The following is a 72,089-nucleotide window of genomic DNA, read 5'->3' on the forward strand; positions in this document are numbered from 1 at the left end:
AATGGGCCTTCTTGACAATGGAGGACCAACGATGCTTTTAATAACTGATCACTGCCGCTTTCAAGGAAAGATCTTGATCAAAAGGGGGAAAATGTGAAAAATAATATAAACGGAGCCACTTTAAAATGGGGTCTGAGTTGCCATCCCAGAGGAACTGCCTTGCACATTTTATGCCTCAAACCTCTGGAATGTTAAAACAGGGCAAAATAACCTTTGGACCGGGCCTAAAGTAACATTGTGTCCCAAAAAACTGTTTGCAAGGAAAAGCAAAAAGCATATATTATGACTACCTGACTGATGACTACAGGATTGAAAATTAAAGACCTTGTTTAGAATTAGTGTCACTCTGTTAACTAATCTGCACCAATAAAAATGCTTTCCTTATATTAATGTGATTGTTACCCTATCCTTTCTCATAAATACCCCTTGCCTTTGTCTCCTAATCAAAACACTACTGGGATTCTGCCCAAATCAACACTTTCCAAATAGCTACTCCTTTTGATCTGAAATAAAACCCTCTCACTTTAGCTTTTTCTTTTTAGGTTATCTATTTAAATTACCTTCAGCCTCTAAAATATAGTAAGATCTTTTACAAATGAATGCTCGTTTAGATGTTGAATTTCCTTTTAACATGGACCCTCAGAGGAGTATGTGACTATTCGATTAGATAAACAAGTTGTTGGAAATATTTTACTCTAAGACAAAGAAACTACCCAAGAGATGACTTATATCGGGAAGGCGTCATTCAGGTTTGATTCCTATGAGATATTTCCACACGTACCAGATTGTTAATTGACTTGAAAGTCTTACTGTCAGACAAAATTCTGGTGTGTGTGTGTGTGTGTGTGTGTGTGTGTGTGTGTGTGTGTGTGTTTTCACAATGTTCATAGTATTCTGCCAGGAGTTTTGAGGCATGGAGAAGAAGAAGAAATACATGCACTTTGAAAAAAAACAGAAAAAAACCCCACTTTCAATGTAATAAAAAAGAGTCAAAGCAAATTAGAAACCAGACAGCAGATATGTACAAATAATTATATATTTATAGAACGGATATAAATACTAACTAAAATAAGTGCTGACCTGGTGCAGGAGATCGAAGGAATCTGGTCTCACCACGGGCAGGTTTAGTGGAAGATAGCATTTCCAAAACACAGTGATTCAATGTCAATATAAACACTTTTCTGAAGTAATACAATGAGCAAATCTGTATTATTTTACAAGTGAATCCTTCAGACCTAATAATGTTAAGCTCTATAAATGCTATTATAAGTCATTATATCTAGAATTTATAACAATGAATTTTTACAAAAGATCTTTAAGTAGGTGATTACGGATTCAGCCAGGTCAGTTCCTTTTTTAAGCTTTGAAGGATGTTATAATATAATCCCTTAAATCAAAACCTAATTAATAAGTGGAAATTAAAGATAGGCTACAATCAACCCAAAAGAAGCAGTAAAAGTAGATGGAGCAACTACACATCTCCAGGAGGTGTGTTTTCAAGGTGAGCAGTTTCTCATTGCCAGATACCACCAGAAGGCGGCGCTGTCCTGATGCTGAGCTCCGCAGGACTTCTCTGTGCCCATCAATCAGCGTAACATTTGGCTGTGCCTGTTACGTAAATGTGCTTATGTAAGGAAAGGAGAGAGAAACACAACCAATGCAGTGACGACTGCTGATCAATGCCCTTCAGAGCACGCATGCTTTGGATTCTGCTTTATCTACAATACGAAATACTACTTAGGTGAGTTTGTGTGATAAGCTACAAGCTATTTGGAAAGTGGCATCAAAAGAGAATGTGGATATGCATTTATTTCATCTTCTCTACCTGGATTGTCATTTCCTATCACATGGATCCATCTGTATTCGGACGAGTCTCCAATGATATATGCTTGTGGGACACCTGCTTGTTGTTTTCTTGTTTTTTCTAAAACAAAATTGTCTGTGTTTGTACGAAAGCCAAGACCTCTTTATGACCATTGCGCTTGAAGTTGATTGTCTTCGGTAGCCGCCTTCTCTCCTCCCTTCTCTCCAAAATGCTCAGACACATCCTGGCTGCTATTAAGAACCTTGGCTCTTGGTTTGAATTTAGGCTCTACATTAGCTGTGCAACTTTGAGTAAGTTATTTAATGCATTTCCTCATTAGTAAAATGTGGAAAATAGTATCTATCTCAAAACATTATGAAGTGGATTCAAGGAGATAATGTACTAGTGTGTGGCACCTAGTAGCTAATACATGGTAGCTAGTTTGATAATAGAACACCCAGTTGCTTTTGGTGACATACAAACAAAGCTTTATGGTCTTCAGACCCTCTGAAGTCCCTCTGTCACCAACCTGAGCCGAGGCAGCCACCCAACCACAGCGCTGTCTTCCGTGGGCGGAAGGCCTCTTCCCTGGTAATTGCTGGCCTCACCTCCCAGGTCATCCTTTACGTAACATAATCTTTACGCAGCCTACCTGGACCTTCACTGCCTGCCATCTGGCAGTAGGGGGAGGAAATCATTCCTGGGGAGACATTGTGAAGGGGTCCTGTGCCCGTTTGGCATGTGCAGTTGGGTGAGAACAGTGACTTGATAATACCTCCTCCCTCTTCCCTTCCCCCCCGCACTGACATTTTTCTTCTGGAGCCATAATGTCTGCTGTCCTATATGAGCCCGGGAGCTTAGCTCTTATTTTTGGTCAAGTGAACAATAGGTGTTGATCACACTCCTAATCCACACATAAATAAATTTGTGGAGGCCTTGTTTCTTATATTTGCTTAGTTTGCTTCCTGAGAAATGATGACTCCTTCCTTCACCCAGTATTTTCTAATTTCAGGGCTCACTCTGGCCAAGATAACCTGCGGCCATCACAGACACCGTGCAACTGACTAACCATTTATATTTTTACTGCTAGTCTATCACAAGGACAGGCTATGATAAAAAAACAAGTGTCCAAGTAGATTGAGTTTTCTGGCTCACCAGACTCTGAATCTGCCGATGCCATGATCTTGGACTTCCCGGCATCCAGAACTGTGAGAAATACATGTTTGTTGTTCATAAACCACTGGTTTCTGGTAATTTTGTTATAGTAGCCCAAACAGAGTCAGACAGAAGCTAAGAGATGCCTCTTCTGTCCAGCACAGGCCCATTGAATCCCCATGTCACTGCATGTGAAGGCAGATATAGTCTTCCTTCACCTACCACAGACTCTTCTCACCGACACATGAATTTCACGATGAAGAGAGATGTGCCTTAGAATTGTGCTTTATGGTTTCTTTTTATTCTTAAAATGTATTTTATTCATTTATGTTTAATTATTTAGTTAAATCGAAGGCAAGCTAACCTGAAAACCCCTAGGTCTCCATGTTTTAACCCCATTTTTTATGGGCTTCAAAATTCCTGTCTCCTTGGTCTCAGATGTGGTGCCAGTCATCCCCAGCCCTGCCGCACTCTGCGTACATGGTGGCCTCCTCTGACTGCAGCCTGCTCTGCTCCACTAGCTTGGATTTGATGTCCACCTCTCCACTGTGTGCCGTAAGGCAGGCTTGGGAGTTCATGACAAGCCATTTCTGCTTGAAGACTCTGAACTTGTCCTAGTTCAGCTCCTCCCACTTTGTGAGTTAACAGACTCCTTTTGTGGTGGGGCTGAGGCTGGCGTTTTCATGGGGGAGGAGTTATGTCCTCAGTCCCCTGCGTTGCTGGGGCTTTGTCCTTTTCCTCCCCACAGTGGTGGCAGGCTACCGAGCAGAATGATGATGATCTTAGGGTTCTCTTGTCCTCTCCAGCCCTGTGGTGTTGGGAGTGACTTCTGTCCTTTGGTGTTGTTGCCCTCTGGGCTTCCGCTGCCTAGTTAGCTGCAAGGTCTTTGCAAGCCCGGGGATGTTTTCCTGGGTGTCTAGGCCACATCGGGCATGCTCCTCCCAGCATGCAGCTGGCTGTGCCAGCATCATAGTATCAGATACTGGGAGGCTGGTGTATACGAGGCTCAAGGTCACCATTTGCACCCGGTGTGTACATCGATCACTTCTCTTTTGCCGATCTGGATAAAGTCATTCTCGAAGATCGGTGTGCACTTGGATACGACACACTCACCCTGTACAGTTGTTGCTGTGGTTTCCCATGGAGGTATTAAACATTGTGCTACCTGCACGCTGCTATCCAATGGGTAATAGGGTAACGTGCATTCGCCGCTCATGGCTACCTTCTGACCAGACAGCTCTCGAAGGCTCCTCCACCCCTGCCTCACTGCACCTCTCCTAGCAGGCCGCCTGCCTCCCCAGGCCTCCCGGGCAGATGGCTGGGCCACGATCTGCACAGGGCTCCTTTTTGCTCCAGAGTTCCAGGGCAGGGACTGCTAGCAAGCGTATGGGGGCGCTGATTACCCACTACTAAGCCCCTTCATGCCAGCTGGAGACAAACTTAAGAGTTTGGATCTGAAATGGCATCCATCCGAAGGCACCAAGATGGGGTGGTGCACTCGGGAGTGGCCTTCCCTGGCAGGACTCGCCATTTCACCACCCTCCTCTTTTTCATCCCTCCATTTGAATGGTGATCCACAAGTGCCCACCTTTCTCCAGAGCCATCACCTACATGACCCCGCGGGGCCGCCTTTAACCCTCTCCTGCCCATTGTAACCTGGTGCATCCCTTCGCCCTTTGTCCTCATCTCTGGACAGCTGCCCCCTCAGGACAAGGATACCATGCAACCCCGATTCTCCCAACTCCGTGACCCCACCCAAGCCCCAGACAGAAGCAGGCATGAGTATGTAGACACCCCCCCCTCTGGGGACAGGCCCACAGGGGGTTAATTACAAAATTAAAGATTACAAATGTGGGCCCAGAGTGCTTGGTTTTCCCCTCGAAAATTATCAAAAGGCAGGGATGTGTTCAGAAATTACAGCCTCTCTGAGCTGGAAGGGACTATGGAAATTATATATTACAACCCCGTCATCATACAGAGTTGGAGAAACTTTGCCCATGGATATACTGAATCCAGGTGGTACCCTCTGGGTAAGAGGGTTTTGGGCCTCATTGCTTTTCAACACACACCATCTCAGCAGTTGCAAACTTTCCTTATACATATAAATGGCTCTATTTTTTTTCCGATAGACACAAACAAGTTTATCATACAAAATTCCAAATCATTCTTTGAAGCAAGTTGTTTATGTAAATGGATATAGATGAAAGCTTATTAAACTCATCTATTGCTGGCTACATTTGAGCTATCTAGTTATATCTGGAGCCAGATATACATACTTGGTGTTTCTAGATTCTAGATTCTTCACAGTGTTAGAAAAGAATTAAGAATGGTAAGGGTAGTGCCCCTTGAGCACACTGGCAGTGTTCCCCACATAACAGAGAATAGTTTACTAATGAGTAGTAAACTGTCCTTGGTTAGACAGTAGTCATTGCAGGCAATTGGGTTTAGACATCCACTCAGCATCACCTCTATTTAACCTACTCAGGTTGTCCTCATTAGGGCTTTTCACTTAGAACACCATTACAGCAATCATATACTGTATTTTTAGCATCTTATATAAACTTCACAAATACCCAAGTTATATAACCAGCCCCTTTTCCCCCCCGGCTTTCCTCCAGCCTCTCATAGATTTACAGTAGGGGTGAAGAGGTGTGGGGGATCCCTGTCCAGTCACTGAAAACATTCACATCCCAGAGAATGGCCCCCCTCCTCTGGACAGGGCTGGGTGCACATCAACAAAATGTGCTTCCTGATACCCTCCTCTTCTATTCCAGTCTTCACCTTCTGCTGTTACAGGTGTCATGTTGCTGTGTTCCTGAGTCTGGGAGACTCTCTGCCTCCTCTCATTGTGTTCAAACAAACCCCTAGGGCTTGGATCCAGAGGCAGAAGCACCTGAGAGAGAGTTACAATTCCCTCCTTTTGCAGATGACAAACCACACTCAGAGATGGCCAAGGGACTTCCTCACAGACATAAAGGCAAAAACATGGTCAGTCCCAGGTCTCTGGATTCCTTCTTCAGTATGACTTCTATTAACTCAGCAGGTTCTCCAATCTCAGCGTTCTTATATACACATATAGCAGGAGGGGTATGAGGGGTGGTCTCTAGAGCTCCTTCCATCTGTGCAATATGTGTAGATATGCTACTGGATATGCACTGAGTATATGACACTTTACTGTTTTCAGTGCAGACTAGAATGTTACCAACTGAAATTAATCAGGAAGAGGACATAATTTTGCTTGGCTCTTTAAGCTTAAATTCAGTCTTTTTTAATGAAAAGAATGTGAAGGAACAAACGGTAAATTCACCCCCATTAAAAAAAAAAGGTTCAAATACTCATCTTCAGCTGACGGGTGTCCAAAGAAAGCACTATGCTACATTACTCTTTCATAGGAGTTTACCTAACTCTCTCAGGCAAAGTCTCCTTGTGGTGTGTGTGTAAGGGGGTGAGGGAGGGTGGGGGAGGGCAGGGCTACGCAGGCAATGATGGTGATAAGCATTTTCCAAATTAGGAAACAGATATGCTTTTCTTCTTACTCTCTTACATAACTGATCTATTTTAGAAGACAACACTAAAATTAAAACTGAAATGAAATACAAATCTCATGATTTTACTACTTTGTTAGAAAAGACCAAGCAAGTAATGCTGAAAGGAAAACAGAGGAGAGTTCTTCACCCCGTTGCCCTCCTCCCAGCCTGGGGGCTCTTTCACAGAATTCTCTTTTCTCCCTGGCAGCCTCCCTGGGTGAGTCAGAGACCAAAGTCCAAATTTTAGAAAATGAACGAAGAGATACACTCATTTTTCTCTCCTCTGAATTTAAAAAGCAGTCGCATCAGAGTGCATATCCTCTTTTGGTGGCACAGGATGACTGTGAAGAGTGAACTGTCATAGAGCCAGTGATTGTTTTGCCCCAGACTTCCGGATTCAGAGGGAAATTGTGCAGTACACAAAGGCCACAGAGGCAGTACAGCCTCTTACATAAATAAGTTACATAAATGAGAACCAGTTATGTAAATGTATAAACCAGCAAACATGAATTATTACCATTCACAAACGCCAAGCAGAACACGGCAAGGTTCCTCCTCCAGTCCCATTTTTTCCCTCTCCCATTATACTTGTACCATTTTATTTCACACCAGAATCAAATGTGGTCGTCATATTTACTAGGGAAGGAAACTCCAGAGGACAAATGAAACTTTATATTATTTTCTGAACCATACATGACAAAACCTGATTTAAACTATATTTAATAAGATATGCATGTTCACTGATTTTTTATACTTCTGGTGTAATCATGAACATACTTACTGCTCAGTAATTTACTATTTACTATTGCACATTTTGCAAGCTGCTGTTAAGGGCAGGAATGCATCGCAAACGTCAATGTTCACGTACCTACGGATACCTGTTGTACCACTTATGGTTTCAGGTCTCAGTGAGTATGTGGGCATCTGACTGAAGTCATTCTGCTTATTGAAGGAAGGTAGTAATTTAGGGGGTTAGAATTAGGTTCAAGATTATGCTTATGAATTAATCCCAATATCCCCCACCTCAAATGACTAGAAGTTGCTCCTTGGGTCTTAGCTGTAATTTGCTCGGGGTTTGACGTGAGTGATAAACTTGTTTGCCTCTGCACCCTGTTTGGAACAAAAGCCTCAGCTTTTCCTCAGTTAGCTTTTTCCTTGTTCCTTTTGGGACAATATATCTCCATCTCCTCCGAAGTTACACAATTTGCTCATTGTGTAGTAAAAACACATGTAACTCAAAGCAGTTTTGAGTGCAATTACCTGTTCTATATAAAGATGGATATTAAACGTTAGCCAATTTCAGACATAGCATGCTCAGGTTAACATTCCATCTAGCAGCTTATTTTGAAAATCTCATGTAAAATAGTATTTCTAAGCTCTAACATGGTAACATAATAGTAGAATCAGAGTTAGGTGATCTTAAAACCTCTGTATAATATTAGCGGTGTGATTTTGGGCAAATAACTTGCCCTCTCTGGGCCACTGTTTCTAACCATTCAAAAAATAATTAAAAGTTCTAAGTCACTTTCCAGCATTAACAATCTAGTACCCTATAATCAGATCTGTAAATATTTCAACTGAGAGCGTTAAACTCACTGCCATCAAGTTTAAAGAAAATATAGCCTATTATACAAAAAACGGATCTTTTTTTTTGTCAGCAAAACTGCAGATTCTGCTTGGGTTCTAGTTATACGGTGATAACTATGTGAAAAGCATTCATCCTGGTGTTTACTCTTTAAAAACGCCAAATATGGGTCTTTGCTAGCTGTAGGGCAGTGAATGAGATGTGGAGGGTAGAACTGACACCTCGGGAACGTGTGGGCTCTCTCCCTTGAGGTGGGGGTGAGTTTTAAACACCAAAGAAAACAGTAACTTGGCACCACGGAAGACTGTCTTGCCCTCTGGAAGGAGTCACCTCAGGAACGTGGGTGGGGTTATATTATTTCTCAAGTTGATCGACTTTGTGAGGAGTCACAAAGTCATCAGACTGACTTTACACATTCCTAGGCCCTCTACGTGTCTATCTGTAACTTGGGCATAAACTAATGAAAATGCAGATTTGTACCTGACAACCCTCACACTACAGCCGGAGACTCTCACAAAGGGCGCGGGTCCCAACTCGGGTGGGCGGGGATCTAAGGCTTAGTCCCACGAGAGGCCAGCCTCTTGGCAGAAAAGCGCCGAGGAAGCAGGCATTAGGGTAGAAGCCGTGGCAGGTGGGGGGCTTTCGGCAGCGAAGCTAGGGCGAAGGAGGTCTGGGCTCCTTCGGGCTTTGTTCAGTTACAAGCCAGGCCCTTCTTTCAGGGGAAGCCAATTAGATCCCCGCTGGGGGATCATCTGACCTCCTGTCCCTCGCCAGGAGGGGCTTCGGGAGGGGCGGGGCCAGCCAGTCGGCCCCCTGGGGACCCGACCGGCGGCGGTGCGGGGGAGTCGCGGGTGCACTAGCGGAGCTGGGCCCCACCCCGCGCACGCCAGGCCCCGCCCCCGGGGCTTCCCGGGCGCGCGCCGCCCCGCCGTGTCCGCGCGCCACGCCCCCCTGCTCGCGGGCCGCGTGCGGAACCGCGCGTCCGGGAGACTCCAGGACCGTGGCGGCGGGCGGCGGCGGCAGAGCAGCCCTCTGCGGGCCATGTCTTCTCCGGCCGTTGCGAGGAGCTCCCCCGGAGGGAACGGGGAGATGGCCCCCAGGCCGCGGAGCCGAGGCCGGTTCTGGGAATTGGGCGGCGGCAGCGGGGACCGGCTGGAGCGCGCGGCCGCGGAGTCGGAGTGCTGGGAGCTGCTACTCCGCCGCGGCGAGCTGCTGGCTTTGGGCGGCCACCTGAAGGGAGCGCTGGAGGCGTACGCGGCGGCGCTGCGCCGAGGGGCCCCAGTCAGGCCCGAGTGCCTGGGCACCCTAGTGGACTGCCTGGTGCTCAACTACCGGCTCCGCCATGGGCTGGGCTGGAGCGCGACCCCGGCAGCGGGCGCGGACTCCGGCGCCGGTGGGCTGCTCAGCTGCCTGGGCTGCCGGGACTTTCTGAGCGAGCCGGTGACCGTGCCATGTGGCCACAGCTACTGCCGCCGCTGCCTGCGGAGAGAGCTCCGCTCCCGCTGCCGCCTCTGCCGGGACCGGCTGCCAACCGCCGTTGCCGCTGCCACTGATGCTGAGGGCACCGCTCCGCGGTCCCCGCCTCTGGCCACCTCCATCGCCACCTCTGGCTTCAGAACCAGCGTCGTCCTCAACCACCTGGCCGAGAAGTGGTTCCCGGGCCAGCGGGAGCGAGCCCGGGCGACCGGCCGGGTCGCAGAGCTGCTGCACCAGGGGCGCTACCGGGAGGCCCTGGCCGCCGCCTGCGAGGCGCTGCGAGCAGGTGACTGCGCGGGGATGCGGCGCGAGCCCGGCCGACCCCACCCTCCTGTCCGGATGGGATAACTACCCAGAGCTCGTCTGTGCCCCCGGGAGGCGTCTCTGCTTCCCCAAGGCTGCCTGACTCCCTTGTGTCGGGTCTCGGGTTCCTCGAGGGTATGGGAGGGGGCGGCGCCCTGGGGTGCTTCGGTCACAATGGGGATCGCCGTCGGAGCCGACTGTGACGCGGCGCGGGGAGGGGCGCACAGGCGCGGGGTTCCCTCGGACGCGGCCTTGCGGTCTGGCGGGCGCGTCCTGAGCGGAGTGGGGGTGAGGGCGCCGGAGCGCGGGATGGGTGGGAGTTGGGCGAGCCGGAGCGGCCGCTCGCTTCCTGCCGCGCTCTTTCCGGTAATTGGCCGCTCCGCAAACGACAGCCGGGGCGGGGAGAGAGGATCCCCAGCTAAGGCTAGGCGGGCAACGTTTACCTTTGTCTCCCACAAAAGTCACTGGGGCAATTTGGAAGCCGCGGGAGGGCAGAATTGCATAAGCTGTGTGTGTGTGGGGGGGTGCGTTGTGTAACGGGTGACGTCCGGTGGGCGTGGCGGGAGCTCGGCGCCCGCACCCAGCACCCGGGGGCCCCTCTGGCCACTCGGCTCAGGGCGGGTGTCCGAGCTGCCCAGGGGTGTTCAAGTCTTTCCTGAAAATGCCTGCGGAATTGGTTCCTCTTGATAGTGTCAACCTGCCTATTTGAAATCATACTTATTTCATAAACATGTATGTGCTTTGTTTCGAATACACCTAGTTCACGGCCCAAGATAAAGAGGTAGTCTCATCGAGTTCTTTGCCACGCTTCTGTTTGCCTTTCCACTCTTGATCAAGTTGCGGGGATAGGCCTTTAGATCTTCTGTCTATTTCTTCACCTCAGAGAAGCAGCTTCGGCCACCTAACCTAGGTTAGCACTTTTCTTAAGGTGGTTTTAGGCTGTGGAAGGGGATATTTCAGACTTACCTATGTAAAATGAAGAATTGTTATTTAAATCGGTTGTTCTCTGCCTGGGGGAGTTTACCGCCCAGGGTACATTATCTGGAAGAGTATCTGGAGACATTTTTCATTGCCACCCCTTGTGGGATTGGTGCTGGTACATCCAGTGGGTGGAGGGCAGGGATGCTGTTAAACATCCTGAAATGCACAGGACTGCCTCCCACACAATCGCCAGGCGCCAAATGTCAACAGTGTCATTGTTAAACCTTGTGTTAAATCAGCATATTTCAAGCTTAGCATCTATGATGACTTAAAGTGATACTTGGGGGAATAATCCCCAAGAAAATAGACATCTAAAATGTCAGGGTTGCTCGCTCCCAGATTGTGAAAGAATTCAAGAGGCACAAAGGAATAGAAGTTACAAAGTTTATTTAAAAAGAGAAACACTGGCAGAGGAGTTGCCAGGGCCACAGTGTGGAGTAGACCGCTGCCCTGAGTTTCTGTTTAGCTGGGATTTTATACTTTCCTAACCAGGATGTAATTTGCTTGGGCCTGTAGTGGAATCTTCTATTGTGTTCAGCTTTGCCTTTTGGGGTGGGGGGAGGTGTGGTTAAACTTGTTATCACAGTCTTTGTTGTGTAAACTTAAGTTAGAGCCCCCTCTCATCTCCCCCCCAGTCAAAAGGCTACCCCCTAGGCTCTTTCTGTTTACCCATACCTGTCTTATAAAATAGAAACTGATGTTGGGTATTAGGTAAACTTAAAAGCTATGTAACTGAAAGTATTTTTTTATGGTTCTTTTACCCTAAGTGCTTATTAGACCTTTTTACTTAGAATATATCAAGTTATTTAACACCTTTAGAGCTCAAAGCATAAACCTGCCATGTTTTCATATTCTTTCACTATTTTTATGGGGATGCTAAACCCAGAACAAAAGAGAACTGTTTGGAATACAAAATTCTGATACACACAACTCTGTCGCTTTGGCTGAACAGAGGTTAAAAGGGGAGGTACAGACCATCTAGGCCATGGTCCTTATTTTGAAAATGAAGAAGCAGGAGCTAGGGCAGTGAAATGACTTGTCCAGAGCCCCACAGCTAACTAGTTGTAGAGGGAACACTGTATTTTCCTTCCAGTTCTAAATGTTGGAGTACTCTTCCTGCCCTTATAGCTCATCCAATGAAAATTTTTAATAGAAATTTCCAAGGAAGTTTTTTTTTTGTCATTTGTATAAAATAATGAAATTTATCAACAGCACTGTTTAGTATTATGATTAGTGATTTGACCTCTTAAAGTAGTTGCTTCATAAGAATTCAGGTCCTAATCCATGGCAGAAGAGTAAGCACATTTACTAATTAAAGTCTAGCTTAATGTTCTGTGACCAGTAATCTTTTAATTAAGATTCTGGGCCTTGGATTGAGGATACTATTTTTAACAGAAAAAAAGACTCTGAAAGATCTACTTTTTTTTCCCATTTCCATAGATTGCACATGGAAATGTTGCCCATTCAGCTACGTAATCCTACTTTTGCATGACTAGAACCCAAGCCTCCTGACTTTCATCTCATTAGCTTGTTTTCCCCTCATTTTTAGGTCTTTGGAAAATCATTACTTCCATATGTGAAAATATGTCTGAACGGTACTAATGAGGATACTCTTTTTTCACCCTTCGAATTCTTAGTGCAAAGGAGGAGGAAAAAAATCTTAAAGCTACCAAATAATAATTGGTAATTTACAGATATTATGTGTTTAACCGTTTATAGGCATAAATAAAAATATTTTGTAGAGTTGTAAATATTTGTACAGTTAGGTGGTAACTTTTTGAGAATTGGCTAGTTAGCTAGATAGGCATTTGGAATGTATTTTTATAATTATAAAACTACAGTTGTTACTAATGATGCTTTCATTTGGGAAAAAGAACTTCACTACAATTTTTTCATGTAACTTTTATAATGAAACTAGTAAATATTAACTAGAAAAATATAATCTAGTCTACAGTTAGCCCACACAAATCCAAATTTATCTCTGTCAACAAGAAAGGAAAGCTTGAAAACCTTTGCCAAAATCAGAAGTTTCCCATTGAGATTACATAAGTTTCTGTTGAATTGAAATATATTTAGATAACACTTAATCCATTGATCTTTTGATATTAACTCTCAGATGTTTCATAACGTTCTGTCTTTTTTGTATTCAAGGATATTATGTAAAAGTCTTTTCTGTATTGAATCTTTATACTTGAGTATATTGAAATGATCCCACTTTGCTATGCTGTCTTCCTTTTAGTTTTAATGAAGTTTTACACTGACTTGCCTCCTCCCCTCCTATACCGCTCTCCCCCCAAAGAAGACGACAGAACAGTATAATTACAGTTTGAAGTGGTTTTTTTTTTTTTTTTATGAAGTGGTTTTTTAAAAAGGAAGGTCATAAGGGGGAGAACATTTTATTTAAAATACATGGAGAAGGAAATTTTGTCTTTATTAATTATATAGTCTTGACTATTACCAGGTATTTTTAAATTCTTTACGTCATTTGATCTTCACAAAGAATCCTGTGGAGTACTATTACCCTCAGAAGGAAATTGAGGTACCTCAAGCTAGACATGCGGTATGGCTTAGTGGTTAAAGCTGTACATGCTGGGAGCTGACTGCCTGGGTTTGAATGGCAGTGCAGCCCTCCACTTATTTTCTGATCTTGGGGCTGTAGTCTAACTTCCCTGTTTTGGTTCCCTTATCTGAAAAATGAGACTAGTATCTACCTCATAGATACCAATAGATTGGTATCGTAGATAGGTACCAATAATAACAACCGCCTAGGTCTGTTGTGAGAATTGTCAAAACCTGTAGTGTTTAGAATGGTGCCTGAAAGTGTAAACACCCCATAAATATTAAAATGCAGTATTTTTTACAAATGTAAATAAACATGCTACAGCTACAAGATGATTTAGCTAAAATTGAAATCCGAATCTTGTGATGTCAAGTTCTATTCTTTTCTCTCTACCACGTTAATAACATTACCAGAGTAAGGGTTAAACCCTGATTTTAGATTGCATATGTTAATTAGTGGTAACATTTTAGCCTACATCAATAAAATATAAATACCGCAGTGCAAGGCTTTAGTTATACAAAGATTAGTCAAATTATGGGTAAATACTGAATACAGGTTAGGAAAATGTAAAGGGTTTTTAATCTCTTAATCAACTAGGTTAACATGAAGAGATTTGAATTTAATCAGTAAACTAGGTGTATTCTGACTTATTCTATAAAGGACAGTAAATATATTAAGAGCTAATGTCATTTTTTATCAACTTGTTTTGAAATATTTTGTAATATTAACAATAACTATTACTTGTTGAGCACTTTTGTGCCAAGCAGTGTTTTAATTGTCAAGATGCATTATCTTATTTATTTCTCAAAACAGTCTTAAAATGTTGGTGTCACCACCATTTATTTATAGGTAAGGAGACTGAGGTTCAGAGTTAGGTAAACTGTCCATAGTGGATCTGAACCCACATCTTCTGAATCCAGTGGTGATAATCTTAATTAGTATTCTTGGATTTTTATTAATCATTCACTGATAATTTGTCAGTTGGCAGCTTTCAGTTTAGCTGTGATAACCGAGTCCTACCGCACTGAACTTGATAAAGTAAAAGAAGCAAAGAAATTTGGTATTTTGGTTAGCCATTGAAATTTGTGAAATAGCTTGACATATAAATAAAAAAAAGGACACTCAGAAGAATGAGAAAAAGGATATGAACAGGGAATTTGTATAATTAAACCATCTAAATAGCCAATGAATATATAGTAGTTTTAAGGTTCAGCCTCACTGAAGAAGTGCACATTAAAATAATTATGCTATTTTTAATTTGTATTTTTCTAGGAAACAAAAACAGCTTGTGGGACTGTAAAATAAAGTTTTTATAAAAGGAGGGGTAGCGGAATGTATTGAAAACTTTGTGTAGCTACATAATTTTCTGCACATTCAGCTTTATAAAAATAACTAAGGAAGTAAGCAGATATGTAAAGGCATATAGATAGATGTTCATTGTACTGCTTTTTATATTAGCAAAAATTGAACTAAAAATTGCAGTGTAGGGAATTTTTAAAAGATTGTATACAGTAAAATATTTTGCAACCATTAAAAGTCTTGTGGACTTAATTATTAATTACACTGACAAAAAGAGCAGATTATAAACAGTATGTTTTTGGTGTATTTTATAAAACTACGTTAAAAATGTAATCTACGTGCAAGAGAAGAAGTACAGGTTTTATACCAACACTGGTTATTTTTTTGTGGTGGGAAAAAGATTTTTAATTCTTGATTTTCTATATTTTTCAACTTTTATAAGTAAACATTTAATAACTTGTAATTAGGAAAAAAGTTTCTTGAAGATGAACTAAAGAAACAACCTGTAGCCTCTCGGTACTAATCACATATCCCTAAGGTAAGGATTGGAACAAAGATGAGGAGGAATCGAGACTGGAGGACTTTATCCTCAGCCCATGAAATAAATGCCTTGGACAACTTAAGACTAGTTTCCTCAGATGTGTAGTAGAATTTTATTTCAAAATTTTTGACTAACTACTCACAGTATTACTGGATCTAAGAGAAAAGAAAACGAGAGCATGAATTGAGTTTAAGCATACATATTTTCATTAATTTCCCCTAGTTCAAGCCAGGACTTGATACAAAGATAGGAAATAATGGAGAGAGCTGAAAAACAGATTTTATAGTTAATGCTATGCACATACAGTGAACGAATGCGATCGTAACAGCAAACCCTTAGCAGTGCTTACAGTGTACCCTGTTCTAAGCATTTTGCATGTATAACTTACTCTTTTGAGTAACGAGCTCTGTGAGGTCAGTGCTGTTCTTCGCATAGAGGTGAACAGCGAGACCTCTGCAGCCAGACAGCCTGAAGGAGGATCTCGAATCCACCACTTACTAGCTTTTTGATCTTGGGTAAGTTACTTAAACTCTCTGTGCTCAGTTTCCTCATCTATAAAAATGTGGACAATACTAGACACACATAGGAATATCCCGAAGGTTGTAAATCGTTTGAGAATAGCATATATAAGTGGTGTGTCTTAAATAAAAACAAATTAAAAATAACCAAAACCTCAATTTTATAGCTGAGGGAACTGAAGTAGAGGTGTTTGGTAAATTTGCCCCAGGTCACAGGGAGTTGAGTGGAAGAGCCAGAAATTAAACCCAGGCATTCTGGCTGCAAAGCTCATGCTCTTGATCTTTATGATACACTGAGTGAAGGTAGACTCAGAGAAATGCATCTTGGGAAGAGATTGGTGAGCTTGTTGGGTGAGAAAAAGTTACCCAGACCAAGGGGAGGTGCCGTGATATGATGAGGACGGAGCTCAGAGCAGAGGAAGGAAGAGGCATGAAATTGGTTTACCTGGGGCAGGTGAGTAGTTAGGCCTTACTGAGACTTCAACTGGGAGGCTGATGAAGATAGAAAGTAAGGCTGGAGAGATGGGCAGGAGCCAGACGTGAAAGAACTTGTATGTTGTACTGAATACCCTTTTTATCCTGTCTACGATGAGGATATAGCTGGTGTAAAATGGGAGGCAGGGAGACTGTTAGCAAGCTATGGCTATAATCCCAAAGAGATTTCGGGAGCCTAAACTACAGCAATTAACAGTAGGATTGAAAAAGAGCAGAAACAGATTGGAGAGATATTATAGGAGATAAAATTGACAAAGTTCAGTTTGATTTGGGAAGTCAGTGGTGTTAGTAATAGAGAATACAGTGAAAAGACACCTTTCTTTGGTGGTGGTTGTTTTTGTGTGGAACACTGAGTGAGGAAAAGTACAGCAGGTAGTTGGAAATTTGATGAATCTGAAGGTAGGGTGAAAAAATCAGACTGAAGGTGAAAGGTTTGGGAATTAAATCATGCTCAGTACAATTAGCCCAAACTACGTCTATGTTTATTTTTCTTCGTTTTTTCAACCAATTGCGTCTGTAATGTGCCAGGTATTTGCTAAGCACAGCGGATCCCTGCAGTACTGGACTGACAGGGCCCTCCCTGATGGTGTGCCCAGTGAGGTGACTTGTTCCATCCAGGTCCTCAAGGCCAGGTAGAGAACATAGAGTAAATATTTGTTGACTTTCCAACTTGAGTTAATGACACAGCCAAAGCTGATTGCTTTTTTCAGTTGCCTTTCAGAAAAGTTTACATGGAGGGCATACATTCTGTATGCTTTGGCTGTTCAAAGGGCCTCAATTAGTGCATTTGGCTTTTTAGAATTAGGAGGTGCCCCTAATGTCTTTTAAAAGGTATTGAGTTTGAACTCACCTGGTGAGATTTTTTGTTTTTGTTTTTTTCTTAATAAGAATCATTCAAAATAATTATTCTACTAACAGTTGAAGTTCTCAATAAAAACATTACCTATGAGGAATTAGAGAACAAGAGTTTTAAAATCTGACCCTCTTGTCATCTCTTCTTAGGGTATATTAGGGTATACCTCTTCTCGCCCCAATATTCACTAACTCTTTAGGACCCTCCTAGGGAGCCTCAACATTCTGAGTGTTTTCATGTTGAGAGCAGAGGGCACATAGTCATTTTTTGTTTTGGTCAGAGTGGAGAAGTTTGATAGATTGGGTTTTCTCAAAGACAGAGGTCTTCTCACTTACTTTCTTCAGTACTGCCCTAAAAAAGCTATATATAAAGGTGACTGTGAAAGGATGTGATATTCAGAAGTTCTGGATGTGCACTGCATCGAGTGTGAGGCAATGGGGACTCTCTGTAAAAGAAAAATATGGGAATTTTTTTGAAAGCCCAGGAAAGGATCCAAGAGTGGAATGGGCTGCTTGTTGCAACAGTGAAGTCCCTCTCTTTGGAGGTGCTGGAGCAGAGGCGGGTCTCAGGATGCTGTTGGAAGCTCCCCAGCTGTGGGTGGAACACTGCATGTCCTGGGCTGCAGTCCTTTTTTTTACAGCTCGGGGTTTTGATGCTGATATGTTTACTACACACTCTTGGACTATTTTGGCAAACACTGCTCTCGACTTTCTGAACTCCAGTTATGCTTGTCAAATCAGGATTACAGGATTCTGTTTCACAATAAAGGAAAACTTTCTAGTTAGATAATAAACTCCTCAGCAACAGGGATAAAGTAAACTCTTTTGAACACCTACAGGGTCTAGCTTTGTGCTAGAACTTTTCATTCTTGATTGATTAACCTTTTAAGGTGGTTAATCAATGGTGGGTTTTTTTTGTTTGTTCAGAGATAATGATTTCCAATTATATTGTTTTAAGAAAGGAAAGATAAGATATTCTAGATTTGTCTTTTATTTAGGAAGTAAGACATATTTTCATGAAATACTAATTTCATTCTTTGTAAAAATCTTTCATTGGTTTATATTTGAGGGGACAATATAATTCCAATTCTCAAGCACCAGCAATTGAAAAAGACCCTTCTAATTTAATTGTTAAATCAAGAGTTATCTATAGAAAAGCAATTATTTAAAAACGAGTAAACCATGGAGCGATTAAGGAGTTTTATTAGTTTTTGTTAATGAGGTCTTTATGCCCTTCTTGCAATGAATGCTTTATTTTATATACATACATTTTTGAAAGCTTCAAAGATCAATAGCTTTAAAAGTCAAGTTTATGTCATCTGTAGATTACTGAAAATTAATTTCTTGCTTAGACTTCCATTTTAGAATCTGTGTATCTGTAACTGATTATAATTTTGATGAAGCAGCTAAGTGTCTGAAATTCTGAATGACATTGGATACTTAATTTGATTGCTCACCTAGAGACATAGAAGATAGTGAAATTAACAACAAAGTTTTTGTTTTTTTCCCTCAGGTATGTTTGAAACTTAATCTGTTTTGGAATGGTCCAATACCATTCTTGCTAATGTCAGGAATTAAAATTTTAACCTCTTAAAAAAGCTGACTCTCATCAACCCATTTTCTCCCAAGTAAGGACCATTATATACCTCATGAGATAGAGCCTTGGTCAGTCTTTGTTACTATGGAAATTCCACATACAGTAGTTTACACATAAATTTATAAATTTATAAATGAAGATATAGAAATTAGGGTTTAAAAAATTACATCTTCTAAATATTTAAGGCAAATCTTGTAAATAGCTAAGATATGCCTTTTAAATCTGTATAGAATGCCCTATGTTAAGAAAACATTTGGTTTCTTAGAGGTAATTAGTCATAGTAAAAAAATATTTCCAGTATTCTTAAAAAACACAATTTCCTCCTCTAAAATAGTCTATAATGATTTCATATAAATTACAGATAAAGTTCAACATGTAAGTAGGTTGCACCTATACTGTGCTTGGTTCACAACCTTTGGTTTGGTGGTTATCGACTGGAATCACTAAGTCTATTCTTTAACGTGATGTATTTTGTGTATTATACAATAATCTTTTCAAAACAATCAACTTCTTATAAAATGTTTATTTCAGAGCCCAGCGACTTGACTCTAAAAATTTACAGAGCTGAATCGTATGCTGGTCTCCAAGAGTTTAAAGCAGCCATAGAAGATTTAAATGTAGTTCTCTTTCAACTGCCAAATTGGCCTGAGGTAAAATTGCTGTTTATTATTTGCATACATTTTAAAATTTTAACTGGGGAACCTGCATTCAATTATGGTTATAAGTTTTAACAGAATGGACTGGTTCACTCTGAGTAAAATATATAGAGTTCTCAAAATCTAAGGTCAAAACTTTGGATAAATATCCGACAATTTTTTAAATTGTAAGAAATCATTGTTTCCTAACTAAAGAACAACCTGAATTCAAGGCACAGAAAAAAATAGAGACTTTGGTATACAATATTTCCTCAAAGAGATACAACTGGCCATGTTGTGAAGATGGATGCAAATTGGACATGGATAGAGAAGGTTTATTCATAGAAAGAGAAGAGTCCTTGAGGCTGGAAAACTGATTGAGGCATTTTGTTAGGAACCAGACGATTAGGCAGTGACTTAATACAGTGGGTGGGACACAGGAGGTTGCCTTCCTGTATAGTTTAAAAAAGACTTGTGGCCTATATATAATCAGTTTACTGATTTTTCCTTTTTATCAAATGACAAGGCAAATCAGTCCATCTCCCCAAAATGTTATTTAAGCTAGAAGTTACTCTTTTTTGTGAGTTTTTCCTTTATTCAAAACTGCCTTTGAAATTGTAACAGATATATACGATGTCAGAGGGGTAGTAGATTTGGGGGTGGTTATCACTTTGTGAGGGATGTAAATGTCTAACTATTACTTTGTTTTGTATACCTGAAACTAATAATAAAAAAAAAAGTCCTCCTTTTATGAAACAATGGTGACAGTAGATGGTAATTATTGTAATGTGTGCTTAAAGTTTCTAATGTAACAAAATAAAAAGATGAAAAATCTTAAAAAACAAAACAAACAAACAAAAGAAACTGTGCCTTTGAAGACCGTATAGTAAGGAGGCTCCAAAATTATAAATTAATGAGTAAAATCCCATGATGGCATGACTGGTTAGTACAAGGCAAATATATTGGAAGAATAAGAGGGAAAGTGATCTGTATGGACAACTTTAAAATTGTTTAAAAAAGAAAGAACTCTGCACTTATCACTGAAGTGATATAATTAGAAATGTGGTTTTGAAGTCATTTTTCTCGGCCTCAGTTTCTCCATAGTGCTTCTCCAGGGTAGTGTGCACGTATAGCTCAAAAGTGCTCTGGGCTCCTCAGTCATTCGGTTTCAAAATGAGCATTTCTGAGCAGATCTTTTTTTCCTTTTCTTTACTTGATGTTGATATTATTTTTAAAAATTCTATCAATAAGAGTTGTGTATATGTGCTTTTATTAAAGGTCTACTTCAGAAAAGGAAAAGTGCTCCACGATGCTGGCTTTTTAGGTGATGCCTTACAACTATTTCTGCAGTGCTTAGCCCTTGATGAAGATTTTGCACCTGCAAAGCTAGCAGTAGAAAAGGTAAATCAGTGTACTGCCTATAATAATAGGACAAGGCAGGGCTAAAGCACAGTTCTTTAAAAGAAAATGCTAATTAGAAAGTTGGGATAAGAACATAAGGAGTCCGTGAGTCAAATTTAGTTGCAACTTGACAAGTGGTTTTCAGGTTCATATACTTAGTGTATTGAGTTCTTACTGAAATCAAAACATTTCATTCACAGATGTTTAAATGCATTATTATATTTAGATGTTCCCTAATATTCTGATCCGAACCAGACTAATTATCCTTAATTAAACATTGTTGTCATGATGTTCTTGCTCAGGAATTTTTATTGGCCTGCCTTTTACCTTTCATTTCAGGTCTAAACTTTGCTTACTTTTTATATTGCCAGTAATATTGCTCCATTCAACTTGTTTCGCCTTGTTTTTCTCAGTAGTCTATAGATCACTTTCCAAAATTTGTTCTGTGGTGTGTTAGTTGGTGTTAATTAAAAGAAAAAGGGGGAAAGGGTTCTCTGATCAAATGACTTCAGGAAACATTGGGTTAAACCAAGTTAAACAGGTTTCTTCAAAACCTGTCAGAGTTTTTGCTATGCTAACATGACAGTAACTCTCAGCTTTTGTCAAATGTTATTCAGAGTATGTGGAAAGACTAGAGTCTTTGAAAAATTGTTTGGGAAAAATCTACCCTAACACCATTTCAGTGCCCAGTCACGATTCTCGCCTCAGTATCCTGCCAACATGCCACATTGTATGTCGTGTTTAAGTCTTAGACTGTGGCTTTTTATCAGAATTATCTTTGGTGCTTAGTAAACAAAGATTCCTGGGCCCCACCACAGACCTTAGGAATTAGAATCTCTGGAACTGGGACATAGTTTAAGAACCTTGGGAGAGTCTTACGTACCCTGAAGTCTGAGAACTTTGAAATTTTTCTGAGATCCCAAATGCCTTACGAATCCAGCTAACACTGGTATGTCCTCTATGAGGTTTGTTGCATACACATTCTAGCCTACTGATCGAACAAAAAATTGTTTACTATTGTGTGTTTTCTGACTGTTCTATATTTGTTAGTGTTACTTCCCTGGGGAGATTGCAAACTTTTTAAGGGCTTATAATTTTGCATTTTCCATGCTATTGGATATCCTTATATTTCTGTACATATTTGTTTGTTGCTTAATAAGGTCATGTATATGCAGAACAACTGATGCTTTGAAAAATTTGTTTTTCCCCAATATGTTTTTTGTAAATGGTGGTATAATTTACGTATAACGAAATGCATGGATTTTGTAGTTCAGTTTTTTTGAGAATTTATAAACCTATGTAACAGCACCCCCATCAAGATATGGAATACTTTATCACCCTAGGCAGCTCCCTCGTCTCCTTGCCAGTAAATCCCCTATTACTATGCTCCCAGAGTCGACTATTATTCAGATTTTTATTACCACAGTGTAGTTTTGCCTATTCTAGAACTTCATATAAATGGAATCATGTAGCGTATACTCTTTGTGTCTGGCTTTTTTCCCTCAACATAGTATATTTTTGAGATACATCCAGTAATTAAAAATGTTTTATTGTTCACTAAGTAGTCCATTGTATAAACATATCACAATTTGTGGTATTTACAGTTAGTAGTGATTTTCAATTGGATTGTTTCCAGTTGCTGCTATGAACATTCTTGCACAAGTCATTTTGTGGACGTATATTTGTATATCTCATTGGTAAACACCTGGGAGTGGAGTTGCTGGGTTCTAGGGTAGGTGTGTGTTTAATACATTTTTTTTTAATCAGGGGAAATGTAAAAACATATACAGATTTTTAAATGTTCATTAAATGAGGTATTGCTCGAACACCTACCAGATATACACACTTTTGTTTACATTTTATTTATATATATATATGTATATATGTAATTATAGTTACATTATAATGGTTTATAAATAATTCTTATTTTTCTGTATGTGAGAGATAGCACAGTTGAGAAATCAAATATCCATATTTAGGCTTGAAGAAATGTTCTGCTGTGCACATAAATAAAGCTTATTTGACAATCAAAAATTGTTGAATCCCTCTCATTTTCTTCTAGCCAGTTTCTTCCCCTGTCTTGACCTGTCCTGTTTCTTTGAGAGTTTTAGAAGTATTCCTGATAGAAGCATCCGGAAAGTTTGATATTGCAGCTGCCTCCCAGGTTAATTCCCAGCTGTTACAGGGCAACTGCCATTTGGTGCTCCCGCCTAACAGCTGGACCTGGTGACTGCCAGAGCAGGTTCACAGTTCATTGAGAAGCTAAATTCATTGTAAATACATGGGATTCTAGAGTTTTGTCGTTAGAGGTCCAAATTCTTTAGTTCACATAAACATTCTAAGCCCAGCATTAAAATATACATTGGTGTGAGCCATGTTTTGACTGTATAGGACGCACTAATCTTCAAAGGTAAATATTTTCTACTTCTCTTAAGAACTCGTCTTTTGACAAGCCTTATATTAAAAAGTCAGCCTTTACTTTGGGTACCTTCTCAGGATACTAATGAACCACTCCTGTGCCTTCCTTTTGAATAATTTTTTTGAGGTGATTTGACCTTATTGAGACACACCTTGGTTTTGTAAGACTTTTAAATCTATTTGGCAGTTTCTCCCCGGCTCATTAAAAATAATGTCTGCTACAGATTTTCTAAAAATTCTTAAATATTAGGTAACTATATTAAGTTATCATTAACCAAATATTTTATATTTTCCATTTCTTGTATAATATTTCTCTTGCAGATTTTATTTGATTTACTATCACCTGAAAACTTAAAAGAAGGCCTGAAGGACTCTTCCTGGAGTTCATTACCATGTATTAAAAACAAACCTTTTGGTTTTCCTTTAGTAATGGAAGAGTCTCACTCTGCCAGTGAACTTAGCCCAGAGCAGGTAAGGGGTGAGAAAAGATTATCATGGGTTTAGTGTGTCAGTTTCTTTACAAGTTAATATCTTTACTTTCCTCATTTTAAGTAGAGTACTTAGAATCTGCGTAGGTACTTTTAACCTATTTAGCGTTGTCTTAATAGGATTTTTGTCTATAGCCTTTTATTTTACAAAAAACTTTCATGTAAAAATAGTTGTTCATTAATCACAATTTTAGGTCACCTGAATGTCAGAAAACTTTTATAGTCTCTTAGAAAATGGAAAACATTGTATTTATTTTAGTTCCTTCAGGGTAGGAACAACTATATTAGTATTACTGCTTAAACCTCATTATAATATAAATCAGCTTGATATTTAGGACTATATAAGTACTGGCAAAAATCATTTACTTGCCAGGGTTGTGGAATTAAAGTTGAGCTATTAAATGAACAGTAAAATGAATATTATAAAACATTGAAATTTCGGTTTGATTCTTGGCAAGAGCAGTAAAGGATAGTAAAGAAACAGTTATCCCTTGTTATTGTATTTTTATAGAACGAAGAAATACGAGAGGTCACGTCAGAGCCTATCAAGGGAAGCTTAAATCGTGCTCGGTCAGCACAGGCTATAAATTCAACAGAAATGCCTGCCAGAGAGGATTGTTTAAAAAGAGTGTCCTCAGAACCTTTACTCTCTGTTCAAGAAAATGGTGCTCTGCTGAAAAGAAAGTTGTCTCTTTTAGACCAGGACATAATTGTAAATGAAGATGGAAGAAATAAGCTTAAAAAGCAAGGAGGTAAAAATTTCAAAATACTCATATAAAACACATTTATTTATTGATTTAGAATGGCCTTTAAACTTTTTCCTAAAGATAACTCTTTGTTTAAATAGAAACTCGCAATGAAGTCTGTACATTTTCATTAACTTATGGTGACATACCAGAAGAATTGATAGATGTCTCAGATTTTGAGTGTTCTCTCTGCATGAGGTAAGTGTATAAAATTTTATAAAAGATAAATATTTTGTGTAAATGTAAATAAAATACAGGGTAGATAAAGCTACTCTACTCTGTAATAATAGGCAATGTAAAGTAACATAATACTGTACTAAATATCAAAAGATAAGAATTTTAGTCCTAGGTTGACCTTTCACACCTTGGACAAATAATGTGTGAATCTTGGTTTTCCTTACTTACAAAGTGAGGTATTTGCCTAGCCTCTCTCGCTGTGTCGTAAGAATCAAATGACTTCAGTATAAAAAGTACTTGGGAAATTGTGATGTACTATAAAAGCTATATGTATTATTATTTTTTTATTTTATTTTATTTCATATTATTATTAAAACTTAGATATATCCATGATTTTAGATTTGGGTAAGAATTCTAATTATGTATTATATGTATCTGATTCTATCTTGTTTGTATATTTTAACCATAAAATCCTGTTAAAGTACCATTGGATAAGGATTTCCATTATGTAGAATGCTTAGAATGCTAAAAGATGATAGTTTTGAAAGAACATTTTCCATTTACATAAACTGTGGTGGAGTCAAAGGAACAACGCATGAAGAGTCAGGAGACTTGGTGCTGGCCATGTGTGGCTGGTAGTAAGTAGCTGTATTTCTGAGCAAGTCTCCTAACTCTGAGCCTAGGCTTCTTCATTTATGAGGTGAGGGGATTAGACAAGACAATTTCTGAAGCACTTATACATCTCACAGTACTTCTAGGAAATTCAGAAGTGTCTCAGGAAATAATTGTAATGTAAGTAAAATGAGTTTTTCTGTATTGTTTATTACACTTGGTATTAAGCCTAATATTTCTTTAGGATTCAACTGTAATATTTATTGGATTATTCCTTTTAAATGAATTTTATATTGTAAGGCTTTTATAAGCTTATTAAGAAACCCAATTGTAAAGCGATGAGAAAGTAAGAATCTATACAAAAGCTAATTAATAATTATTAATGATATTTTTTACACTAGGGTTTTGAAATCTGGTATACATTTTATGTTTACTGCACATCTCAGTTTGGACGAGCCGCATTTCAAATGTTTAGAGCCACGTGTAGCAAGTGGCTGTTATATTAGTTAGTACAACTCTAGGTGCTTTGCAGGGTACCTCTGTTGATAGAAAACTTTTTTAAAAAACTTTTAAAAGTTTCAGGAGGTTGTAATTGCATTTATCACTGCCCCTTCCCACCAGACCCTCCTTCTTCCTTGTCTAAATAGATTAGTATTATAGTTCTATTATAGTTTGTTCAGTTTTTCCAATAGATAATTTAATGTGAAAACTAACATGTATTCTGGTTGATTTCAGGTTGTTTTTTGAGCCAGTAACAACCCCTTGTGGACATTCATTCTGTAAGAATTGTCTTGAGCGTTGTTTAGATCATACACCCTATTGTCCCCTTTGCAAAGAAAGCTTAAAAGAGGTAAACATTTATATATTTATCTGTTTGTCTTAAGTTTGGCCACATGGTTTGATTTCTGTTCAGCCATAGAAATAGTGATGCTGATGTTCAGAATGAATTAGATTATATATGCTGAGTGACCAAGAAGGATGACATTTCATTACCCGTATGTTAGCTTTAGAGAAATGTGAGATTGTAGAGCGTAGGGGAAAGCAGAGAGGTCCCCTGTACTTAATTTTTTTAATGGTCAAGTACATGGTAAGGAATAAGTTCAGTTTTAATGATGAGAATTTTAATAATGGGGAAACCCAACTGCCCTGCCTCCCATTCCCAGTAAAAGGCCAGATTTCAGGCCTAGTCCAGCCCTCTTAACATCAAAATGGTTCTGTCCAATGGAAATTTCTGCATTGGTAGCAATGATCTATTTCTGTGCTGTGTAACGTGGTAGCCACTGGCCACATGTCGCTATTAAGCACTTGAAATGTGGTTATTGTGGCTGAGGAACTGCATTTTTAATTTTGTTTAATTTTAATTAATTTACATTTAAGTAGGCACATGTGAGTAGTGGCTACCGCACTGCACAGCATAGCTCTAGAAAGGGATAGACTGGACAGTAGAGGGAAGCAGAGCTTTCCACAGCCCTTCTTGTAGAGTCAGTGATCCGCATTGTTAACATTGTTAGGAAACCAGCTAGATCCCTGGTGAGTGTCTTCTGTAACAGATGGGAGGACAACACCCCCTCAGTCCTGCATGGGGGACTATAGATCCCCTAAGGTGAGGCCAAACCCTTATAATTCTGAGTTCCAGTTGCAGTGACTGCATTGCTCAGGGAGAATGAGCCTGTCTCTGGTGGTGGACAGGATTGTGGACAGAAAAATAACTGTGTTCCAAATATGAATAAAAATTGATAAAACCATTTTGCTCTTGAATATACATAGCTATTTCTTATGTAGAAAACATAACTCTATATAGCTATTATAATGTTACATTTGATGTGAGTCTTACATAATAAGCTGATAATGTACAACACAAAACTGAATACAGAATATTCACAGTCAGGAAACAAGATAAACTTACTCTTAAAGAGTTTGTCAGTTACATTTTCAACTAAGGTACTCTGTTTTCAGGTGAAATATTCTTTTTTTTTTTTTTTTTTTAATTTATTGGGGTGACAATTGTTAGTAAAATTACATAGATTTCAGGTGTACAATTCTGTGTTACATCATCTATAAATCCCATTGTGTGTTTACCACACAGAGTCAGTTCTTCCATCACCATATATTTGATCCCCCTTACCCTCGTCTCCCACCCCCCACCCCCCTTACCCTCTGGTAACCACTAAACTATTGTCTGTGTCTATGAATTTTTGTTTCTCATTTGTTTGTCTTATTTTTTTGTTGTTTTTGGTTTATATACCGCATATCAGTGAAATCATATGGTTCTCTGCTTTTTCTGTCTGACTTATTTCGCTTAGCATCATACTCTCAAGATCCATCCATGTTGTCACAAATGTTCCTATATCATCTTTTCTTACCGCCGAATAGTATTCCATTGTGTATATATATACCACAACTTCTTTATCCATTCATCTATTGAAGGACATTTTGGTTGTTTCCATGTCTTGGCCACCATAAACAAAGCTGCAGTGAACATTGGAGCACACGTGTCTTTATGTATAAATGTTTTCAGATTTTTTGGGTAGATACCCAGGAGAGGGATTGCTGGGTCATATGGTAATTCTATTCGTAATTTTTTGAGGAACCTCCCCACTGCCTTCCATAACGGCTGTACCAGTCTGCATTCCCACCAACAGTGTATGAGGGTTCCTTTTTCTCCACAGCCTCTCCAACACTTGTTACTATTTGTCTTGTTGATGATAGCCATTCTAACGGGAGTGAGGTGATATCTCATTGTGGTTTTTATTTGCATTTCTCTGATGATTAGTGATGTTGAGCATTTTTTCGTATGTCTATTTGCCATTTGTATGTCCTCTTTGGAGAAATGTCTCTTCAGGTCCTCTAGGTGAAATATTCTAACTGCTGTGTTTGCAGTTTTTAGATACTCTAGTATATTATGCTTTTTTTTCAGATGAACAATTAAATACATTGCTTTAAATTTAGAGATATCTCATCTTAAAAAATGTCTGGAGATTGAAGGAGAATAAAATAAGCATATTATTTAAAAATATAACTAACGTACTGTTTAAAAATAACTATCCTGTGTCCCGACTTTGAAGATACCCTATATAATGTAAATTGTAAAATCTAAATATATATTTTTTTTAAAATAAAATTGATACACTCTACAATTTTACACTTTTCCTACTTGTCATTTTATTTTGCTTATTTTTTTGATTTGAATATATTTTAAAGATAACAGTATAGTAATCTAATGATTTAACATTTCCCTATTGGATTTGTACATTTCGTTCTCTTTTTTTTATATACCATGCTTTGCATCTTTGACTATTTCCTTATGGTAAATTCCTGGGAGGTAAATTAGTAGCTCAAAGTTCATATGTTTATAAGACTCTTAAAACCAGTTTCCTTAGGGTCAATTCCTGGGAGATAAATTACTAGCTCAAAGGTCATATGTTTATAAAATTCTTAAAACCACTTGCCAGATTGCCTAGGTCCCTAGAAATGCTATACAAATTTAAATTCCTATCAGTAATGTAAGAGAAGCTGTATTTCCCCAAATTTAATATAATGCATGAGTATTAAATTTTAAAACCGTTATTAATTTAATAGAAAATGGTAATAAAATTGCTTTTTATAATGTCTGTACTTTGATTACTATTATAACAAACTCGTCAGTTACCTGTGTCTGTATTACCCGCGCAGGAGTACCTCTCTCCAGTCTGTAGCCCAGTGGTTCTCAGAGTGATCAGCAGCATCTGTATCACCCAGGAATTTCTTAGAAATGTACATTCTCAGACCCCACTCCAGAGCCACTAAATAAGAAACACTGGGGTGGGGCTCAGCAATCTGTTTTTCAATCAGCCTTGATTCATACTAAAATTTGAAAACCACTACTATTCCCCATTTCCTAACCTCTCATGGTTCCTACTCTATTTTTCATTGGATAATGACAAACCCTTATTTAAGCTGGATCTACAGATTAAAGGATGCCTTCTCTTTGCCTTATCTTGTCATTGTCTCCCAAGAGTTTTTCCTCACTATTTGTATTAAATAAATTTGTGTTGGGCATTTTCTTTGTCTAAAATCCGGTGCAGACCCTCTGACCTGGTCCCTGCCCCTATGCAGTTTTTAGTTCAGTTACAAAGATAGGATGTATCCCTGTCCATGTAATACAGTGCAGGGTATGGTAACTGCCTTTTATGTGGTAAAGGCAGTAAAATACGGGGTTCTTGGGAGACAGAAAAGTAAAGAAAACTTTATGAAAAAGGTAAAATTGGAGCCAGATCTTAGAGGATAGATAGATAGGTTTTCATAGGAGTGAAAGGTGGCTTTTAGCAGTTGGAATAGAAAATGACACCAAAATGCATAAAGGTGGCAATTTTTCAGAGTATTAAGGGAATGGTACAAATGTAGCATTTTATATGGGAGGGGTCATACATGAAAAGCAACTTCTTCATAAGGATCTGAGTAATAGGGGGGTGACAGTGGAAGAAGCTGAAAGAAAAATTATTTGGACACCACCACTGAAATTGGGAACAACAAAAGGAATAGTTTTGCTTTTCTTAAATAAGGCAAGGGCATTATTTTCTTTATTCCTTTATTTTTGTTTCTCAGTTAAAACGCTAGTTTCAGGTACCCATGAGCTGTCTGATGGAAATTGGCCTGTGGTGTGGGAAATGGCGGGTGCAGGGCTGACAGCTGCTAATAAAGGATCTGTGACCATAGCAAGACACAGGTCATATAGAGTGCTTGGTTCAAGCTGCAACCATGTCATTATGTTCTTGAACAAAGCTTCAGACAGGTTTACCTGTTTAGTATCATCCATTGTAAGTTTCCCGCTCACTAATTCAATTAATTCAGAATTGACTGTAAATATGTAATAAGGGCTTTACTATATCAATTAAAACTGTTTTGTCTGTTTTGTACTTGAGGAAAAAATATTAGAATGTAAAATAATATTGTCTTCTAGTATCTAGCAGATAGGAGGTACTGTGTCACACAGCTGTTGGAAGAATTAATAGTGAAGTATCTGCCTGATGAGCTGTCTGAGAGAAAAAAAATATATGATGAAGAAACTGCTGAACTCTCACAGTAAGTGTCTTCTCATAAAAATTAGTACAATCAAATTACAAACTACTACCCTTTCAAATAGTAAGGAGAAACCTCACAGCAAGCTGGATCCTGTCTTTAGTTCAACCCAGTCTAGTCAAAGGTGTATTTTTAAAACAAATGTCAGTGAGCTTCCCTTGTCCTCAACAGACAAAATTTTTTAAAAGTTAATTTGGCAACTTCCAGGCATCCTGTTGGGAATTACTGACTCAGCTCTTTGCACTGAACTTAATATTTTAGGTAGGCGAAGGGTTTCTTACAGTGACTTAAGGCAGTGGAATGGGGAATGGAGAGGTGGAGCTGGTGGGAACAGCAACCTTCAGCTGTCAAGGCAGGACAGGAGAAAGGTAGCGGATAAGTGGCCTAGATTGGCAGGGGGATCCAATTAGAAGTTTGGAAGGTGGGACCTTGAGACCTGATACTAAAATTCGAAGGCGAGGAGGCATGACTTAGGGGCCAAATTTTCAGTTTAAAAGTAGAGGAACTAGTACTTGTATATTAAACATTTTTATTAAACATTACTTTTATATAAGTAATTTATGGTTCTTTTGAAGATGAACTAGAAAACATAAATGAGCAAAGGGGAAAAAAGCCATAATCTGTAACCCAAAGGGAATCTCCTTTGGCATTTGGGCATAAAATCCTTGCAGATTTTAATATATATAAAAACACATTTTAAACTCAGATGGGATAATTTTATTCATATTATTGTATAACCTTTTCTCATTCATATAGACATTTAAATGTAGTATCCCATTTTATGGTTATGTCATAATTTATTAGTCCTCTCTTTTTGCTTCTAAGTTTTGGCTGCTATACACAGTGCTACATTGAACATTCTTATAGTACTTGGGTGGAAAAAAGGTAGTTGGTTCAAAGGATACGAACATTTAAAAAAGTTTTTGATGTATATAGCCAAATTCTCTCCCTTGTGGTTGTATTGTTTCAAACTATCCCCTGCGCTGTCAGTTTTCCCCATACCCTTGCCAAAGCTGGGCATTGCCTATATCTGTATCTTTCTTATTTTCTGCCAATCTGGCAATGAAAAACATATCATTTTAATTATCTGGAAAAAGTGTTATTGAGTTATCTGTTTTTGATAGTGAGTTTGGAAATACTACTTGTTTTTTAAACTTACTGGGAATATTGGGGAACAGTGTGTTTCTCCAGGGCCCATCAGCTCCAAGTCGTTGTCCTTCAATCTAGTTGTGGAGGGCGCGGCTCAGCTCCAAGTCCAGTCGCCATTTTCAATCTTGAGTTGCAGGGGGCGCAGCCCACCATTCCATGCGGGAATTGATCCGGCAACCTTGTTGAGAGCTTGCGCTCTTACCAACTGAGCTATCCGGCTGCCCTGAAAATATTTTTAATGCCTAAGAAATTTTAATGATTCGCTTTTTGTCTTTTGTGGGAGCACATTTTTTCTTATTGTTTTCTCTTTTTCCCCCCCTTTCTTCCACCTCCCCCCTCCACTCCTGTTCAAGCTGTTGTTTCTCAGTCTAGTTGTGTAGGACACAGCTCCCTGGCCCATGCTGGTGTTATGAGCCTTGCGCTAGCCCCGGCTGAGGCAGTTGGTCGCCCGGTCATCATTGGTGGGCCGCTCACAGTGCTAACAGCAGCTCTCACCAACCTCCGGCTGCTCACAGCCGCCCAGCTCTGAGCTGTTGTTCACAGTCTTAGCTATAGAGGGCGCAACTCACTGGCCATGTAGGAATCGAACCAGTGACCTCGGTGTTAGGAGCTCAGCGCTCCAACCACCTGAGCCACTGGGCCGGCTCCTTATTGTTTTCTCATAATCACTTGCTTTTTCATTCATAAAGATACTTAGCTCTATAGGGTAACCTGGTATCTTAAATTTAAATTGAGTGGTATAAATAAAGGGATCACAAACAGATTTTTAGTGTTAATATTATATCAGTGCAAGCTTAATGAAAGGGATACTGACTATCGTTCTTGTCAAGAGTAAAAATCACCGTATTTAGAGCTCATTTCTTTTTGTTTCATAGTAATTTACTACATTTGCAGGCTTTAGTCATTTTGGTTGTGTGTTCTAATATATAATAATGAAAGTTTTCTCTTCTTCAGCTTGACCAAGAATGTTCCAATATTTGTTTGCACTATGGCCTATCCCACTGTGCCTTGCCCTCTGCATGTATTTGAGCCAAGATACAGACTGATGATTCGAAGAAGTATACAAACTGGAACTAAACAGTTTGGGATGTGTGTCAGTGACACACAAAATAGGTATGCTTTCTGTGTACTTCAGTAATTCATGTTTTTATTTATATTGGAACTTTCTTTGCATATTGTTGAGAACTTGCATGTTTGTTACTTGAACTTTGATATTAATTAGAGTTTTTCTTCTAGTTTTGCAGATTATGGTTGTATGTTGCAAATTAGAAATGTACATTTCTTACCTGATGGAAGGTCTGTGGTTGATACAGTTGGAGGAAAGCGGTTTAGGGTTTTAAAAAGAGGAATGAAAGATGGATATTGCACTGCAGACATTGAATATCTGGAAGATGTTAAGGTATTACAAACTATTCTTTTCCATCACACTTTGGTGTACTCGGTCCTAGGTGCTGCATAGGCATCAAGGCTGATATTTTCCAGGCCCATGAAACAGTTCTTCCTAGTAGAGACCCTCATCTGTACTTATGCAGCTTAGCTCCAAATTACTTTTTCTTACCTTGTTCTTCATCGTTGTGAATTCCAAGAGAACTTGGGAGACCAGAACTTAGATCCTCTTCTTTTCTCCAGGCTCAACACCCAGCACAGTACCTAGAATATTTGTGTGCATCTGCACGGGAGGTGCTTGACTGTAGCAGTGGATTGAATTGTAACCATTTTTAAGTGTATAATTCAGTGTCATTAAGTGCATTCATGTTGTGCAAAAAGCAGATGCCTTTTAAACTATCGTTTTGTGTTTCATTTCAAATCTTTCAAAAATGAAAAGTACGTTCTTTTGTCTCCTGTGTGCTATAGACTTAACCTTTTATATTTCAGAATGTTTTTAGAGTCCCTTTGTTGTTTTCATACTGAGTCATCCTCGACGTGTGAAAGGCTGAGTCAGGCCTGGTATTTGTTCAGATGCCTGAATGTATATGGAATAGAGCACTCCCTCGCAGGTAGTGAGTGGGATAGAAGAGTGTGTTAAAGAAGGCAATATGAAGTGATGAGTTAATGTTCCATCTTCCCACCGGCCTTTGATCAGATTGCTCCTGTGGATCTCAGGCTGGAAGGCTTAAGCATTTAATTTTATGTTTGCAGTTTCATTATCCAGTAGTCAGAAGGGTGTACAGAGGCGATGGAGGTAGCCACAGCCTTGGACCTTTATAGCAGAGGTTCATCATTGCATAATTTTTCTCCCTGTCTTTTGATATACTGACTTTATAAGCTAAGTTATTTATTGCATTTTTGTTTTTGATTTTGTTTTTTGACCCAGTTTCCTGGGAAAAGATATAATTATGCTTGTCTTCCGTCCTATTATGCTTTTCTGCCATGTCATCTGCACCTTAAACCCCCTCCCCCAGTCTTTCCTGTTATTATAGCACCTGTATTCTTCTGGGTTTTTGTTCCTCTGCTTTCAGAGCCAATGATCCATAAAGACAAAAGGAATTCCAAATTCATGTATACCTTTGTCCGAGAACTCACTCTCAGTCTTCCCCGTCCAAATGGGGAGCTGTTAGTAGGTTTTGGCAATATCGCGTTGCTAACTCAGCAAGGATAGGTGGAGGTCAGGCCTTGCTGTCTTTCTTGAGTCTGGCCCATTGGCATTATGTGAGGCAGAAATATATGATATATTAATATGCTGCATAACAATAATATTCTCTGATCCAGCACTGAAATAGGTATTCCCTATTTTTTTTTTTTTTTTCATTTTTATAGGGTCAGTGATACTAAAAAAAGAAGATTAGACACAGAAATCTTACTAACTGTTGTTATTTCTAGGTTGAAAATGAAGATGAGATAGAGAATCTCAGACAGCTTCATGATTTGGTATACTCTCAAGCATGCAGCTGGTTTCAAAATTTAAGAGATAGATTTCGAAGCCAAATTCTTCAGCATTTTGGATCAATGCCCGGGAGGGAGGAAAACCTTCAGGTATGATGGCTTTGATATTGTTTCCGAAAGTCTCACTTTTTTTCGTCAACCTAAATTAGTAGATTTTAAGTTTTATTCTTTTTGTTGTCCTTCTTGCACGTTTCCTTTTTGTCTTCCGTCTTTAGAATCATAACCATATTCTCTAGTGCAGTGCTATCTGCTACATTTTATACAGGAGGCCGATGGAAATAAGTGTCTGCTGAGGTTCCTATAGGAGTGAGTGCAGGGAGGAGAAAGCCCTTAAATGGAGGATTTTCCAGAGAGGGATAAGGAATCAAAAATGGGACATGGTACCATCTAGTAAATTGTGACTATGAGACATCTGTGCTTTCGAACCAGGCAGCTGTTGCTGTTATTCTTTGACAGTTGAGAAGTAGCATTTTCTACACTTTGAAAAAAAATATTTTCTTACGTCTCCTTTTATTCCCAACTTTCATCCTGCCACTTCAATTCATTTTTGTCTCTTCATGTTTAGTACTCCACTCCTCATGAAGCTGTTGTTCTTATGGTCTTGCTCAGGTACTTAGGGTTGACATTTAAGCTTAATCTAATCAACGCATAGCAGGCACTTTCTGTGTAAGCAGATCTGTGCAGTAGACACTGTAAGCAGCATAAAAGAAGGGTCACTTCTGGAGAATCTGATTTTAGACTCATCAAAGCACTAGCTTTTAGGATCAGCATTTTTTCATTGAATTCAATTCAAGTGTTTGTGGTCAGAAGGTAATAGATTTCATAAAGGAATGGCTATAAATAAATATATGAAGACAGAGAGATAATAGGTTTCACAGTGATGCACATTGCCTCTCATTCCAGTTTTCAAAGGTTGGTCTAAGTCTGTCTGAATCCTTCACCCGAACTTGCAATTTCAATATCAGACCATCTCCAAATTGAGAACTCATTCTGTATCTAGGATGTTAGTTGCCACATAATAACAACTAATATGTTATTATGTTTGATCCTGGCTGCCTGAGCCTGATTCAACTAGATAGAAATAGCTTTTGATAAGGACAAAATTGAATAAGGAAATTTTAAATGTGAACAAACCAACTTGTGGAACAATTCAACATTACTTTCCCGTCACCTTCAACTTCACTTTTTATTATCCTATCCTCTACCACTGTTTTCTGTTAGTCATGTGTATAAGTCAGGATTCAGTCAGGAAAATAGAAGCGGCCACTCTATATATTCCAGGGACTAATGGTTTATTGTAGGATGTAGAGTAGACACAGCATTGGGAGAGCTGAGGAGTGAAGATCAGGGACGTCATCAGTAGAGGTCAGGGAACCTGCCACCACCAGGCTCGGCCTGCCGACGATGCCTGGTGCTGCTCAGGGCCGTACAGGCAAGCTGCTGTCGTTCCTGGGACTCCCAGGGAAGTCTCCACCAGAATCTCATCTGCTGTGGTGGAGCAGGTGGTCTGCAAGAGTTCTTTGGAATGCTTCTGCAAATCTTACCAGCTGCCACCCTTGGCAACAGTCTCCAGAGAACAACAACTTCCTTTCTTCCAACTTCCACATCTCACAGGAGTGCCTCTCCTTGGCCAAGTCTCACCTGGAACCGAATGGGGAAGTGGGGGATTCCCGGAAATGTAATTTCTGATGTCTCTGAAATGCAGAAGGAGGTGGTCGTGATGCTGAGTTGGGAACAGACAGTACACAAATACAGAAATCTACTTTGATTCTAAGAGGAGCATGTTGAGATCACACTGATGTCACAACTCCTTTTGTCCTGAAACCTCATGTTTCAGGTTCAGTAAAAAGCAATTCAATGTGTAGTAAAAGTGGCTTAAAAGTTCTTTTATATGAATTCTAGTTCTTTCAATAGCCTGTAGTCAGCCCTTGGCACATCAGAGGAGCTTTTTTGCTGGAGATAGGTTTATGTTTCAAATGAAACTAGAAGCTGAGACCTTTTTCTGTCTTTCCTAGGATTCAACAATTCTTTGAAGAAATTTTGAAATATCCATTAACTTTTCTTAATGTTTTAAATACCTATTTTAAGAAAGCACTTCTCAGCTCGGGACAATTTTGCCCCTGTAATGGGACATTTGGCAGTATCTGGAGACATTTTTAACTATGACAACCGGGGAGGTACTACTGGCGTCTAGTAGAGTTCAGAGGTGCTGCTAAACATGCTACAACGTACAGGACAGTTCTCATAACAAAGAACCATCTGGCTCCAAATGCGAGTCGCCTGAGCTTGAGAAACCCTGCTGTAAGGCAGTGCAATGCAGAGGAAAGAGGGTTGGCTGTGGAGTCAGGTCTGGATTTGAATCTTGGCTCTGCCACACGTGAGCTGAGAGACCTTGGACAGTTTGTATTACATTTCTGAGCTTCGGTTTTCCCATTTTTTATGGGCATAGTGATAACCTTCCTTACATGATTGTTTAAAGAATTTGAAATGGGACCTGATGTGGGAAAGTACTCGATAAAGGCTTCCTTATTGTTGGTTTGTTAACTGTTGTGATTACATAAATGTTTGTTTTACTATAAAATGTTGATTATTTTTAGGTGACTCCCAATGGACCTGCCTGGTGTTGGTGGCTTCTTGCAGTTCTTCCTGTAGATCCCCGCTATCAGCTGTCGGTTTTGTCAATGAAGTCTTTCAAAGAACGGTTGACAAAGATACAACATATATTGACCTATTTTTCTAGAGACCAATCTAAGTAACTAACTGCTTGGATATTCCTTTAAAGTTACCCTAATCTGGCTATGTTGATGGCCAGGTTGTCCGCTGCCTTTCACATCCAGTGCTGGTTTGAGAAATGTAATGAAACTGTTCTGTTTTGGGTTTTTTTTTTCCCCTTCAACCTCCGGAATCATGTGGTTCTGCAAATGAATACCTTCAACTAGGAGTTAGACCACTAAGAACTTGCACAGAAAAACACACAGCAGTTGTGTGTTGAACCTCTACATTGTGATGAATTTGCACTATGTACCATATTCTACAGTGAAATGAGAACTCCATGTGTGTATGTGGAATGCGTGTGTGTGTGGGTGTGGGTGGTATGTGCACATTTTCTCTGGCTTTAACATTTTAAAAAGAAAAAAAGCCATAGAGAGCAGAACTTGCCTAAGGTCATTTATTGCCCAAGTTTACAACAGTAGGGTTACAAGTGTTTGCAAATTGAATTCGCCTCAGATTTCTCTGTCCTAATGCTTATATTTGCACAAGTAGGTAAACTATGGTATTGAGTGTCACTCTTTGTTGGAAATCCTGCTCTTGCTGAACTGTCTTGACCATTGACTATGACACAGTTTCTTATTTATGTAAATACTTGCATCCCAATGGCCGACAGGCAATGGATGCAGAACCTAGAGCCAGTTTTCAGGAACAATTGCAAACCTGACATGGTACTGTGCGTCTATTCATAAAACACTTAAAACTGTGAAAATATGGTTTACATTTAATTGTACATAAAGGTAAATGGAAAACTCAATTCAGTACCAGTTTAGTTTGTACATTTTAGGGGGCTTTTCATGTTAACTGTCTGTCTATGTAATTTATAGTTTGACATGATGTGTTTGTTTTTAAAAATTGCATACTATAAACCCATTAAGGATCTGAGGAAAGAGAAGCTTAATGTAGAACTAAGCTTTTAAAGTATGTTTTATTTTTTAATTCTGGTCTTGGTGCAATTGTTAGTTATGCCTTATTCATATCACAATTAGATCGCCATGCTGTGACATGGTTTATATTCATGCTGCCCTAGATACCTTTTGTAATTATTTGTTGCAGACTTGTGACTGTCCCTATTAACTTTCTTTATGTAATTTGTAAAAGTTTCTTAAAATTTTTGCTTTTGCTTATTTAATTTTGAATAAAAGCTAAATTCGTAATAATTTGTTTTCTTAAATTTTAGGTTAATGTAAAAAAATTAGTGGACGTATCAAACTGTATATAGTAAAATAACAAATGAGTTTTGCTTATTGTTTTGAGCCGTGAGACATAAATTATAGCTTTCAAAACACTTTTTTGGTCAATTTTTGACCAAACAATGTAGTATTTTTGACCAAACAAACAATGTAGTGTCTTAAGGAGGCTTGCGGCCCTGGAACCATCCTCTAAAGCATTATTTTTCAACCTTTTAAAAAACCATGTTCCTTTAGGATAAAGATAAAAATCTTACATACATGTTACCCCCATTTGTACTCCTTTTGGTAACGTACTTGACCATTTCAGTCCCCCGTTTCCCAGCTAGGATTTTCCCAATATAACTAAATCACCGTTTAATGTTGAATGTTTTTATAAAAATATATCCAGAAATGACTGCCTAGAAGACCACTCTTTGCCCCTTCAATTATGCTAATTGAGAATCTGTTCATTAGTTCTGCAGAAAACATTGTCTGAAGTAGGCCATTCCCTAAAAGTACCTTATCAATAGTTTCTAAAGAGTCAGATTAAACTTTCTTATAATAAAAAACTACTAAATGCCTGTTAAATAGCCAAAATAGCTAGTTGCCGCTTTTATACACCTGTTTGGACAAGTCCAGTTCTTCTTGTTCTCTGCGGTCCAACTTGGATGCCTTCACTCAGATGGAACTCAGAACTCCCACAGCACTTTCCTCGCACTTTGCTTATGGCACTCTCAGGAGATAACTGACTTTAAATACGGAAACCTCTCCTGAGTATTATGACCGGTGTCTAACAGTTTAAACAGACTTAAGCTCCAAGCATAGGCTGACCGCAACAGGATTGAAATGAATGCCGGTTAAGAAGGGAAATTGGATAAAGATGCAGAGGAGAGCATAGCTTTTCAGAAATGGAAGACTATAGGGAAACCTGAAACTGGGAGAGGGTCTTGGAATGCTCCAGCGGGTTCCTTAGGGAGGCTCCTCTGGACATGGCTGGGTCATTTGGTCCTCTCCTTCACTTGGGCTGGGCAGCGGGCGGCAGGAACAGTTGTCCGGCCAAAGCACATGTGGGCATTGGGCCAAGGAAGACCCCTGAAATCTTAACTAACTACAGATCCCCAATGGGATGGAGAGCCCTTGTGCACAGAGAGCAAGCTACTGACCTGCTCGCATGGCAGTTTGTTCCAGTATAATCCCACCATCAACAAGGCTGACCGAATGAGCAATCTCGAATGAACAGGGATCCCAAATGAGAAAGATGAGAAAACAATCAAATCCTAGAAATTTGAGGAAAGACATTCTAACCAAGACAACAAACTCAATATCCTTAGGTTTGAGGATGTGTAATTCCAAACAAGATCTGGGAATCTAAAAAATTTCTTCAAACAGCCCCTGACGCTAGAAGCATTCAATAAAATCTGTTGAATCAATGAGTGAATGATAAAACTAAAGCAGATGAGCTACACAGGAGAATGAATGAATGAAGTGGAGGGTTGAGTGGGGGTGCTGTCCAGAACGTAGCACAGAGATCAGTAGAGTCAGACTATGAGGGAAAAATTGAAACAGAAGATTGATTCAAATATTTTTTAGTTTCAGATGTACAAAACAACATAGTGATTAGACATTTATACCCCTCACAAAGTGAGAACCCAACAAGTCTACCCATCTGACACCGTACATAGCTAATACAATCCTATTGACTATATTCCCTATGCTGTACTTTACATCCCATGACCATATATATATTTAATTGTAGTTGACATTCAATATTTTTATTTTATATTAGTTTCAAGTGTTCAGTGCAGTGGTTAGGCACTTTATGTAAATTTATTCAGTGATCTTTTGATAAGTCTAGTACCCATCTGACACCATACATAGTTTTTACATTATTGGCTATATCTCCCATACTGTATTTCACATCCCCGGGACTGTTTTGTGACTACCAATTTGTACTTCCTAATCCCTTCACCTTTCTTACCCATCCCCCCCCATCTAGCAACCATCTGTTTTTTTTCTCTGTGTCTGTAAGTCTGTTTCTGTTTTGTTTGCTCTTCTGTTCTTTAGATTCCACATAAGTGAGATCATATTGTTGCTGTCTTTCTCAATCTGACTTAGCATAATGTCCTCTAGGTCCATCCATGTTGTTGCAAATGGTAAGATTTCATTCTTTTTTTATGGCAGAGTAATAATATTCCATTGTATAAATGTACCACCTCTTCTTATCCAATTGTCTATTGATGGGCATTTCGGGTGTTTCCATATCTTGGCTATTGTGAGTAGTGCTGCAGTAAACATAAGGGTGTACAAAGTTTTTCAGATTAGTGTTTTGGATTTCTTTGGATAAATACCCAGGAGTAGAATTGCTGGGTCATAAGGTAGTTCCATTTCCAGTTTTTTGAGATACCTCCATACTGATTTCCATGGTAGCTGCACCAATGTGCAATCCCACCAGCTGTGCACAAGGGTTCCCTTTTATCTCCACCCTCCCCAACACTTGTTTGTTGATTTATTGATGCTGGCCATTCTGACAGGAGTGAGGTGGTATCTCATTGTGGTTTTTATTTGCATTTCTCTGATGATTAGTGACGTTGAGCATCTTCTCATATGTCTGTTGACCATCTGTATGTCCTCTTTGGAGAAATGTCTGTTCAGGTCCTCTGCCCATTTTTTAAATTGGATTGTTTGTGATTCCAAGTTTTAGTGTCTATATAATAGCCATTTCTTAAAAGTAAAAGAGAAGAAACAAATAATACAAGGAATTTTCCCAGAACTGAAGAGTAATAAAATAATCTACTTGCTTTCTTAGTGACCAAATTCATCCATTTAAAGGGAAAGAATAAGGCAAACTTACAAGGATGGACTGAGGACGAACAAAACAGCAGCAGGAACTCAGTTGTGTGGCGCTGCTCAGCAATGAGACGACTGGCTCAGTGGTAGGTGGGAACTTTCTTCCTAAGCCAATGTTTGAATGCCGACATTCAAAAAGTATTTAATATTTTCTGTGGAGAACACATTTATGACCCAGCTTAGGAAACAAGCTCTCTTGCAGACCTGCCTCCAAATAGCTTTGGCTGTTCACTGAAATTAAATGTATCCTTAAAGAATTTTTTTGTCACAACTTAAGATATTGAAAAGAATATAGGTTTAATTTCAAAAGGTGGTGAGCACATTTAATTCTCAAAAATCCTGTAACGTAGGCATTTGTGTACAGATCAGGAAACTGAAACAGTAAGTAGTTAAATAATTTAGGGGTTGAATTGTATCCCCTCAAAACATGTTGAAGTCCTACTTCTGGAACCTCAGAATATGACCCTATTTAGAAATAAGGTCAATTGTGCAGATGTAATTAGTTTAAGATAAGGACATACTGGGGTAGTGTGAGCCCTTAATCCAATATAAGACCAGAAGAGAGGACAATGTCATGTGAAGCCCGAAGACAGAGAAAATACAGCCATGTGGCGATGAAGGCAAAGAACTGAGCCAAGGAATGCCTGAGAGTACCAGGAAGCTGGAAGAGGCAAGGAAGAATCCTCCCCTAAAGGTTATGGAGGGGACGTGACCTTGGTGACATCTTGATTTTGGACTTTCAGTCTCCACAGTTGTGAGAGAATATATTGTTTAAAGCCACCCAGTCTGGGGTAAGTTGTTACGGCAGCCTCATTTCAGACTGACACAAGGATTACGATGCAAAGACCCTGGGAGAGTGGGGCTGAAACTCGTGGAAACTTTTCAGATCAGAACTGATTCTAGTAACTCATCTCTTATAACTAATTCGAGAGTTGGAGAATTGGTAGGCAGACATAAAGTTGCCAAAAATGAGGAAAGAAAAGGACTTAGGGACAAATCAGCAGATAAGACTCAAAATAATCATGCCTTAGGCTCCAGAAACACCTATACATAAATCCACTCAAGAGTAGCTGGTAAATGCAACACGCATACATAAAAAAAACATCCTCCCACCCCAAGTCAAAATATCTGAATGATTCTAACACTTCGTATGTATAGTAGTTAATAAATACCTGTAGAAAGACTGCCTATCGATATAAACATGAACAAATTATTTCACGTTATCACTAACTTGGTTCAGTTTTCAAAATGAAGAGCTCAGTGGGGTTTGTAGGGAAATGGAAATGTCATGAAGTCATGTCCTTAAGTTATTTTCATTCTTAATTTTACAGATACTTATGCTAGTTCTGCACCATATTGGTGACAATATATGAAAGTTAAAAATGCCAAATGGAGAAACTCTAGATCTCTTTAAGTAAGACAGTACTGTATTCACAATTAGATCTTTGGTTCCAAAAATATTTATTAACCTTTACCTTGTGCCCAGCACTAGGACAGGTACTTGAAATACTCGTATCGGCCCTTGACAACTAACAGTTTCTGATCTCATAAAAACGTGTCAAAAAACACCTACACTCCATTTCTCCATTGGGTAATCTGGTGATTTGCCAACTGTCCCAAATTTCTAAAAATTTCTGTCTAGATTATTACTCAAATCTCTTTCCTGGTAGGGACACACAAGCGTCACCTGGTGGCTAGGAAGATTAACTGCAGGCTGAAATGTCAGGCTTTTAGACCTGCTCATTGTAGCCTTTCTGTTTTCCTGCACAGTGCGGGGGCTGGGGAGGAAGTGGAGGAAATAGGAGGACTTGCTTGTAAATATCTAGGTTCAGATTTCCTTCCTGCTTCCCACTGGTAACCAGAAAGACTTGCAAATGCAGTGAAGAATACTGCCCAGACCCAAAAGAGTGAGGCTTGGGCTGACTGCTCACCACACACTGATGTAGATGATTGTCTTGGTGGTGTGTTTTAATATAATTATAAGAATAATACACATTTTAAAAGAAAAATAATATGGACATATAAAAGCTAAATATTCTCACTATTCCTCTCCACCATTCCAATTATTGAACCTTCTAAGTTTGGACATGTTTTTAGATGGAAGAGGCTTTCTGGAGGTTTCTTCATACTAAACTGGTAGAAAATTGGGAAAAATGCAGCAGGAAACACCGTCTGCCACAGTTCCTTAGTTGTAGAAATAAGTCTCAATAAATCTAAAATTTCCCCCATGAGCTTTCAAAGATCAAAAATTGACACTAACATGAATATCAAATCTCAACCTTCATGGTCTATTAAAATGGTACCATTTAAACACTATGTATAGCACATTTCCACCCTCACCACTATCTTTTACAGTTTATCCCCCATTTAGTTAAGACTTTCTTGCCACATGTGTTAAAGTATGAAAAGTTAGAGTGAGTCAGTTGTCAAAAAGCTCTTTTTAACAGTTCTCTGGCCCTAAAGACATCTGCATCTCTGTAAGCTCGTCAATATACACAGTTACCTACTTCGTATTGAAGTAGCATCTACTAAAGGGGTGTCCAAACTGCAGCCCGTGGGCCAACTGCGGCCCATGATGCATTGTGAATTGGCCCGCAGCAAATTCCAAAAATATATTTAGTTTACTTAAATAAACCAGGTGAGGCAATACATACTTCACCTTGAGTGAGTGGCCCAGCTGTTTGTGTATTTTACCGCATATGGCCCTTGGTGAAAAACGTTGAAAAAAGTTTGGACACCCCTGATCTACTACATTGATTGTATTGACGAGATTCTGGTTTTAGGCTGAGGAAGATAACCAGAGCATACTCCCTCAGCAATCCATCACCATGTTGTTCTTTACGTCTGTCATGTAGGGTGTCAGGCGGGGTCTCTGGTCCCGCTCCCCACATAAGAATGCAGGATATGGTGAGGCCAAAAAGGAACACCCACAGAGCCATAGATATGGGAGTCATACCACTATAGTCTCCTTGATGGCTGGGTTGGAGACACCCAGCCGCCAAGGAGCCACACGACACATGACCCACAACCCGCCGTCCGCTTCTCTGCCAATCAACCTCACTTGCTACCTGCAATGCGCCTCTCTGCAGTCTGCAATCCACAATCCGCAATCCACACTTGCTAGTTTAGCTACAGCAGTTATATTAGTGGCTAATGGCTAACCGGTAACAGCTGATGGCCGACTAGTCACAGCTGACGGCCATCTACTACCAGAGCCAGCACCTTCCCATGTGAGGCCGAGAGCCTGGAAACTGCCCTCTGGGACTCTGTCCCCACAATGTCCTCAGTGATTGTGAGTATATGTCACTGACATTCCTGTAACCCATTCGGACTCCATTACATCTTCAAGCCAGTCCTTGGCCCTGCAACCTGAGAAATCGCTGTGGGCCAGGCGAGCTCTGGCTACAGAGGCATCAGTAAGTGTTCCTTCTGGTTCTGTTGTGAAGCCACAGTTACTTCTCTGTATTCACTCATGAAATGAATTCATTCAAACATTTAGTATGTCCCACCAGCCAGATGCTTGGCAACAAGAATAAATCACACGGAGTCCCTGCCCTCAGGGAGCTCTCATTGTGGTGGGGAAGATGAATGGAGAAACAGGTGATTAGAACCAAGGGCCACAAGTGCAGTGATTGGCGTACACCTAGGGAATGATGTAAACTTTGAAGATGGTCGCTTAATCCATGAAGGTTGCGTGGCGATGGGGTGTAATGCTAGGGTTCTGGAGGGAGGGACTCCAGGCTGCCTTAAAGATGAATAGTGTTTAATCAGGTGAAAAGAAGAGGGAGTGAGCTCTAGAGGGAGCAGGATGAGCAAAAGCCTAAAATTCTCTATAAATTACAGTAACTACTAAGGAAGACAGGTACACGTCTTCTTTTTGGACACAAAACAGTAAGCCTGTGATGGTTAAGATGAGAGTGATTTAAATAAGATAAGTAGTGATTCAAATACTGTGAAATTTCAACAATTTCATCGATAAGCACACAGAAATGTTTGGTTTATCCCATAAATGCAAAGAAAGGCATAAATCCATCCCTGCTTTAAACTGCAACTGGGGAAAAGAATATTAGATTGCTTATTGATAAAAGAAATGTTAGGTATTGAACATTAGGAGAATAAAAACATAAACTCCCCTATTCTGTTAAGTCACCGCCTTCTGTCCTCTTTTTGTGTTCTAAGTATTTGTTGAAGTCTTGTATTTCATGGACTCATCTCCAGTTCTCTGTGTGGATTAGTAACATTTTTATTTCAATACTCCGTTTTAGTGCAATTTCTTCAAATAAAGAAAATAAACTTATTTGGTCATTATATTTTTTAATTTGGAGCCCCAAATTAATCTGTCACCATTAAAAATGGGGTTAGATGGCCAATGAAGAAAATCACTCACTAGGTTTATTATGTCTTTCTTCGCCACTAGATGGTGCTGCCACATTTGAAGATGAAACATGGGGCTCATCAAGTCAGTTTCAGAGGGAGTTGGATAGATCCATGTTCTTATGGACTTTTCGCTAATTTGGACAAAAAATATTTAAGATATATATATATATATATATATATATATATGGACCCGTTTGTGTGTGTGTGTGTGTATATATATATATATATATTTATTTATTTATATAAAATATAGATAGATAAATATATGGACCAGTATATATATATATACATATATACACACACACATACACACACACACATATATAGATACATATATATGTGTGTGTATATATATATATGTAAACTTTTAGAAAAACATTGTCCATATTAGAAAGGCAACACTTTTTAATCATAATCTTTGAAGCCTGAAAGATAAATGAATATTTTTACTATTATTTGCTAGACGTTAAATCTTAGATGAGTTATTTAACTTTTCCAAGCCTGTTTTCTCATATATAAAATGATGAAAATAATAACTATCTCCTATTTTGTAGGAGTTAAATATTTATTACATATCTCACAGGGGCATATAACAGGTACACAAAAAATGCTAAGAATGACTATCATTAGAATAAATATTAGGACTTTCAGATGATCACTTCAAAGGCCGATATAATTTCTGGTATCATTAGTTACAAAATGAATTATTTCTTCTCACTCCTATCCATACCTCACTTGAATGGTGAAGGAGTAGTTTTTTCTATTTTTTTTTTTTTTGAACAAGAGAAAGTAACCAAATTTAATACATATGTATGGAAACCCCGCATATGTGAGAGAGTCAGAGACCCCACATGCAAGAGAGGTTCAGAGCTAGAAAGGGAACATGGATATATAAGACATCCTGAGTTAGGGATGAGGTAAGGTGCCTTGGGGGCTCCAAAGGGTCATTGCAGGATGACAGGAAGAGCTTGTTTGTTCTTTTTTAAGTGAAGCAATGACTACGGTTTTTTGTTTTGCTTTTTTTAATGGCTGTATGTAAAAGTGGGTGAATGACCCACTTGAACTATTATCTCTGAAGAAATGGGCCCAGATCGTATGTACTCAGGAGGTCACATAGACATTTCTGGGGCCAGCTCACGTGGATTTCCCCTTCTGTGATCCTCACACTATGTGTTTGTTACTGTGAGACACCACCCCACGGCCTGATTTTTCAGCTCTTCCTTGAGTTCCATTAGAAACCTCAGTATCCTTACAATAAATTCCTTAACCTGCTTACCTTAGCTTCATTTGGATTCTGTTACTCATAATCAAATGAACTTTATCTAATGCAGCAAGGTAAAATAACGCATTATTTGAACAGCACCAACTTTTCTCTTAGGGATGGAGCTGTTTTGGCCCTAGAAAAATACCATGAAAAGTAGCTTAGAATTTATGGGGAAATCCCTAAGCCATAACTTGGCAGGAGACAGCTGCAGTGCTTCAGAAGGAATGCACAGGAATCTGAAGGTGGAGAACAGCAGTGCCCTGTGTGTGTGTTTGCTGTGGCTGGGGGAAAAGTAGAGAGGGACACGTGCATTACCATATCCTCTGGCTAAAGGATTCAACAAAAGTGGAAGGTGATTGGAGGTGCCAAAAAACCACAGCAAACCAGGCTCCTCTTCCCAAACTCGGTGGGAATTGAAGGGATTCAGAGCTATCACTGCCTATGGAGTTGTTTTGAACCAGTTTCTTTGATTTCAAAAGTTAGGCTACTTCTGACATTGCAATTATACTACTAAGACAATGTTAACCAATGCATTTTCTGTTTTAAAACCATCAGTTGTTATTGTCACACTTTAATTTCATCTTGTTAAAATTTTTTTCTAAATGTTTCACTTACATTTAACTCCTTAGTAATGATCTCAGTTATCCATCTAATTGACCAAACCAAATATTTTCATTCAGCACATGTTTACTGAGCATCTTCTAGGCATTAAATTTGAAAGTCAAATGTTGCCTAGATTGAGCCATGCATCTTGAAATCTAGCTAGAGAGAGAATATTTACTGCAGCGACAAGCAAGTAATTTAAAATCATGACCAGTGCTATCAATGAATCAAATAGGATATGGATGTAAAGAAGAACAGGGCTGGATGACTTATTTTGGATACAGTGGTCAAGGGAAACATTTTTGATGAGCATGAGAAGCAGCCATGCGTGGGAAGAGTTACAGGTGGGAACATAATATGTGTGACGGCGCTGAGGTGGGAAAGACCTGTCCTAGTTGAGAGCCAGGAGTAACCTTTCAGAGATGCAGGTCTCCTGAGTCAGAGGAGACAGTGGTCTAGTGAGGAATTGGGAGAGGAAGCCCTTTTCAGAAATTTTTCTGTTCCAATGAGACTTCAGGCATGGTGACAGACACATTTCCTATCTTTAAATCACTTCCTCTGTATTTCCCATAACACAGGGCCAGGCACGAATTGCTGACTCCACACAAAATGTGGTGCCTATTCTTTGCACGAGGTAGACTCTTACTTGGCTGTGTTTTGAAATCGTAAGGTCACCACCACTAAACCACACGCGCTTAATCCACTGAGGCTACAGGATGAAATGTGCTACAGCATGTCCCTGCTCCTTTTTGCTTCCAGAGGCCACATGTGAAAACTGACCTCATTGTGTTTTAGCCACACCTCATGGCTCATGGCAGCACTCAACAGGAGAATAATCACAGTGGGGCAGGACAGCTACCATGAGAAAGGGAGAAATTACTAGGAGGGGAAACCAAAGTCGGCTACAAAGGGAAAGTTAAAGGGACCCTCCAGCTATGACAATAACTCATTGAGGGAAAGGATATTATTTACCTTATATAGTAATTCCACAGCAGTTGGCTTGCAGAAAAGTAATGATGTTAAAATCCTCAAGTTACCAAAAGGAAACCTTAGTCTTCATGTGGGAATGTTATCACCACTTCCTCAGTGCTTTACTGGAATTTCTATTATCTGATAAGTGGTAGTAGCAGAAGGCTTTTAGATGGTAATCAAGAAATATGGGTCTTCTCCAAAGTACTATGTGATCTTGGACAAATCTTCATTTTTTTGGGCCTCATTTTTTCCCATCCACATAATTAAGGGTGCAGACTATTTTCTGAGCTCTCTTCCACTTCTAAATATGGCGATGCCATAGGAGAACAGAGTGAAATCATAAATAGATGGGAAAGATTGGATTCAGCAGAGGTTGATATGAGTTTTGCCTTTGTTGTTTAAGTTGTTTGATTTTGAGAAAAATTCGTAACCTTTCTAACCTAAATTTCTTCATCTCTAAAATGGAATCATGAAAATAATGATAGGTGACTTCATTACATCTGGTTAAAGTCAAATGAGATGACAGAGGTGAAAACTTTGTAAACTAAAGGTCAGCATAAATGTGTTTTATTACTATAATTATGATGACAAAAATAAAAATAAACAACACCAACCAGTACTTATTATTTTAAAGGCTGTGAATATGGGGTCTCTTTATCTTCACAACAGCCCTGTGGGAGATTACAATTACTATCACCATTTCCCAGAGGAGGAAACCAAGACAGAGGACATTAAAAGACACAACTGACAAAAGAGGCTTGGTTGGTGGCAGAAGGCAATTAGGCTCCAGGCCACAGCTTGGCTTCTTGATCAGTTCTAATCCTTGAAATTTGATGTGAAGGAACATCATAGACTTAATGTGACTACAAATAATGGGTGGTTCTACTCTTAAAACCTCTTCGGTCATTTTATAAGTTGAAAAACCTACCTTTTTTTTGTGTGTGTGAAATTATCCCAAATGATTCATGTATTCACAATCATGCATCAAAACACATGGTTTTAGAATTTCCCCTAAAATGTTTATGATAAAAGTAATCAGGATGACCACCAAATAGCACTCCTATTCAAAGAGAGCTTCTGCAAGGGAAATGTAGCAAGTTTAAACACATAGTTCCCAAATCTCAGCAAAACCAAAACCAAACAAACCAAAAGTATTGCTCATTTTTAAGTTTTTGTTTTGTGTTTTTACAGCCTTAGCTTCTGCGAAGCCATCCTGCATCCCCATGTCCATCTCCAGCAAGCACTTAGGGAAAATGTCTGTCTTAATCCAACTCAGGCCTCCTGCATGAAGGCTGCACTAATGACGTACATATTTCTGTGGCGGAATTTCAAAAGCAACAGGCAACAATTTAATTAGCTCCGAGTCAATAAATCTCCATGAACTCTAACAAATCAGTAAACCATAAGTTTCACTAGCACTTAGCAGCAGAAGAGTATTTATGGCGAACCATGATGCCGAACGTTTTGGCAATTAACATGGAATATTTATAATTTTCTGAGAATAACTAACGATGGAAAATGGCATTAAAATGCATCAGACTTAATTCTGCTAGAATCCTTGATTTAGAAAGAACTCACACGAAAGCACATAAAACACAGGAAACCCCCAATTGATAAATGGTCAAAGGATAGATAATTTGCAAAATGACTTCTCAAAAAAAATGACTGAGTGAATATTTTATGTAGGAAAATGCTAATCCTGGTGGGATAGGTCATACGGTGTTACTCATATATGGGTTATACACACTCATCATAGAATTCCCTCACTTGAATAATTCCTTACATTAAGCAGTCCCTAGGATCTGCCTGAAATCTCGTTTGGGTTAGCACTGCTTTGGATTAAGAGGTGATTTTCAGCTTCGATAGAAGGGGTCTTACTTGAGACTTTGTGAGAGTTTGGATCAAAGAATCTAATGAGATAAGCCAGATAAGCATGTGTCCCAGGTACCCAGCTTCACCTTCTTCAAGGTACACACCCTCCCCATACCCACTAGACGTAGTACAGTTCAAATCTGGCAGATGTACCCCATTTCTTTAGGGGTGACTCCTTGACTATCTATAGAAAGTAGAATGTAGGATTTCTTCCTTTGAAGTCATAAAAATAACTAAAAATTTTCAAGAGTGGTAGGCTAGTGAAAGGTTGTTATTCCTGCATCCTCATAGGATTACTCTTACTGTCTGATCTCTTTAGGGTTTTCATTGCCTAGTCATGCTGACCTTGCTAATCAGTATAGATTAGGTTTGACTGTGAGTGATGGAAAACTCAAAATAACCTTTTCCTAAACATGATAGAGGAGTCTGAATAGGTGGTAAAGGGCTGACTCCGAACCCTTCCTCTACTTGCTCTGCAGTACCTTTCCCCACCCTCCTGCTCCAAGAGTGTAAAAGCCATATTCTAGGCAGCAGAATGGAAGGAAAGATAAGGAAGCATATTTGTCATGCAGGGTGTCATGCGGGCTCTCTGCTCCCGCTCCCCACATAAGAACACAGGCTATGGTGAGGCCAAAAAGGAACACCCATGGAACCATAGATAGGGGAGTCATACCACTATATTCTCGCTGGCGGCTGGGTTGGAGACACAGGAAACAGGAGCCACACAATTCTCAACCCTCATTGCACCGCTTGCAGGCTCAGCCACCATCTTCTTGCTAGCCCCCATTTTCTGCTAGCATAGCCACGGCAGTTATATTAGTGGCCAATGGCTCACTGGTTACAGCTGACGGCCAACTAGCCACAGCTGATGGCCATCCAATCACAGTTGATGGCCATTTACTACCTGAGCCAGCACCTTTCCACATGAGGCTGAGAGCTGGAAACTGCTCTCTGGGGCTCTGTCCCCACAGTCTTTGAGATGGTTCTAAATATATCCGCAAATCCCTTGACACATCAAGAGGGAGTGTATATGTCCCCTTCCCTTGAACCTGGTCAGGCCTTTAGAAAGTGTCAGAAGGAATTCTGTGTGATATCCCAGGTAAGTAGAAATAGACATGAAACTTCTGCCAGTTTCTCTTGGGATAGTCATCCTAAGACCCTTCAGCCATCATGTAAGACGTCTGACTACCATGAAACCTCCGTGGAGGGAGGGCGGAGATAGGCGTGGTGAGGAAATAGCAGGGAGAGACTGAGAGCTCCTTATGCTTAGAGTAGATAAAAGGAGGCACATGTTCCTTTAAGTGGCTCCAGAAATAAGAAAATGAGTGAAAACCAGATTGGGACCAATTTCAGTTGGAGGCATTTTCATCACTGCTAGCTGCCAGGAAGGGGCCATTTCTGGAAAAAGGCACCTGTTCCGAGCTCCTTTCCTGCAGCCTGCTCCTCTTTCACACACTCAGGAAGTATTAATCGGGCCCCTACCGAGTCCTGGATGTCTCGCTTTGCCTTGAGGCAAAGTCTCTGAACTTGAGTTCCTCTCAGCCTATTTCTAGGTTAATTGGCATTTTCTAGATAATGGTGTGTTCGAAAAAAAAATACAGAAATTAAGTGGATAGTAAGGATATAAGTAGAGCTGACAGTACACTTTGTTTTCATTCAAATGCATTTATTAATCTCATGGGTGGCCTTTTTAACAAGTGAAAGTGATGCTTTAAATTTAAAAATACTTTGCTAATAAAATAGTATTTTATCAATTTAGCATATTGGGGTTCCATTGCAAAACAGTTTTAAAACCATTGATCATATAGGAATCCCCATCCAGCCGCCTGTATCAGTGGTTATCTGTTTTGTCCCTCCAGTGACTAGGTAACCTATTCCATTTTCAGAAGTTCTACTATAAACGTTTTCTTTTTACCTTTGTTATTTCACATTTGGATGTTTACTGACCTGTCACTGACTTTGATTTCCATGAAATCTCATGGAGACGACAGTTTTTGTCTTTGATCTCACATACCTGTTATTACAGACGCTCCTCTACTTCTACAATCTGGTTAGGCTCTGCAAGAGAAGTGACCCCAAAACTTAGACGCTTAAAACAAAAGCAGTTTACTATATCACATGATTCTGTGGGCTGACCGGTGGTTTTCCTGCTGGCCTCACCTGGGGTCATCGGAGTGACTGCATTCATTGCCGACCGGCTGCAGCGTCCATCCGGCTACGGTGTCTGCCAGGCCGCCTTGGGTCTCCTCCACGTGGTCTTTCCACGTCGCCAGCTTGGCTGCTTCACCGCGTTTTCATCTCGGTGTAGTTGGACTTTTTACATGGTGGCTACAAAAAGGGGGAGAACGCAGGAAATGCCAGTCTCATAAGTCCAGGCCTCAGAAGCTCCAGAATGTCATTGCTGTTGCATTCTGACAGGGACAAATGTTAAAGCAAGAAAAGCAAGTTACAAGTCCAGGCCAGAGTCAACGGGAGAGGAAACAGATTCCACTTTTTAGGGAAGAAGCAGCAGAGGAGGGAGTGGTTGGTGTCGATATTTGCCTACAACCAACTACATCCCAGAAAACTGTAATAAGGCATTTCCCTGCCATAGGTTCCGATGGCAGAGAGAGGTTTATGCCCGTGGTCCTTGGATGCATTTTCATCCAATAGGAGAACAGCTTGTTCTTCTAAGAGCTTTAAAATCAGATAGTCTTTTCCTGCTTGTTAGTGTAGGAGAGGCAGAACTTTACCTCTACCCTTTTGGGGTCTCCAGCTGGGCCTGAGAATTAAATAGATGTAAGATAGATTAACAGGAGAAAAATATAAATTTTGTTTTTAAATGTGCACGGAAATCTCCCCACTAAAATGAAGACTCTGAGAAGTGGCAAAACCCAATGCTTCTATATTAAGTTGAACAGAGAGGCAATTATGGAAAAGTAACTAAACTAAACAGGGAGGCTAAAGGAGGATGAGAATTGTTTTAACAAAGTCTATTTGCACGGAAGTCTCTTGTCTGTGTGTCTCTGGTGATAAAAACGTTTCTTTCCTTCTGTAGGGGAGGACATCTTGCACATGGCAATTTTATCTCCTGCTTTCAGGAAGAAAAGGGGAGATCAGAGCGCCCTTCTTGTACCTGCTGGTTTTCAAGTGTCTTTACCTCCATACAATTCTTATGCCAAAGTGGCGTATTTTGGGGTGACATAGCCTGCCACCCTTCACTAGTATAAGTTCCACTCACACCGATTTCCAAATCAGATCAGTTTTAACTATATGGAAAATCTTGGGCAGGCATGTCTTCCCCTGAAAGATGGTCACACATGTGGTGGGGAGTTATCTAGCAATTAATTTGTTTATGCAGGTTGTTCCCCCAACTGAGGCAGCAAATAGAAGCTGACTTCCAGCCCTTGTTCCACTCACTGAGCCTTGTATCCCTGTGTTGGACTGAGTCTCCCTGCAGAAATTCACAGCTGCTCCATCTGCATTGGACATGGCACCACTGACTTTCAGATTGTGCAGATCTGAAGAGGCCTGGGCATCTACGGCTTGTCACCAAGCCATAGTGGTTTACTATTTTTACCATGTTGAAACTTTGGATGACCTCCTAGCCTTTTGCAAAAACCTGCCAAGCTCCTCCCAACCTTTTTTTCCAGTTTGGCAGTTATTCCTCCTAATCTTTTGCTAAATATTATTGATCGATTAGAGCAGTTCTTTTTACACATTACTTTGTCGTACTGAATTTTTCCGATGTGCCAAGGAGTAATGTCTTCTACATATATAATTTTCTTACATTTTTTTTCTACTGTTGTTTCCATTATAATTGTGTGCTTCTTCAAACTAGCACTTTTAGCCACCTTATTGGTTTTGCATTTATTAGATACAATGGAGTAAAGGATGCCCATAAAAGTATCTCAATGCTAAATGTAAACATAGCAGATACATGCTAGACTAATGGCTGAAGCCACCGTCAAAACTATGTTCAAATGAAAATGGCGGTGCATAACTGTTACTGCCATCTATTGGTAGTAGGCAGAGTTGATGAGTACTTGCTCTGGAAAATAGTTTTGCTCTAATTTGTGATGGTTTACAAGTTACATTTGTAAGTACAGTAGTCCTCCCTTATCCATGGTTTGGCTTTCCAAGGTATCAGTTACCTGCGGTCAACCAAAGTCCAAAAATATTAAATGGAAAATTAAAAAAATAAACAATTGATATTTTTTATATTGTGTGCGGTTCTGAGTAGAACAATGAAATCTATCCCTGTCGCACTGTGTCTTAGCAGGAACATAAATCATCCCTTTGTCCAGCGTCTCCACTCTTTAGACGCTGCCCGACCATGTCACTTAGTAACCATCTTGGTTATCAGATGAGCTGTCGTGGTATAACAGTGCTTGTGTTCAAGTCACTATTATTTTACTAACAGCTCCAAAGTGCAAGAGTAGCAGTCCCGGCAATTTGGATATGCCAAAGAGAAGCCATAAAATACTTCCTTTAAGTGAAAAGGTAAGTGCAGTACACTGAGATACTTTGAGAGAGATCACATTCACATAACTTTTATTGCAGTGTGTTGCTATAATTGTTGTTCTATTTTGTTATTATAGCTGTTAATCTCTTACTGTGCTTAGTTTAACAACTATTTTACCACAGGTATGTAGGTATAGGAAAATATATACATAAGGTTCAGTATTACCCAGACTTTCAGACATCCACTGTGGGTTTTGAAATGTATTCTCTGTGGATAAGGAAGGAATACTGTATAAGAGTTTCCATATATAACTATAAAGCTTTGAAGAATAGTCAATCTTTAGGAGATACAGTGGCGTATGATTCACTATTTTATAAGCACTAATTGTCTGCATTTAGATAGAGTGCTTAAGTAGTCATACTTACAAATTTTTAAAATAATCGTGTTTTTGTAAAAATAGCATTTTGTAAAAATAGCATCTTATGAATCGAATGAGTCTTGAAAACTTTAGTTAATATAGGTAAACCAACCCAGTGAGATAATAAAATTAATTAATTAGTTAATCAATTAATTTTGAGAAAGAAGATTCTATTGCATTCATTTATAACAAATAGTTTCTGGATTAATTTTCAACGTAAACCCATTTTTCCTAATTTTTATCTATCGCTTTGGATGCTACAAGGTGAGGTCAATCTCTCTCCTTATTTTGAGTGTAACTAGGCCTGTATTTGCTCTAAAAGAGCCTCCCCTTGGCATCACCACAGGTTTCTGGTTTAACAACTACAGCTGTGAGCTCATCTCCCATGGGAGACTTTGCCCTTTCTTTCTCATATCCCCACAGGGCCCAAGATATATTTCTGTCACACTACTTAGGTCGTGTCAGTGGAATGTGTTACATGTCTGCCCCCTCCTCTTATTGGCTTGTAAGTTCCATTGACATCCACTGATATTGAATCCCCGCGGCACCCACCTCACTACCTTTGTAAGTGCTTATTTAATATTCACCAAAGAAATAATTATCCCTAACTTTTCCTCAGAGCTTTATATAAATTTTATGGCTTTCCTTTAGGCCCTATCAACTTTAGAAGTGGAATAGATCAAATTGTTTACTTTGATGATGATAGCTGTTTCTAATTTGATCAGTGTTGCTTCATAATGAAGAGCCAGTCTAAAGGATTTAGGAAGGTCTTTCTGAAGAAGTAAAGTTGGATCTGACCTCTGGAGGATGAGTGGGCATTAACTGGGGAAAGGAAATGTGTGTGGGAGTTGTCATTTCAGGCAGACAAATCTTGGTATTGACAGGAGAATTCAGCACTCAGAGGATGACAAGACCAGCAGGGCCAAAAGGCAGAAAGTTGGGAGGAGAGTGACTTGAGAATAGCCTAGTGAGTTAGATAGAACACACAGGCTAAAGATTGTTCTCTTTATCCTGTGGTCAATGGAATGTCGTTAAGCAGGAGAATAATATGATTATATTCTGACTTGAAAAGGTCAGTGTGATTGTGGTGTTTCTTCCCTGTAGAAACTGGGTATTACACCTCTTTATGTACACTTCATGGTCCTAGCAAAGTACTACAAGTATTGTGCTGAATAGATACCTATTAATGATGAAGGAAGGAAGAAACAGCAGGCCTTCAGCTGGCCTTGGGCACACAGCATTCTTACACCTTCCCTTTGCTTCTAACAATCTTGAGGTTCCCTAAGCTATTTTGTTTCTTCTTCAGCTAGTACAGGCTGAAAGGAATTCCATTTGTGGCAATATCCTTAGTATGTAATATTCACTCTTTGTGGGGAAAAAACTCATTTCTGGTTTTATTTATTTGTTTGTTTGTTTGTTTGTTTGTTTTGGATAGAAATAATGTGTAATCGATGATCAACTTCCTTTCCTTTATTCAACAATTATTTATTGAGCACCTACTGGCTTCCACACAATGCACTTGGCTTTAGAAAGAGAAAAAAGAAAAATTACTTCAATACAAAGCAATAATTGTATTTTACTAAAAGTCCATATTCAGTATATTTGGGGTGCGGGGGTATTCTCAAAGTGTTTTCCAACAATAACTAAATTACAAATGACAGTTATGTTTTCAAACCAGTCCAGAAAATCTTATGTAACTTGATTGTAGTAATGAAAGAACTAGCTTAAGTCCCGTGTGTGTGTGTGTGTGTGTGTGTGTGTGTATTTGTGTTGCTTATCTTGCTGGTAAAGCGGTTGTGCAAGGCTTCTGCTTTTCTACATTTCTAATTTCCAGCCAAAATTTTGAAATAGATGAGGTTTAGGTTTGGTTTCCTTCCATTTCCTTTCTACATTCTGTCACAGTGGAACGTACTCTCTCTACCTTTAACCAGCCAGCTTTCTCCTGCAGCCCAAACTTGGACCCCACTCCCCTACCTATATGTGGCATTGCACTCAGGACTGTACCATTTCCCATGATGTCCTGTCTGTTTTGACAGATGCACTCATGTCACCTGGCATGAAAACTAAATAAATGGCTGGGGCAGCAGTGCTTAGAGGAAAGGAAGCCCAGAAGGGTAAGGAATTTGTATAGTTTGCAGGGAAAACAGATATTAAATTATTACCTAATTATATTGGGATAAGTACAAGAAATTGAGGGTATCAGGAGAGCATATAGTACAGTAATTGACCAAGCCTGGGATATAGGAAGAAACGCTCACTGAGAAAATGGCATAAAGACAGGAGTCTTTATGCAACAGAGAGATTTCAATATGAACTCCTCTTTTGTCTCATGTCAATCCCTGGTTCAAATTGTCCTAGGCCTCCAACAGCACCACCCCCAGCAGGCCAACGCCAGCACAAGTACACTGACAAGGTGTCAGTTACCCTTGATTCGGGGCCCCCAGGATAATCAAAGCCCTCTGCATCCTTGTCCACAGCCTACGACCCTCTGACTAAGAGTCAGATTAATCACGTCAACCAGGGGCTCTGCATTGTGTGTGTTAAGAAAACAGGCTTAGGAGTTGGGGCTGCATTGGGTTCAAATCCTGACTCTTCCTAAGGAGTTGTCTAACCTTGGAGACATTGCTTAATGTTAAGCCTCAATTTCCTCACCTGGGGAATAGGGAGAAAAAATATTTGCCTTATACAGTCGTATCAATAGGATGATTTACTACAGTAAGCAGAAAGCTCTGTTTAAAACAGCTTAACCAATAAAGGGATTTATTATCTCATGAAAAAAGCAATCTGCTCCACGGACATTACTATGTCAGAACCCTGGTTTCATTTCTCCGTGAGTCTCTCGATCTGCCCTTCTTCTTGTGTAGGCTTCAACTCAGGCAGGTAGCAAGATTTTAAGAAGTGGACTCGAGTTCAACATGGACTAGAAAAAGAGCAGAAACTCTCTCTTGGGAGTAAGGAAACACTTTCCAGAACCTCTGGAACATTTCTCCCTCAAGTCTTATTGGCCCAAATGTGGTCATACGTTCGTTCCTAAAACTGAAAGTGGCAAAAGGAAGGGGAGGATCTTCAGACAGATCAGGGCCACCCTAATGCTGAGCATGAGGTGACCACTCCTGGGGCTCATGGCTGGGGAGGTGGATAATGGAACAGAATTGGGGCCTTATGGGAAAGAAGAAAAGGATCACGGCTGCTGGGGAGGGTCTGTGAGAACAGCATGGAGAGCTGTAGAGCGCTCATTACTGTGCTTGACTTGTATAAATAATTAATCAACGTGGTAAAAGAGCAAGGCAGGAAGCTTCTGCAGTTCTACAAAAACCAAAATAATTAGTGCATCCACCTCAACCCAGTGACATTTGCTGTAACAATCCTTCCCCAAGAATATCTCATTTTAGAACAACTCCCACAGGTGCTTGGTGTTGGAGGAGGTGTGACACCTAGAAAAGCCTCTAGGAAACTCTGTAGTATGTGGAGGGTCAAAGTAAGACATAGAATGGTAACTGTCCATCCTAAAGGAGAGCATCTCAATGGAAGATGCCTGGCTCGCCTCTAGAATCTTACAGACCAGGCACTTCAGAAACTGGAGGTCCACATAGAACTATCAGAGGCCAGCATTCCCATGGCTTTCTGCAAACATCCCCACCATGCTCCACAGATCCTTGCTACACCCAACCCACCCTCCAAAAACTGACCCTGAACCTGGGATTCCAGTAAGAGCTCCAGTAACTTATCTACTGTGACAGTGGGAACCTCCCTCACTTTAGAAATGCAAGTTCCAGATTGCTTCAGAATCTTCTACCAGGTAAATCTAGGGAAACCGTACAGGAGAAAGCCCGGCCTGGTGGTGAGTGAGTTTGGTGTTAGATCAGAACTCTTTTAGATCTAAATGTAGTCAGCCTGACCTCAAAAAGCTGCTTCCTTGGGTCCTGCCTGATACTTCCACTTATCAGGTCTTTTGTTTGTTTTGTGTTTCTAACCCATTTGGCACCTTCCCTTAGTTTCCACTCATTGTTTGGTTCCTGGGGTGGCTGACCCAGTTTAGAATGTTTGTTTTGGCTCTGACTTGGAATTCCTTTGGGGACTTGACTTTTGGTATTACCTGTCTGCACCTTGCACCACAACTTGCAGCAATACAGGCCTCATTCCTCTGACCCCGTCCAACCCAGAGGCCGAGGACACCCCTTTGCCAGCCCCACCTGACCCAGGAGGGCAATTGCAGAAGAAAAGTCATCTCCTTCCCCTCCACTGCTGTTCTGAAGAGGGAGGAAGAAAGCGATCTGCTTGAATTGATTCCATGTCCTGTGTGAATTAATAATACCCATTTAACACGCTTATATCGTAAATGTGTTTCTGCTTTTTAGAAGTGAATAAACGTAACAATACAAAGTGAAATATTCAGTATTCGGGGTCCAAGAAGTTTCAAGCAGGTGCCAGTTTCTCCTTCTGGGAAGGTGAAGCTTCCCATTTCCCCTCAGCTATGTCTGTTTTTACTTCCGTCCTTGCTTTACTTCTGAAATCACAGATCCCATAAATGTTTCTATTTTTCAAATGACTTCTGTGGTTGTTATAGTGGCCACATAGATATGGGAGAATAGAGATATTGAGCTTTTTGTGTATGTGATTTGGGTGTTTTGGTACCAAAACCTGTATTTGCTTTGACTTTTTCCTTCTGGTTGCTGCTGAGGGCTGGCGCACAAAATGATCTGCTCCCAATCCTAGCTTGAACAGGCAGTCTAATTATTACCTTGGGGTTTTCTGCCTCCCTCAGTGAAGGGCTCCACAGAATGAAAGATAAGGAGAATAAATTAGACTTAAGAAAGGCATAAATTAGGTTTTAAAAACGCAAAATCACAGGTAACAATTGAGGTTTTGTTCCTTCCTTATAACTTGTAGTGAAATGTTATGAACTGCAGAAAAACCAGACCTGCTGCTGACATGGTTAGCACTCACCCACTTAATATTGATGGCAGATATTTTGAAATGTAACAAAACTATTAAGGTTAGTGTGATATTGTGTTATAGTAATAGCTATGTAGTTTGGTCTTTGTCTCCTGGCTTCTGGCCAGAGTCTCAAAACCTTTGTAAGTGATAAAAGTGCTAGGAGCATGTTTTGTTCTAATATGTGACCTTTGACCCCAGGTCCTGACACAGAGCCCCTAAATCCCTTGGAATTTCCTGGGTGATAGAAGTGTCTTTTGTTCTAATGAGGCAGCTGCTGGTGGGCTCCTGGATGGCTTCAGGATGGGGTCTGGTTGCAAGAAAGACCAAGCCATGGTTGGAAGCTTGGAACTTTCAGCTTCACTTCCCATCCTCCAGGCAGGGAGGAGGGGTCAGAAATTGAGTTAATAATCAATCATGTTTATGTGATGAAATCTCCTTAAAGTTCCCTAGACTACAGTGTCCAAAAGCTTTCAAGTTGGTGACTGCATCCACATGCTTGGAGAGTGGCACACCCTAATTCCGTGGATACGGAAGCTCCTCTGCTTGGAGCCTTTCCAGAGCTCACCCTACGTATCTCTCTCTTTATCTTGCTGTTCATATGTATCTTTAGTATATAATACACTGGTAAATGTAAGTAAGTGTTCCTTGAGTTCTGTGAGACCTATAGCAAATTATTGAACCTGAGGAAACAGTCATTGGAACCCCCAATTTGTAGCCAAGTCAGAGGAACCCCCAACTTGTAGCCAAGTCAGACAGAAGCTTGTGTAACCTTGGGTAACCCACTACTTACAATTGGCATCTGAAGTGGGGGCAGTCTTGTGGGACTGAGTCTTTAACCTGTGGGATCTGTTGGTAACTCCAGGTAGATACTGTCAGAACTGAATTGGATTGTAGGACGTCTGGCTGCTGTCAGACAATTGGTCAATGTGTGTGTGGGGGGGAAACCACACAACTGGTGTCAAAAGTGTTGTGAGTAGAGAATAGAAAGATAGTGTTTTTTTCTTTCAATTAGTGAACTAATGGTTATCAGGGCCATTACCAGGTGATGTCTGGTTATATATATGAACTACATGTCAATCCCTGAGTCAGAGATGCGTACGGAATTTTGTGAAGTTTTAGAGACTCTAATAGAAATATCTGTCATTAACCATTTACCTGCACTTCCCACCAAACCTTTACTAAGAAACATCCCATACTTCTGAGCCCCAGAAGAGGTGCCTTTTAAATGATCTACACAGACATAGGTATAGATCAAGGGTGTCCAAACTGCGGCCCGCGGGCCAACTGTGGCCCGCGATCCATTTTTTATTGGCCCACAGCAAATTCCAAAAATATATTTAGTTGACTTAAATAAACCAAGTGAGGCAATACGTACTTCACCTTGAGTGAGTGGCCCGGCTGTTTGTGTATTTTACCGAATATAGCCCTTGGTGAAAAACGTTGAAAAAATTTGGAGACCCCTGGTATAGATCATTAGTAGTAATCGCTCTAGATGTTTTTGTAAAGCTGATTAATTAAAGGGTTGAATAAACTTATACAACTTCCTACAGGATGGAGGATCTGTATATCTCTTATAAATAAATGGATATGATGATACTATAGAAGCCAGCAAGGAAAACAGACTTGCTTCGGGAGCTCCATTTAGTGACCAAATGCAAGGACATTGGAACGCGACTAAATTCAAGAAAATTTCCATAAGCCAATGAACCATTTTCCTGTAACTGCTAAGGACTAGTGATAGTGAGTTGTACATGGGGCAGAGGTTTATATCAATATTAACTTCATACTAATATCAATTTGCAAGTTTGTTTCAATTAGATGGGCTTCAAGTTTGAGAATAAGCACATTCTTGGTGTAGGATGTTTATCTTCCTTCCTAGAGTGATACTAATTTTGTTATCTCAAAAAAAAAAAAAAAAAAAAAAAAAAGGCGGATGGTTTCTGGAACATTTATCTATTTACTATGGCAAAGCCAGGAAATATGTCTATTGACATTCAAAATAAGAAACATATTTGTAGCTAGGAAAAAAACAATAAAAAAATCGTTTCCAAAATTGAATACCTTTCAAACGTTTATAGACTCTGTTTAATTTGAACCACTGGCAACAGTTAGTCAAATGGCACAGCATTTTTTATTTTCCGTTGAGAAGCACAGACTGAAAGGAGCCAAAAGACTGAGAAACGTAAAACTGCTGTCATTTTTCCTAATTAAAGAGTAGGCTAGTCTGATTCAGAAAAGGGCCTGAATCAGAGAACGGTTTATAAGAAATGTAATTTAAGGCAGCCCTTGACGTGGATAGGAGAATCAAAATTAGAAGCCTTAGGGGAAAAAAATTAATGAAATAAAGGCAAATCATTTATAACTCATTCATTATTTGCATATAAAGGCTATTACTAGGTTGGTTTCCAATTGTCTTTCTTTTTGGGGGAAAAAATGCATTTGCCTTAGCACTTAATAGACTAAATATATTCCCTCTTTGAAAATCACTGGCAGTGTGATCTGTCTGGAATGACACCAAATTCCAGATTAATAGAGTCCAAATTAATAAACTATGTTGGCTTTGCCTGTATCATGTAAGTTACAGATAAATCAGTTTGCTGGTTTGGGGGGGATTTTTTTTTTTTTTTTCACATTCCCAGAAAAAGAATTTATAGCTGTCTATGATGAAATGGTTGTATGTTTCTACTCTGGCCACCAGAGGTCTACTCACCACTGCAAATATTCCAGGCCTTGTTACTGAACCGTGAGCCACAGACAAGCAGTGTGAACATCCGTCCTCCCTGGTAAGAAATACAGACCCTTCAGCACTCTTCCAGCCCTACTGAATCAGAGCCTGCATTGTAAGGTCTCAGGACGATTTGTATGTACAAAACAGTTTGAGAAGCATTGCTCTAGGTTGTGGGAATAAATATGTTATGTTCCATATATGATCAGAAATTAAGAAACTTGAAAACTTGGAAGATTTTGCCATCCCGTTTCAAGCTTAGTCTTCTGTCGCCAGATGAGTTGTTTTTTCATAAAAGCCTTATAACTCAAAAACTGTTCTTTCCTTAAAAACACTTGCCCTTAAAGTGTTGCTTTCATGACTCTCTAATCAGATAGATGGTCATAGTCATGAATCCTTTTTATTTAATATCTGATTTATAGATTTTTGGAGCTGAAAGAGCCCTTAAGTATTACCTAACACTAGTTTAAATTTTCTCGTTTTACAGGAGAGACCCCCTGAACAGGATTTTTCAGAACAGGGTGATGATCTAAATGAGATTTCCTTCCCTTCTACTCCCAAATCCAAGCGGCTTGCCTGTCAAGAGCCAGGACCTACAGGCTGTGTGAGGTCTTGGGCTCTTGGGACCACCCCCCCCAGCTTCTTCTTTGCAAAAGATTGGTACTGAGCTGGGTGAGCTCTGGAAAAGGGCAGGGATTGTGAATCAAGATGTGCCACTCTGGGGTGGCACTCTGTCTCACTTGAATGTGTCAGGATTCCTTCAGGGACATAAAGGTTTCAACAAATCTTCCCTGCCATGGGTGCTGGGAGAGCCAGAGTGATCTGAGAGCAGGGCTGCTTCACAAAGGGACTGTCAGCCTCTTATACCAGGCTCAGAGGGAGGGGACCTGAGAATTTCCTGATTTTTAGAGTAGTACCACCAAAAAGAAAAAAAAAGAAATAAAGAAAGAAAGAAAGAAAGAAAGAAAGAAAGAAAGAAAGAAAGAAAGAAAGAAAAGAAAAAAGCCTGAACTCCAATTGGCCAACAGAGAAAAATAATCATCTATCTAAAGGTGTCCAGAAGCCAAAGAGAGAACAAATAAATTACAACAATCAGATCACACACCCGATGGAACAGACCTGCTGGAGCAGACGAATGGGTTCCTAAGTGAAAAATTAAAAAGTAGCACTTAAGAACAAAACTACAAAATAACAAATAAAAGAAAAAGACTTCTTAGAGCTTTTTAAAAACTTGACCAAATCAGTAGGTGAATCAAGAGGGTGGATGGTGATTGATGAGAACTGTAAGATAGTCTGGAAGATGGATGACCATCAGTGTCACAAGTCTTAGAGCAAAAAACATGCAAAGAGATGAAAATCATGAAGGAAGAGGTGAAAGATTTGGAAAATGGTTGCAGGATACCCCTCATGTGGATAACACAATCTGAAAGAAGAAGGAAAACATGAAGTAGAAGACATAATTTTGAATAACTTGGGAGAAAAATTCCCTAAACCAAAGAAAGGCCTGAGTTTTCAGAGCAAAAAAAGTTCAGAATTTTTGATGAGACACACATCCTGGTAAAACAAATTTCCTGGCTTTTCCTTTTTTGACTGTCATTGGACTTGTTATCTGCCACACAGGAAGCTAGAGGACAGTAGATTCTTATCTTCAGGCAATTGAAAGAAGCCCCCCAAATCCTATACTCGGCATGTACAGTTGTTTACCTGTTTAGGCGAAAGAAAGATACTCAAAAATGTGCTAATCAGAGACGAAATCATTGAGTACCTCATCTGAGGTAAATAGTTGTGAAAAAGACCTCTCCAAAGATAGAATGAACTAGAACAGAGATTTCAAGATGGGGAAAGTTAAAGTAGGGAACAATTGGAGATGATACTGCATTCATTTTATAAATATGTCATTAAATCCTAATGGATAAAGCTAGAACATGTAATGGAAGTCCCACATGTGAACCCTGAAAATAAAAAACAACCAAATGTCAAGTGATATTCGGTGTTCAACTATTTCAGCAAAACCTCAGAATTAAGAGTAAAAGGGGAAGTAGAAACAGTCCAGAGTTTAATTGGGGTGTAGGGGGAGGGGAGGACTAGTTGGGAAAAGGGAAGAAAGGGGAAAAATGGAAGAATTCTAGAGATTTCATGCCATTAGGTTGTGAGCAAAATGTGAAGAAATCAGAAGGGGGCGATCAGTAGGGGAAATAGTGGATCTCAGTGGGAGAAATAGCTTTGAAATAATAGGACGATAGAGTCATTTGGTCTGATTTATAGAGCAAGGAAAAGCCAGGTCATTAATCAAATGGAATATGATGGCAGAACTTCTAAATTAACAAGATGAAAATGAAATGCATAGCAACTGATCAGATCAACAAACATTTAAAAGGAACAACAATGTTAAGTAAAAGGGAAGGAATAGTTAGTGTTGCTTCTGTATTATTTGGGTTGATTCAGACATTCTTTATCTGCCTTCTTAAATTGGATCTTTAGCATATACTTTCATCTTTTAAAAAATGTAAGTATTTAAGACTTTTTTTTTTTGCTAAGCACAGCTTTAGCTACAATACACAAGAAGTACTGATATGTAGTATTTCCTTTGCTTTGTAATTCTATGCATTTTCTAAGAAGTTAGGACTTCTTTTAACCCATGGATTATTTATTTTTAATTCCCCAAACTGTGGGTTCTGAGGGGTGCAGTGTGAGATTAATTTTTCAGTATTGGTGTCTAGTTTAATTGTGCTATGGTCAGAGACTGTCTATAGGAAACAGATTTTTAAAAATATATTTGTTATACTTCCTTTATAGCTCAAAATACAATTTGTAGACATAGTTACCTTTCAATCAAGCTTCCTTTTTCTTGTGCTTGATCTGTCAGTTGCTAAAGAGGTCTATTGGAATTTGCCACTATCGTGATTGATTTATAATTTATAATTCCTCCAAATTTCGCTTTATATATATTGAAGCTATTTTATTGAACCTATACAAATTGAGAATTGATATATGTTCCTAGTGAGTTGAAATTGGTATCAATTATAGTAATCTTCATTATCATTAAAGTCTTTTTCACTTATTATTAAAGTAGCTATCCTACTTGCATCTTTTTAGGATTTGCCTGGCATATTTTTTCTTTTTCTTTTTTTCAAAGTTCTAAAGTTTTAAGTTGATTTCTTGTAAATGGAATGTAACTGGATTTCTAAAAAGATCTAGTCTATCTTTATCTTTGAATTGGAGATATGAGTCCATTTATATCTGATGTGCTTACTATTTGGTACTTTCTAATTGTCCTCCCCCCACCTTCATCAGGTTTCTCTTCCTCTTACTCTCTTCTTGCCTTCTTTTAGCTTAAGTTTTTGTTCCATTCCTCAATATTTTCCTGCTGGTATTTTTAAGTGATACACTGTTTCCATTTTTCAGTATTGACCCAGAAAATATAACAGACACATTTAATTTAACAAAATGAAAAGTTAATCAATAGCTTTACCCTCCTTCAAAAAAATATAAAAGCCTTAGTGGCTTTTCTTTTACTTACTTCTGACCTTGTGATAGTTATTGTAGTTTATAACTTGAAATATGTATTTATTTCATACATATGGTTCTGGCAGAGCTCCTTAGAATAGTGTTGAGAGTGACAAAGGTGTCTCTTGTTATGTTAATGAGGTGACTTTTGGACATCACCTACGGATGGGGGCTGGTTGCCTAAAAAAAAGAAAAACATGATTAGAGGTTTGGAACTTTCAGTTCCACCCCCTGACTTCTAGGGAAGGGAGAGGGGCTGGAGGTTGGATCACCTGCCAATGGCCAATGATTTAGTCAATCATGTCTATGTGATAAGGCCTCTATAAAACCCAAGAGTCCAGGGCCGGCCTGGTGGCTCACTCGGTTGGATCTCCGTGCTCCTAACTCTGAAGGCTGCCGGTTCCATTCCCACATGGGCCAGTGGGCTCTCAACCACAAGGTTGCTGGTTCAACTTCTTGAGTCCCGCAAGGGATGGTGGGCTGCACCCCCTGCAACTAACAATGGCAACTGGCAAGGGACGGTGGGCTGCACCCCCTGCAACTAACAATGGCAACTGGACCTGGAGCTGAGCCGTGCCCTCCACAACTAAGACTGAAAGGACAACAATTTGACTTGGAAGAAAGTCCTGGAAGTACACACTGTTCCCCAATAAAGTCCTGTTCCCCTTCCCCAATTAAATCTTTAAATTTAAAAAAAAATAAAAGAAAAAGAAAAAAAAGAATAAGCTTAAAAAAAACCCAAAAGTCCAGGATTGGGTTCCAAGAGCTTCTGGGCTGATGCACACACGGAGGTTTGGGAGAGTGGTGCACTAGGAAACGGCATCCATTTGACTGTTCCTGAGTTACATCCTTTGATAACAAGTTAGTAAAATATTTCTCTGAGTTCTGTGAACCACTCTAGCAAATCAATCAAACCCAAGGAGAGGGTATTTGAACCCTTTCACTGCATTAATTGATTTCAAGTTTTTTTCCTTCAAAATGTGTCAAAAATCCACAAAAAACAAAAAGTTGATATTTTGACTATTTTATGTATTTAATAATAACATTTTGAGCTGCTTTGTGCATAAATTACGTTATTTTTATTGTTAAAATCTTTTTATATGGTAGTTAATTTACCATTATATTGAATTTTAGCAAAAAATACTCAAAACCTACTAAGTAGCATCAATTAGATTCAAGCATAGATAAATTAGAATCTAATAGCATTGATGACATAAAAAACTTATTGCAGAATGTTACACAATATGGCATACATGACATCTTTGCTGTGGGTAGTGCAAGCCACAGGAAAACATATCCGAGCTTCGCAGCAAAAGTGTGAATCTCCAATTTATAGCCTGTTGCTCAGAAGCACAGGGAAAAACCTGGGCTTGCAATTGGTATCTGAAAGTGGGGCAAATTTGTGGGATAGAACCCTCAACCTGTGAGATCTGATGCTATTTCTGGAGAGAGTGTCCGAATTGAGTTGAATCAGAGGACACCCAGCTGGTGTGCAAGCATTGCTTGTATGTGTGGAACACTCTTCCTGCTCGCCATTGGAACTGGTGATGAGAATCATTTAGACCCCATTAGACTGATGCAGGGAGAGCCAAAAGGAGTAAAAGGCAGTGGAGAGTTTTTACTTGAATGGTAATGTCTTACGACGGTTTCATGCTCTCCAAGTCCAACTCTTTTCCCTACTGGGGCATTTCTGAGAGTTTTCTGAAAAACTTCCCCAAGGGGCAGCAAATATTGTCTGTAAAAGCCAGGTAGTAAATATATTAGAGTTTGCAGGCTATGCCATCTCTGTTGTAACTACTCAAATCTGTCGTGATAACGCCAAATGACCATATGTCAAAGAATGGGTGTGGCTGTGTTCCAATGAACCTGTATTTACAAAAATAGGCAGCGAGCCTACTGGAAATAGTTTGCCAATTCCTGATCTTTCCAGCCTTGGGCAGCTCCCGTTTATCATTCCCATAGTCTGGGCAGATGGAATTTATTTTGTGGTTGCTCCCTCTCCCCTCTCAGGCCTTTGGAAAGAGCAGAGCACCTCCAGCTTCTCCTCTCCTCAAGCTGATGGTTTTCCAGAAGCCACTTGCACAGGTTCTAAGGAAAGTCTTCCTTCCTTTTTTGCTGTTATGGACTCACCAGATCAGGTCTATGGGAAACATTAACAAATTTTTTGCTGCCCCAAAAAACTGAGCAGCCAGGCCCCATCCTAGCAATTTACTTCACTCTGCCATGAAGACAGCTAGCCAGGCAGTTCTGGACCTTAGATTCCTCGGGTATGAGTCAAATCCAAGTCCGCGTCATCTATCTAGATGCCAGGATACAAGTTTTCTGAGTGGTCCTTTAAAGCCCCCTTGTCTGCTTGAAGTAAGAGGCAGGCATGGGAGGCGGGAGACTTGTAACACACCAGCAGCCATCTCCAAATAAATAATCTCCACAAATCCCCTTCCACCCCCAACAAAGTGATTTCTTTTGAACCTTCGTGTAGGTGAATCACCTAACATGCTTTAGAACATCCATAGGATAGTCTCCTATAAGTCACCGGAAACATGGCATCTATTGTCTCCATGCCTCAGACAAACCAAGACAGGAAGCGCCAGTTTTGTATTGTGTGGATAAAGCACCCATCCCAAGACTGCTCAATAATGGTCAGTCAGTTCCCGTGTTTCTCTTCCCTCCATCTGAATTCCAGTCTCCCAGTGGGGTCATTGAGTTCCTTAACAGAAATTTTTACACTTAATGTGATGAGACTCTAAAAGGTGCGATGAACACACACAGCAAATTAACACACGCATGTTCACACAATCCCACGTCCCCCCATTGCAGATTTTAAATAGCGGGGGGGGGGGCAGAAGGGAAGAGGACAGAACTGAGGGGAGAATGACAGGAAAGAGAAAGTGAACAGTAGCTCTGAGAGAATTGTGTGGAGGGCGGAAGGACATTGTGAAGGGAGATAGGGCGGCTGCTGCAATGGAGGCTTCGGTGAGCTTGACAGGGGAGCATATTTTAGGATATTTGGATGTGTACATGACACACGCATTTAAAGCACTGAACCCTCCTTTCAAGAAAACCTATAAGAAATACCTATATAACTCTTTGAGATTTCTAGAATAGTCTGCTACCCTGCCCCTTTCTTTGTTATTGTTGGTGGAGAAGGTTGACATCAGCAGGCAGAGACAGGCTTCAAGATGGCCCGGCTATATTCAGGCTGCATTCCAGGCTGTTTGATAGCTGCCACTTGATGCCACTGCCCAGGTATGTCTTACCAATCACAAAATCCTCAGGTAGGGTAACTCTTACGGTCCAATTTACCCAGCACAGTCCTTCCAGTATAGCCTCTTGTTCCAGTATAACCAGTAATACCCTCTTCTACTCTCCAAAGCGCCCAGGTTTGGGTGATACATTATATGGTCACTCTTCCTTTAAGAGACAGTTTTCAACTTTATTGCAGTGCTGCTCACAACTCACAATTGTTTAAGATTAAGCTGTTTTATATTATGAAAAAATAGAAGTCATTAATTATTTCTATTGACAAAAGCAATCTGCGACTTAAAAAACAACTGTTCAGAGAGTAACACATTTGATCCTCACAGTCTCATAACTGAGTAGGAATTAATTAGCTTCTGTTGCAAAGGAAGCCACTGTGACGCTACATAAATGTGGCCCATGTGTTCCCAGGGCTTACCATCCTGAACATACCGAAACCTCAGTAACCCAGGAAACCTCTTCTCCCCACACTTTTACACACAGTTTCCTGCACAAGACCTCCTATCCCCCTTCCTCCCAACCAAAATATTTCTGGGACTTTCTAAATAAGCAGCCTGTCCACACCAGTAACCTCAACACATCTGCTTCATTCTTCATTGCTTAATTTGTCTCCCTTTGCCCTGTCTGTTCCCTACAAAGGTACCTGAAGGAGCCACATTCTTGCTACAGGTGACTGAGTCACAAATAAGGCCCAATGGCTGTGCAAAGATGCCTTCTCTCAGTGCTCCGAAAGCGGCCCGTCCTCAAGGGATCACAGCAGAGTTGGGCTCCAGAGACAACTCAGGAAAGGCTGTCCGCTGACCACAGCTGGTCCCTGGGCCCCACGGCAGCATGCTTGTGCTTGGAGTTTTTCATTTCCTAAACCCTTAATCATTATTTCTATTGGGTCTCCAATCAGGCCAAAGGGCTAGAATGGAAATTCTGTGTAGTCTTTATATTCTCTTTGTCTCCCCTCTGTACCTGCTTCTTTTGATCAAAACAAGCTCCCAGTCACATCACTTCATGCACACAGATACTCGGGGAGAGACATGGGAATTTTTAGAAGTATCCAAAACCCAGCCCCATGCTATCACATAGGGCTTTCTAATAATTATAAGTGAAAGTAGAATGACATGCCTGCTTAGGTCACAATTTGCCCATGTTACTAGCAATATTCCTGGCGTAATCGGAGCTGGGTCACTCTCCAGGGTATTAGAAGGAGTCCCTTCATTGGGTGAGAACTTTGATGTCAAGGCCACCAGGGTACCTGTAATTCTAGATCTGCTAGTCTAAGATTAAGTTACTGTGCTGTCCAACGACATACTTGAAAAATGTGAGAAAAGTTTTTGTCAGTCATGGCCCTTGATTAGATCATGTTATTTATAAACTGGAAAAAGAGAATGGACAAAAGATGCATTTTCTAAGCAAAGCTACCCTTTTTGCTTACATGATTGTTTTTCTTCCCTCACTCTTAACTAATGTTTTGGTTTGGGACAAGCTATTCATTTTGGACTCTATACTATTGGCTTATCTGCTTAGACCTCAATGTCAAACCCTTTTATACCTACACTTTATAGCAGAACAGAGGCTGTCTACAGCAGTCTGGGTGATAAAGGAACCCACCCCCTGCTCGGTGGTGTGTGTGGCAAGGTGCCTGGTTTGTAATCACTCAGTGTTCCATCTTCCTCTTCAAGGAGGTGGAGTGGTAGGTCTTTTATCACTTCCTAGTTTCCTGCCACACACTATTCATCAAGGCAGGATAATTAACAGGATGTATACCAAGTTATGAGTAATACTCTTCCCCCAGAAGCACCTCATCTTTTATTTGGTTACTGTTGCCATATCATCAGCATTTCTTAATCAGAGCAAGAGGTCTGCCTAGCAGAAGAACTGACCTTTGTGCAGGAATGAAGTTGCAACAAAGGTGACTACTTTAATTGCACTTACAGAAAACTTAGGACTTTGGAGAATCAAAGAAAGCCAGGGGAGTTTAAATAGTTCTGAATGCTTAGTGACACCCCCACGGTTAAAAATACAGCTTTACATAAGCTATGCATATGCAAACCATGTGTGATATCCAAATCCATTCCCTCCTCAGTAAATGAAGGGGTTGTATACAACACATGTGCTCTCTCTCCACCCAACAATTTGCTATGCACGCAAGCATTAGGAACATGGAAATCATTAATTCTAGAAAATGTAACAATCAGTGGCTGTCACTTAACTGTGTTTATGTATACCAATATTTGCATTTACCCTGCGAACACTACACAAATATTTAAAAAATTATTTTCTCTCATCTGTAAATAAACTAGGAGAGTGACCGCTCTGCTGGTGCACGGTGACATGAAAACATTTCCAGCTGAGCCGGGTCTGGCCAAGGGGTGTGCTGTTGCTTGCTGCTCCTCGGCATTCTTGAACTTTCCCTGTTACATTCCTCCATTCCCAATCCTATGTCTAAGCCTGCTTCTTCAGTGTGTAACTTCATAGTGATACATTTTGGAGTTTTGCTGCTCTTTATATAGTTCTTTGGAGAAAAGCAGCAACTGAGAGAGAGAGAGAGAGAGAGAGAGAGAGAGAGAGAGAGAGAGAGAGAGAGAGATTCCTCTTTATTCCCTTTATCTTTATTACCATCTATTTCTTTCCTTTTCCCTGTTTCTCTATCCTTGCTATCTTTTTAAAAC

General features: G+C 39.8%; 1 protein-coding gene across 1 annotated transcript; it reads left to right on the top strand.

Annotated features, from left to right (window-relative positions):
- Window positions 1–8,906: 8,906 nt before the first annotated feature.
- Window positions 8,907–38,189, top strand: LONRF1 (LON peptidase N-terminal domain and ring finger 1). Its single transcript, XM_019750539.3, has 12 exons — window positions 8,907–9,833; window positions 19,225–19,343; window positions 20,607–20,729; window positions 23,469–23,618; window positions 24,147–24,387; window positions 24,483–24,579; window positions 25,906–26,020; window positions 30,110–30,231; window positions 32,332–32,490; window positions 32,614–32,776; window positions 34,198–34,350; window positions 36,858–38,189. The coding sequence occupies exons 1-12, from the start codon at window positions 9,113–9,115 to the stop codon at window positions 37,014–37,016; spliced, it is 2,322 nt and encodes a 773-aa protein (XP_019606098.1). The 5' UTR covers window positions 8,907–9,112; the 3' UTR covers window positions 37,017–38,189.
- Window positions 38,190–72,089: the final 33,900 nt, after the last annotated feature.

The sequence above is a fragment of the Rhinolophus sinicus genome, chromosome 16, assembly GCF_057876585.1.
Source record: "Rhinolophus sinicus isolate RSI-liver-muscle chromosome 16, RSI-T2T, whole genome shotgun sequence".
Taxonomy (NCBI): Eukaryota; Metazoa; Chordata; class Mammalia; order Chiroptera; family Rhinolophidae; genus Rhinolophus; species Rhinolophus sinicus.

Excerpts from the sequence above, each read along its gene's own strand:
- LONRF1 (XM_019750539.3), top strand. The coding sequence starts at position 9,113 with ATGTCTTCTCCGGCCGTTGCGAGGAGCTCCCCCGGAGGGAACGGGGAG. Across the intron at positions 23,619-24,146 it reads GTGAACTTAGCCCAGAGCAG|AACGAAGAAATACGAGAGGT; the intron begins GTAAGGGGTGAG and ends GTATTTTTATAG. Across the intron at positions 30,232-32,331 it reads GAAACTGCTGAACTCTCACA|CTTGACCAAGAATGTTCCAA; the intron begins GTAAGTGTCTTC and ends TCTCTTCTTCAG.